Here is a 70,712-nt window from a genome sequence, read left to right on the forward strand (position 1 = left end):
TGGTACAGAGTTTCCCTCTTTGCTAAGTGAATTTCAAACAAAAACCCAAAGAAATACACACAAAGCATAAATAGTCAAACTTCTGAAGACTAAAAACAAAGAAAAAATCTTTAAATTAGTGAGGAAAAACAAATGACATTTTATCCATGGGGGAAAAGCAATGTGAAGAGCAACAGATTTTTTTCATCAGAAACAGAAGGAAGTGTGTTGTAGAGAAATGAACATCTTTGCCAGTTGATGGGTGGCATGGGTTGTCAGGATTCCATAACCTGAGCACTTAACAGAAACACCTAAATTTCCAGAGTAAATATCTTCTGCTTAACATCATTTAATTGTACAAAGAGCAAATGCAAATGATCTAACACTAATAATCATTTTATTTCAAGTTTTTATTTTGAATTTTTTCAATTTACTTTTTATTGAGATGATGAGGAAACTTTGGTTTATAATGTATAATAATTTTATGTGCATAACATTGTATGTCTAATTTTGTATATAGCACAGTGTGCTAACTACCAAAATTTTAGTTTCCATCTGTCACCATGTAACTGATCCCCTCTACCCATTTTGCCTTCCTTCCGAACTGCTTCTCCTCTGGTAACTACTATTCTGTTTTAGGTATCTATATGCTTTGATTTGTCTGTTTGGATTTGTTTGTTCAGTTATTTTATTTGCTTAAGTTTTTCTTTTTGTAATCTGTATTATAAGCTTCTAAATTTTTATTTTAGTTATTTATTTGCTGGGTCTCGATTGCTGTCTGGGCTTTTCTCTGGTTGCGGTGAGCAGGGGCTACTCTCTAGTTGTGTGCATGGGCTTCTCACTGCAGTGGCTTCTCTTGTGGCAGAGTATAGGCTCTAGGGCTCGCAGGCTTCAATAGTTACAGCATGTGGGCTTGCAGTTGCAGTACCCGGGCTCTAGAGTACAGACTCAATAGTTGTGGTGCAAAAGCTTAGATGCTCTGCGGCATGTGGGATCCTCCTGGATCAGGGATGGAATCTGTATCTCCTGCACTAGTAGGCAGACTCAACCACTGAGCCACCAGGGAAGTCCCCACATTACAAGCTTTTAAAATGAGAAATACCCGCTCATAGATAAAGATACAGTTGAGAATACGATGGCATTGTCTCAAACCCCACAGGTCATATTTTAGAAACTGTAACATCTAATTTTGTATTTAATTTAGCATATATTTACCATAAAGTGGAAATAAGCATTAATAGTATACTCATAAAAAGAGAGGACTCTGTCTCAAAAAACATTGAAAATAAATTTAGTTTTAAAAAACACTGTAAACAAATGTGATTTTATGACATATATTTTCTCTAAACACCAAATATTTTAAATTCTTTTTTTCAATGTAAAGCCATTATCCAAGAAGACTTGCCAAGATTTACTCTCCTCAATTTTTTGCTTTTTCCTTTATTGAAGTAAGGTTGATGTACAGTATTATATAAGTTGTTGTACAATATAGTGATTCACAATTTTTAAAGATTATGTTCTAGTCATAGATGTTATAAAATATCATCTGTCTTTCCTGTGTTGTATAGAAACTGCTTGCTGTTTATTTTATACATAATAGTTTGAAAGTCTTAATTACCTTGAGTTAAACTGCCCCCTCCCTCTTCTTCTCCCTACTGGTAACCACTAGTTTGTTTTCTACAGTTGTGAATCTGTTTCTTTTTCGTTATATTCATCAGTTTGTTTTATTACTTAGATTACACATTAAGGCAGTATTTCTCTTTCTCAAACTTATTTTACTTGGCAAACATAACATCCTGTAAGTTCATCCATGATTTTGCAAATGGCAAAATTCTGTTCTTTTTTATGGCTGAGTAGTATTCCATTGTATATTTATACACCACATCTTCTTTATCCCTACATCTGTTGATGGCTACTTCGGTTGCTTCCATATCTTGACAAATGTAAATAATTCTGGATTGAAAGTATCTTTTTAAATTAGTGTTTCTTTTTTTCAGATGCATACCCAGGAATGGAATTGCTGGGTCATGTGACAACATTATTTTAATATTTTGAGAAATTTCCGTACTGTTTTCCACACTGCCTGCACTAATTTACATCCCCATTAACAGTGCACAAGGGTTCCCATTTCTTCGTATCCTTGCCAACATTTGTTTTTTTTTTTTTTTTTTTTGAGGATAGCCATTCTAACAGGTGTGTGGTGATGTCTCTTTGTGATTTTGATTTATATTTCCCTGATGATTAAGGATACTGAGCTTCTTATCAGGTGCCTGTGGACCATCTGCATGTCCTCTTTGGAGAATTGATTATGTACAGGTAAAAGAATGAAAATAGAACACTAAGTTCAGTTCAGTTCAGGCGCTCAGTAGTGTCCGACTCTTTGCTAGTAAGACCTAAATTTTTATACAAAACTAAAAGAGATTAAAGACCTAAATGTAAGACTAGAAGCCAAAAAAATTCCAAGAAGAAAGAAAAGAACTCTCTTTGACATAAACAATAGTGATATTTTATTTTGGATTTGTCTCCTGAAGCAAAAGAGATAAAACTTAAAATAAGAAAATGAGAACGAATTAAACTTAAAAGTATTTGCATGTCAAAGGAAATATTTGAAAAAAGGAGAAAACAGCCTATTGAATGGAAGAAAATATTTCCAAATGTTAAGAATGATAAGGAGTTAATATCCAAAGAAGTAAACAATCCATACAACTCAACATCAAGAAAGCAAACAACCTGATTTAAAAATGAGCAGAAGATGTTTAATACATTTTATTTATATATACCAACCCATAGTATACCACTTATATCCTTCCTGAGAGGGTATAGTAGCAACAGAACTGAGAAAAATATTCAGAAAAGTCTCTAGATTTTATGCTGGAATTTTCAGTAAGATTAGTTGCTACTTATCTGTGATACATAAACTTTGTAGAATTTCTTATTTTCTTAGGGTAATATTGATCTTCCCTGTAGCTCAGATGGTAAAGAATCTGCCTGCAGTGCAGGAGACCCAGGTTCGATCCCCAGGTTTTAAAGATCCTCCAGAGAAAGGAACGGCAATCCACTCCAGTAGAATCGTGGAGAATCCCATGAATAAGGAGCCTGGTGGGCCACAGTTCATGGGATCGCAAAGAGTCAGACATGCCTGAGTAACTAACACTACTTTAGGGGAGTCTAGGGCAATAGAGGCCTGGCGTGCTGTGATTCATGGGGTCGCGGAGAGTCGGACACGACTGAGCGACTGAACTGAACTGAACTGAACTGAGGGCAATAGATAGAGACTTCCCTGGTGGCTCAAATGATATAGACCCAATGCTGTATTTCCTTCATTATTAATTCTGTGTCTGCCAAAATTATTACACAACATCTTTTATTGTCAAAGCACTCAATACTATAAAATTTTATTTAAACATTAGCACTTATTGCCCTCACATTAAAGAAAATGGGGGTTACTTACAGTTCTCATCCAAGGAGGTCCCGAGCCACAGAACATGTAGGCACTATTGTCCTGTTTACTTGTTTGAATCAACATTCCAAAATATCCCATAAAATCAGAAGCTAGCATCTAGCAGTCATTGGAAGGACACTATCATGTACAGTATTATTCAAAACTTTTAATAGTATAGCATGATACTAAACTATATCAACCTATTTATCTATCTATATCTAGAAATATATTGAAACATACTAGGTTGCCAGTGATTTCTATACAGTGTATATCTTATAAGAAATAAGTATCTCCCCTCAGCAGCACAACACAGTCCCTCACAATATTACTTAGAAAAAAATTTCAACCTTTTCATCACTAGGAATTTAAAATCATCTTTAATATAGTAAAGATAAGCTTCCCTGGGCAACCCTGGTGGCTCAGATGGTAAAGTGTCTGCCTGCAATGCAGGAGACCTGGGTCTGATCCCTGGGTCGGGAAGAACCCCTGGAGAAGGAAAAATGGCAACCCACTCCAGTACTCTTGCCTGGAAAATTCCATGGACTGAAGAGCCTGGTAGGTTACAGTCCAAGGGTCGCAAAGAGTCGGACACGACTGAGCGACTTCACTTTCTTTCTTTCTTTAATACAGTAGTCATAGGTTTGGTGATTCTTCTTCCATCATGCTTTTCTCACTTCATCAAAGGTACAAAACACCTAGTGGATGATTGGCAATAGCATAGAATGTGCAGAGACAAATAGTAGAAGTAGTTGGAAAACATTAACATGCTAAGTATATACCTTGGACTTAGGTCCAAGTCTCATACACTTGATCCCCATATGTCAACCTCTGTGAAAAAGCTTCCCCAGATATTTCAGGGTAAAAGCTTCACTGACATCTGCGAACACTCACTTATGCAATGATAATACAAGATTATTCAAGAAATTTCTTTCCAAGTACCTTTCTGAAAGCATTCTTCATGTCTTTATTCCTGAGGCTGAAAATGAGAGGGCTGAGGAAAGGAGTGACGACAGTGTAAGGAACTGCGATCAGTGTGTCATCTCCCCCTGATGCTTCTGGCTTCAGATAAACAATAGATGCAAAACCAAAATGGATGATGACCACTGTGAGGTGGGAGGCACAGGTAGAAAAGGCCTTCTGCTTGCCCTCAGCCGAAGGGATTTTGAGGACAGTGGAAAGAATGAAAGTGTAAGTGAGGATGATGACCAGGAAGGTGCCCATCAAACCTGATACTGACATCACTGTTACAATGAATTCTGTGAGGTCACTATCTAGACAGGACAGCCTCACAACAGCCCGCATATGACAAAAGAAGTGTTTGACAAGATTGGGGTTGCAGAAAGAGCCCCTGAATATCAATGCAGTCTCTATCACAGAGACAAAGAAGCCTGCAGCCCAAGCAGAGGCCACAAGTTTTCCACACATCGTGTTGGTCATAAGCAAAGGATATCTGAGAGGGTTGCAGATGGCCAAGAAGCGATCATATCCCATCAAAGTAAGAATGGCACAATTAGTGCCACCAAGTCCCAAGAAGAAACACATTTGCAAGCCACAACCTATAACCGAAATGTTTCTATTCTTGGCCAAGAGATTTACCAGCATCTTGGGGATGATGGTTAGTGTGTAGCAGGTCTCAGAGAAAGAGAGTGCACTAAGGAAGAGGTACATGGGTGTGTGGAGACGTCTGTCCACCCAGGTAAGAGCCATGATGGTCAGGTTACCTGTGAGGGTGAGAAGGTAGAGGCAAAAGAAAATCACAAAGAGGAATGTCTGTGCCTGCAGGTAAACAGAGAAGCCAACAAGAATGAACTCTTCCAGGACTGTCTGATTGATCTTCATTTTTTTGAACATCTGAAATTCAAAAGAAGCAGTAAATAAATATATAGTTTTCAATTATTCTTTCAAAGTTTTTGAATTTTTTGTTGTGTTTAAAACTTAAAGATCAAAATTACACTTACAACTTCATATTAAGTTTAGGAAAAAACAATACATATGGAGATGATTTGTTTCCCAATTTTCTTTCATTTGAATTTCTTTTTTTTTTTTTGGTTTGTTTTTTTAAATTTCTTTGTGTGTGTGTGTGTGTGTGTGTGTGTGTGTGTGTGTGTGTGTGTGTGTTAGCTAACAATACTGATTACCTTTGATTTTTTTTGGCCTATTGTCCATTCTAAAGGAGATCAATCCTGGGTGTTCATTGGAGGGACTGATGCTAAAGCTGAAACTCCAATACTTTGGCCACCTCATGCGACGAGTTGACTCACTGGAAAAGACTCTGATGCTGGGAAAGGTTGGGGGCGGGAGGAGAAGGGGACGACGGAGAATGAGATGGCTGGATGGCATCACCGACTCTGTGGACATGAGTTTGAGTGTACTCCGGGAGTTGGTGATGGACAGGGAGGCCTGGCGTGCTGTGATTCATGGGGTCGCGGAGAGTCGGACACGACTGAGCGACTGAACTGAACTGAACTGAACTGATTTTTAAAATGATTTTATTGGCTGGTAACCGGAAAAGGAAATAATTCAAGAAATACTCTAATTCATGTACTCATGTACAGATAAAGAGCATAAAGGTGATTCTAATTTACATCACATTCTGAATCCTGAAAGACTACAAAACTCTTAATAGACAAAATAAGCAAAGTCAGAGTCTGACACTGCAACTTGTACATAAAATATTGTCTATAAATAGGTAATGAGTGAAAGTTGGTAGTTGACTTGGCAATTAGGGGATTACATTTGGACAATGGTTTACAACTGTAAGGGAAGCCCAAAGTTATTATCTCTTCTTGGATAAGATAGGTTCAAAAATATTAAAATTAAATAAAGAACATAGCTCTCTTCCTTCTATTCTGAAGAGAAGGAGGAAGATAAAAAGTTATTCAAGGACCTTTATGTTAAATTGTGAATAATTAGAGCACGTATGTGGTAGTTCAGGTGTCAAGACACGTTTTTCCCATTTAATCAGTGCCAAGATTGGTGTACAAAAGATAAATCCTAGTGATTCTGAATACGCCTTGATAAATATACATCTAATTTGATCTCATCACCCTTGAAATACGACAACATGCTGTATTTTCTTATATTTAAAATATTCCTTCATTTTTCTACGACACTGAGCTAAGCTTTCTTCCTTAGCCACATGTCAGCATATTTAATAACTATTTATAGAGCCTCAGTTCAGTTCGGTTCAGTCACTCAGTCATGTCCAACTCAGCAAGCCCATGGAAGGCAGCACACCTGTCAACCAGAAACTGCTGGAGCTTGATTAAACTCATGTCTTCTGACTCTGTGATGCCATTCAACCATCTCATCCTCTGTCATCCCCTTCTTCTCATGCCTTCAATCCCAGCATCAGGGTCTTTTCCAATGAGTCAGTTCTTCGCATCAGGTGGCCAAAGTATTAGAGTTTCAACTTTAGCATCAGTCTTTCCAATGAATATCCGGGACTGACTTCCTTTAGGATAGACTTGTTTGATCGCCTTGAAACCCAAGGGACTCTCAAGAGTCTTCTCCAACACCACAGTTCAAAAGCATCAATTCTTCGATACTCAGCTTTCTTTATAATCCAACTCTCACATCCATACGTGACTACTGGAAAAACCATAGCTTTGACTAGACAGACCTTTGTAGCAAAGCAATATCTCTGCTTTTTAATATGCTGTCTAGGTTGGTCATAGCTTTCCTTCCAAGGAGCAAGTGTCTTTTAATTTCATGGTTGCAGTCACCATCTGCAGTGATTTTGGAGCCCAAGAAAATAGTCTCTCACTGTTTCCACTATTTCCACTCTTTCCCCATCTATTTGACATGAAGTGATGGGACAGGATGCCATGATCTTAGCTTTTTAAATGTTGAGTTTTAAGTCATCATCTTCACTCTCCTCTTTCACTTGCATCAAGAAGCTCTTTGGTTCCTCTTTCCTTTCTGCCATAAGGGTGGTGTCATCTGCATTTCTGAGGTTATTGATATTTCTCCCTGCAATCTTGATTCCATTTTGTGCTTCATCCTTCCCAGCATTTCACAATAAGCAGGGTTCACATAAGTTAAATAAGCAGGGTGACAATATACAGTGTTGATGTACTCCTTTCTCAGTTTGAAAGTAGTCCATTGTTCCATGTCCAGTTCTAACTATTGCTTCTTGATATGCATACAGATTTCTCAGGAGGCAGTAAGGTGGTCTGGTAGTCTTATCTCTTCAAGAATTTTCCACAGTTTGTTGCGATCCACACAGTCAAAGGCTTTGGCCTAGTCAACAAGGCAGAAGTAGATGTTTTTCTGAAATTCTCTTGCTTTTTTGATGATCAAATGGATCTTGGCAACTTGATTTCTGATTCCTCTGCCTTTTCTAAATCCAACTTGAACATCTGGAATTTCATGATTCACATACTGTTGAAGCCTGTCTTCGAGACTTCTGAGCATTACTTTGGTTGTGTGTGAGATGAGTGCAGTTGTGCAGTAATTTGAACATTCTTTGGCAATGCCTTTCCTTAGAATTGAAATTTTGCCAAATTTGTTCGTAAATTTACTGAGTTTATTCTTCACACTGTGTAGGTGAAGTACCTAGGACATTTATGAAATGTATAGGGCAGCTGTGATTATTTTATTTAATTAAAAATAAGATTATTGTATCCATGAAGTGTCATATTTGTAACAAGAATACAGCTGCTTAACTTTAGTGGTATATTCTTTTCATTTATCAATACTTTTTTTTGAGGAAAAATACCATGATTCATATAAGTCTGTAGTTCTCAGGGTGAAATTTAAAAAGATAATGGTTTCCAATAAGTCTTTCATGGGAGTGTTAATTACTTTTTTAAAAATTGCTGTATCTATATATAATTTGTTATTCAGCAGTGTATAGCATGACCTTGGGCATAATACTGAAGAGATATTTCAATGTTCCTTAGATTTTATTTAGGTTAAGATTAAACATTTTCTGGGTAGAATCAGTCTGGTCACTGGGAGTCTGAACTATAAATATTTCCAGGAAATACACAACCTCAGAATCTGCCTAATAGGTACCATTGAAATACCATGGATCCTTTTGTCCACTTAGACCTAAAAAACCTTTATTCTTTCATAGTCATACGTGAGTCACAAGACCTAATCTTGTCTATGAACCATTTCATATTTCCTGTTGCCCACTCTCACTGTATCCATACTTTCATATTTGTGAGTAATTTTCTCCTGAAGAGAAGATGAGGGTGTTTTTCTGCCTTTTTGCCTAAAGATATATTATGAGGGACAGTGTCCAAATGATCTTTGGGCTTCCTCATGAGGCTTTAGGTAAGCTTCTTTAGTACTCAAACTCACTGTAAGTCTCCTGGGGATCCAATTTCAGATTTTCAGGTTATTGTTGCACTTTCCCTTATAAACAGCATTCTGAAGGATTCTGAACTGTTTCAGAAGACTTCTTCTCCCAGTCATAAGATACTGAGTCCCAATATGCCCTTATGTTTATCCCTAAGTTTTGTGAAAAATCTGTAAATAGGTCAATTTACACTCTAAGCTTCTTAAGTTCTTATGACTGTTCATAGTAAATCTATCATTAGGAAATTATATGGATTGTGAAACTAAAGGATTAAATATGTATACAAACAGACAAAGGAGGATATACATATATATTTATTTATTGAATATAAAGATATATTAATATCTGTCATCTTATTTACATATATTTTGCTTGTATGCATGTGTACTAAGTCACTTCAGTTGTGTCTGACTCTTTACAGAATTATGGAATGTAGCCTGCCAGCTCCTCTGTCCATGGGATTCTTCAGGCAAGAATACTGGAGTGGGTTGCCATGCCCTCCTCCAGGGGATCTTCCTGACCCAGGGATGGAACCCACCTTTCTTGTGACTCTTGCATTGGCAGGTGGATTCTTACCACTGATGCTGTCTGGGAAGCCCAAATGTTTTGCATATATATATATATATATATATATATATTCAAAACAATACCTGATATCCCAGCTATATACTTCTCCCTACCCTCAGCCATCTTTCAGGTTGCCTCCAAATCAACATCTCAGATTTAATTTACAACACAGATTTACTGACAAAAGTAATGCATACACTGTCCATGCCAAAGAGAAATTTTAATTTGGAGAAAATGTAGTGACAGTTAATCATGAAGAAAAGGGAGTCAAATCATCAAGAATAGTTTCCTACCTTTTATATTTTATCAGGGTTCCAAAGCCAATTTAGTGTTATAGTTATATTCTTCCAAAATAGTCTTCGTATTGTCAGAAGCATGCTTTGTTCTTTTTTACTCAAAAGAGTCAAAGATTGACTTGGTATGAAAAATCACTGGTCAAAGACTCTGGATTTACTTTTTCACTGCTACTTTAATAATCTTGGGAAAATACATGTGCCTTCTGCATCTAAGTTTCCCCTGCTGAGAACTGAGGAAAACAATCCTGATTTTGTACATTTCAGCTTTCTATGGCTCTTTTTGACATGAGATGTGAGGCTAGGCCACTTGTACCATGATCAGATGTCAACACTAACTAAACTGCAATAGTTTAGAGCCTTTCCTTCTATAACTTTAGAAATATTGACTAATATTAATAATGATGAGGGCTTGAGGTTCCTCAGCTCTAGAGGTTTAATTCTGGTTAGGAGACCCTGAGGGATTTTTCTTTTTTTTCATCAGAGGAAAAAAGAGAACGTTCTCTCTTAACTTTGTAATTTAGTCTCATTAGTTGCAGGGCTTTGTGTAACATGTGACTTGTAAAACTCTTCTGGGAATCTCTGAGGATTTAAAACTGCTGAGTTCATATTATGCCAATAACCAAGGATTTCTGCTACTTCTTAAGTCTTGTTTTGGTAGGAAGTAGAGTGAATTCCATCCCTAATGCTCATTCAATTCACTCTTCCATCCATCAAAAACACTTTTCCCCACTCATCAAAATCACTTTTCCTCTTATCATGGAATCTTTCCCTGGGTATTATTAAAGGGCTTACATTGTTTAAAGACTGTATTATGGGAGATCTCAGAAAGGTATAATGAATGGTTTCTTCCTCCTGGGATTTATGCTTTGGTGGAAGATATGTTCAGTTTAGTTCAGTCGCTTAGTCGTGTCCAACTCTTTGAGACACTATAGACTGCAGAACAAGAGACCTCCCTGCACATCACCAACTCCTGGAGTTTATCCAAACTCATATACATTGTGTTGGTGATGCCATCCAATCGTCTCATTCTCTACCATCGCCTTCTCCTCCTGCCTTCAATCTTTCCCAGCTTCAGGGTCTTTTCCAATGAGTCAGTTCTTTGCATCAGGTGGCCAGAGTACTGGAGTTTCAGTCTCAGCATCAGTTCTTCCAATGGATACTCAGGACTGATTTCGTTTAGAATGGACTGGTTGGATCTCCCTGTAGTCCAAGGGACTCTCAAGAGTCTTCTCCAACACCACAGTTCAAAAGCATCAATTCTTTAGTACTCAGCTTTCTTCACAGTCCAACTCTCACATCCATACATGACCACTGGAAAAACCATAGCCTTGACTAGACCTACCTTTTTTTGCAAAGTAATGTCTCTGCTTTTTAATTCACAGTCTAGGTTAGTTATAACTTTTCTTCCAAGGAGTGTCTTTTAATTTATTGCTAACAAACCAAATTTTGGTCTGCTGGTCTGTGCAGAGAAAAGCTAATTTACTGACACCAGGTTGTGGGGAAGAAAAGTGCAGCATTTATTGCAAAGCTGAGCAAGGCATATGGGTTGCAAATGCTGAAAAATCTGAGATCTCTGATGGATTTTGAAGAAGGATTTTTAAAGGCAAGTTGAAGGAAAGAGTTGCAAACAGTTTTGTTTCATTCACAATTCTCTAACTGGTTTATGTGGTAACAAGGTGATGTCACAGGGGTTAGCATCATCAGTCCTTAGGCTCTAGCCAGTCTGGGGCTGGTTGTTCATGATCATCATGCAATTAGCTTCTTCTATTTGGTGAAGGTTTTAGTATCTGCAAAACAACTCATGAATATGTGTCAGACACTGTTATCTATTTCCTTCAGGGAGGAACTAAAGATTCTGTGACGACTCTGATATATGACTGATATACTTATTTATTTAAATCATCACCAGTTCTTCTGACCCAACTGCTATTTGTTTGCTTGTTTGTTTCTGCATGTTCACATTCTTTCAGTCATTGACAGTTGAGTCAACTTTTTGTAACCCAGAGAAGGATGAACAACTAAAACTTTTCTACCATAAAAATGAAGCAGGAAGAAGGCATTTGGGGTAGTGGTTTCCTGTGGGACATAGAGTCTTACTTGATTAAAACCACACATTTTTTTTTTTAATATTCCTCAACCTTAAGAGGGAACAAGTGCAGGAAAAGAATGGAAATAAAATTATGGAGATATGTTAATCATGGAACTTGATTTTAGGAACACATGTTTGTAGAATAATGATAATGCCAGTGTTAAATAGTTATATTGTAGAGTGCTGAGGAATCAAATAGTGCTCAGGTAAGATAAGAGATGAAGCAGGGCAAAGGCTAGCAAAGTTTTGCCAAGAAAACGCACTGGTCATAGCAAACACCCTCTTCCAGCAACACAAGAGAGGACTCTACACATGGACATCACCAGATGGCAACACTGAAATCAGATTGATTATATTCTTCGCAGCCAAAGATGGAGAAGCTCTATACAGTCAGCAAAAACAAGACCAGGAGCTGACTGTGGCTCAGATCATGAACTCCTTATTGCCAAATTCAGACTTAAATTGAAGAAAGTAGGGAAAACCACTAGACCATTCAAGTATGACCTAAATCAAATCCCTTACAATTATACAGTGGAAGTGAGAAATAGATTTAAGGGACGGGATCTGATAGACAGAGGGCCTGATGAACTATGGTCGGAGGCTTGTGACATTGTATAGGAGACAGGGATCAAGATCATCCTAAAGAAAAAGAAATGCAAAAAAGCAAAATGGCTGTCTGAGGAGGACTTAAAAATAGCTGTGAAAAGAAGAGAAGTGAAAAGCAAAGGATAAAAAGAAAGATATAAGCATCTGAATGCAGAGTTCCAAAAAATAATAAGGAGAAATAAGAAAGCCTTCCTCAGGGATCAGTGCAAAGAAATAGAGGAAAACTATAAAATGGGAAAGACTAGAGATCTCTTCAAGAAAGTTAGAGATACCAAGGGAATATTTCATGAAAAGATGGACACAATAAAGGACAGAAATGGTATGGACTTAACAGAAGCAGAAGGTATTAAGAAGAGGTGGCAAGAATACACAGAAGAACTGTACAAAAAAAGATTTTCACGACCCAGATAATCATAATGATGTGATCACTCACCTAGAGCCAGACATCCTGGAATGTGAAGTCCAGTGGGCCTTAGGAAGCATCACTATGAAAGAAGTTAGTGGAGGTGATGGAATTCTAATTGAGCTATTTCAAATCCTAGAAGATGATGCTGTAAAAGTGCTTCTCTCAATATGCCAGCAAATTTGGAAAACTCAGCAGTGGCCACAGGACTGGAAAAGATCAGTTTTCACTCCAATTGCTAAGAAACGCAATGCCAAAGAATGCTCAAACTACCACATAATTTCACTAATCTCACACGCTAGTAAAGTAAGGCTTAAAATTCTCCATGACAGGCTTCAACAATACATGAACTGTGAACTTCCAAATGTTCAAACTGGTTTTAGAAAAGGCAGAGGAACCAGAGGTTAAATTGTCAAAATCTGTTGGGTCACTGAAAAAGCAAGGCAGTTCCAGGAAAACATCTATTTGTGCTTTATTGACTATGCCAAAGACTTTGACTGTGTGGATCACAACAAAATGTGGAAAATTCTGAAAGAGATGGGAATACCAGACAACCTGACCTGCCTCTGGAGAAATCTGTATGTAGGTATGGAAGCAACAGTTAGAACTGGACATGGAACAACAGACTGGTTCAAAATAGGAAAAGAAGGACATCAAGACTATATATTGTCACCCTGCTTATTTAACCTATATGCAGAGTACATCATGAGGAACGCTGGGCTGGAAGAAGCACAAGCTGGAATCAAGATTGCCGGGAGAAATGTCAATAACCTCAGATATGCAGATGATACCACCTTTATGGCAGAAAGTGAAGAAGAACTAAAGAGCCTCTTGATGAAAATGAAAGAGGAGAGTGAAAAAATTAGCTTAAAGCTCAACATTCAGAAAACAAAGATCATGGCATCTGGGCCCATCATTTCATGGCAATTAGATGGGGAAACAGTGGAAACAGTGAGAGATTTTATTTGGGGGGGCTCCAAAATCACTGCAGATGGTGACAGCAGCCATGAAATTAAAAGATGCTTACTCCTTGGAATGAAAGTTATGACCAACCTAGACAGCATATTAAAAAGTAGAGACATTATTTTAACAATAAAAGTCTGTCTAGTCAAGGCTATGGTTTTTCCAGTAGTCATGTATGGATGTGAGAGTTGGACTATAAAGAAAGTTGAGTGCAAAAGAACTGATGCTTTTGAACTGTGGCATTGGAGAAGACTCTTGAAAGTGCCTTGGACTGCAAGGAGATCCAACCAGTCCTTCCTAAAAGAGATCAGTCTTGAGTGTTCATTGGAAGGACTGATGTTGATGCTGAAACTCCAATATTTTGACCACCTGATGCAAAGAGCTGACTCATCTGAAAAGACCCTGAAGCAGGGAAAGATTGAGGGCAGGAGGAGAAGGGGATGACAGAGGATGAGATGGCTGGGTGGCATCACCGACTCAATGGACATGAGTTTGGGTAAACTCCAGGAGTTGGTGATGGACAGGGAGCCCTGGCGTGCTGGGGTCCATGGAGACACGACTGAGCGACTGGACTGACCTGAACTGAATATAAAAGAAAATGGACCAGAGTTGTCAGAAAAGGTGTAATTGAGAAATGTTGTGAAGATTTCTAAAATAAGAAGTGGTGTATTCTAATTCACAGTTAAGAAAAACTACTTTGGTGTAACCCAATATTTCCTGTGATATAATGACCTTGTAAAATTGGTTAAACATATTTTTAAAGTATTATATTTAGGTAGATAGATATAATGACATTGAAAATTTTAAGCATTGAAAGGATATATATGGATCTTTAATAAACACCTAGAAAGATGCTAATCATTATGAGTCATTAGGAAATACAAATTAAAAACACAATGTGATTGTACTTCATAACTATTAGAATGTCTGAAAATTAAGGGAAAAAAAAAAGGATTGTTTGGTGAAAATTTAAAAGAACTGTAACTAATACACTGTTCTGAAGACATTAAAGTTTAAAAAATATGTTGACATTTTGTTAAACTCTCTATCAACATTTTAAAAAGTTTCAGTTCAGTTCAATTCAGTTCAGTCGCTCAGTCGTGTCCGACTCTTTGCGACCCCATGAATCACAGAATGCCAGGCCTCCCTGTTCATTACCAACTCCTGGAGTTCACTCAAACTCATGTCCATAGAGTTGGCGAAGACATCCAGCCATCTCATTCTCTGTCGTCCCCGTCTCCTCCTGCCCCCAACCTTTCCCAGCATCAGAGTTTTTTCCAGTGAGTTAGCTCGTCGCATGAGGTGGCCAAAGTATTGCAGTTTCAGCTTTAGCATCAGTCCTTCCAATGAACACCCAGGATTGATCTCCTCCAGAATGGACTGGTGGGATCTCCTTGCAGTCCAAGGGACTCTCAAGAGTCTTTTCCAACACCACTGTTCAAAAGCGTCAATTCTTCGGCGATCAGCTTTCTTCACAGTCCAACTCTCACATCCATACATGACCACGGGAAAAACCATAGCCTTGACTAGACGGACCTTTGTTGGCAATGTCTCTGCTTTTTAACATACTATCTAGGTTGGTCATAACTTTCCTTCCAAGGAGTAAGCGTCTTTTAAAAAGTTTACTCTATTCCATTTCCAGACACCACCCTGCAAAATGTTGTATATTCAAAATTATCTGTTCTTCCATCTAAATAAAATTAATAATAATAACTTGGAAATAATTCAACACACAATCATAAAATGATTCTGCATGGTGAACACGATAAGATGGATTGGCTAGAAATCTTAGGACTTGTAGAATATTACACATTGTGTTGCACAGAATGTTACAGTGTGTTCCCAAATACTTTATGTTATTTATACCTAAATGGAGACTGCACTCTGCCTGCAACTGTAGTGTCAACAGACCTGAGATTCAAACTCAATCTCACCTCATGCCAGACAGTCAGTTCTGAGCTGCACTGCTAGCAGTTCTTGGAGGGTAACCCATCTACACCTTACATCAAGACGAAGAAACCCATACAAGGAGAAAAAAAAAAAAAAAAGATCCAGGACTTTAAAAGGATGGAAATTGTGCAAAGGTTTTTACGGTTTTCCAAGCTGATGGAATCAAGTTAGAAATCAATGGCAGAGACAACAGGAAAATATATAAGCAAGTGGAAATTAAACAATCAATTTCTAAACAATCCAAGGGTCATAGAGGTAGCCTCAAAGACAGTAAAAATGCATATAATTGAATCAAAATAAAATTATAACTCATTAAACTTCTGGGGTTCATCTAACCAGTTCTGAAAGGGGCATATATAGCAATAAATGTTTACTGTAAAGAGGAAAATCTCACATATATAATCTAAATTCTAACTTGAAACTAGAAAAAGAAGGTGAAAATTGATTCTGAACTTCATTGTAAGTTTAACGCAACGCCTTTAAAAATCCCAGAAAGGTTTCATTTGTTTGGTTCTGTAGAGAAAGACAAGATTATTTTGTACATTATTTTGCATATGGAAAGTCACAAGCCCTTGAATAGCTGCAATAATCCTGAATAATAAAATGAAAGTAATTACTCCATCCAATACTATCACCGACTGTATGGCTACATTGATCAAGACAGCGCGCTATTGGCAGAATTCATAAAAAAAAAAAAAAACATATTTTGGTTTTTGACAGTTCTTCAGACTATGCATCCTTCTTCTTCTGCCAGACGTCTGGGAAGCAGATAAAGACCAGTCCTCCAACCATGAAAGCTTCTGCATGGAAAAATCTCACACTGTATTAACTCCCTGCTGCTGCTGCTGCTGCTGCTGCTAAGTCACTTCAGTCGTGTCCGACTCTACGTGACCCCATACACAGCAGCCCACCAGGCTCCGCCGTCCCTGGGATTCTCAGGGCAAGAACACTGGAGTGGGTTGCCATTTCCTTCTCCAATGCATGCAAGTGAAAAGTGAAAGTGAAGTCGCTCAGTCGCTAGTCCTCATAAAAATGCCAAACCAGATTCCTTTTCCCACTGTCTCAGGTCATTTAAAATATCTTTAGGAAATGCGCTTTATATTGGAGTTTCACATTCTTAATAAGGGGGCTAAATAATCTGTTCATATGGAATATCCTTTACGTTGCATAGATTGATGTTTTTATATAGTTCTATAGCTCATTTTAAAAATATTTAATGGAACTTAAATGCAACAGTAATTTTTTGCCTTATATCTTGCAGTTAAAATATATCTTTTATTTTCTCTGTGGACTTTGCTGATGTATATGCATATACTACAAGATTTTAACTGATGCCTTGTCAAACTTTGGTGCAACAAAAATGTTTACAGGTTTATTTTAAAAGAGTTTTAAATATATTTTTTATAAAAAATAAAATTAGATTAAATTAAAAAATTAAAATTTGGATGTAAAATTATCCATCGATACAACTGATGCTTACAAACTTTACCTAATATATCCATGAATAATTTTTTTTTGTTAAAACAAAATTGATCAGGATTACTTTTATTCTAGGTTTTAAAAATAAATGCTGATCAATTTTCTGAATTTCTTCTATTATATAACATTGGTAGCCTACTGGTCTTTCATTGAAAGTTATTTTTAATAATTTATGGAAGAATAGTCTTATTCTTTTTTCTTCAAAAAGAAATGATGTGACATCAGCTGAACATGTAAAAAAAAAAATCATTGCATATCATTAACTTTTAACTCTTTAGTTTGTGAAAAATTTATCACAGTAGAATTTTCCAGTTATCAAATGATTGTCAATTATAATTGTTTACTTATTACTCATAAACACTCTCACTTTCTATATTAACAAATCTAGATAAAATACTATTTATTTCAATCACTCTGTTCAGATTTTTTAAATTAAATCCTCTTAGCCTATAACACCCTTTAGTTATCTATGTATCTATCCCTCTACTTACAGATTTCACTCATCCTATTTAGGAAATTCTCATAAAACTTATTTGAAAAAAGTAAGACCTATGCTGCCAGAAGATGATCTAAAAGTACTTTCCCCCATTCTTCTCACTTATTATAACTAAAAAGTGGGCATTAAACAAAAAAGCTATAGGGATCTGGGATCAACATAGACCATCTCCCAACAAAAATAAATAAACAAAAGCCCTGCTCATTCTAGTCAAAGGACAAGGAAACAGGCAGCCTATGAAAAAAGAAGAAAAATTTTAGAGAATAAATTTTTACTACATTTAAATACCACACAAAATACTCTGACACCAACTGCACCCCTGTCAAAAAAAAGCTGGGTGGGGCACTTGAACTTTTACTGCTTTGACAAGATGTCCTAACATATTCCCTGCAATGATGTCAGAGAAGGATGAGTATGAGCTAGTATCTCTGAAGGCTGGTTGAGAACTCCCCTCTTTCCACTAACCAGGAAAAACCCAAAGAAATTCACACAAACACCCGAAGAGTCAAACTTTGAAGACTAAAGACAAAAAACAAATCTTGTCTAGTCAAGGCTATGGTTTTTCCTGTGGTCATGTATGGATGTGAGAGTTGGACTGTGAAGAAAGCTGATGGCCGAAGAATTGATGCTTTTGAACTGTGGTGCTGGAGAAGACTCTTGAGAGTCCCTTGGACTGCAAGGAGATCCAACCAGTCCATTCTAAAAGAGAACAATCCTGGGTGTTCATTGGAAGGACTGATGCTAAAGCTGAAATTCCACCTCACGTGAAGAGTTGACTCATTGGAAAAGACTCTGATGCTGGGAGGGATTGGGGGTGGGAGGAGACGGGGATGACAGAGGATGAGATGGCTGGATGGCATCACCGACTCGATGGACATGAGTTTGAGTGAACTCTGGGAGTTGGTGATGGACAGGGAGGCCTGGCATGCTGTGATTCATGGGGTCACAAAGAGTCGGACACGACTGAGCGACTAAACTGAACTGAACTGGACTGAGGGAAAAACAATGACATTCTATCTATGGGGAGAAATAATTTGAAGAACAAAAGATTTTTTCATCAGAAACAGAAGGAAATGTGTTGTAGAAAAATGAATATCTTTGCAGCTGATGGTGGTATGAGTTTTCAAGATTACATATTTCTGAGCACTTAATACAAACACCTAATTTTCCAGAGTAAGCATAAATTTAATATTATTTAAATGTCCAAAGAGCAGTTGCAAAAGATCTAATTCTAATAATTATCTTATTTCAAGCTTTATTTTAAAATATATCAATTTCTTTTTATTGATATAATGAGGAAACAGCTCCTTTCCCTGGATCCTGGTGTGCACAATGTTTGGTTTGTGTCCTCTGAGCATCTCTGGCAGGTCTGAGGTTTGATTCTAAATGTGATTTCGCCCCTCCTACCATTTCGTTGGGGTTTCTCCTTTGCCCTTGGACACAGGGTATCTTTTCTTGGTAGGATCCAACATTCTCCTGTGAATGGCTGTTCAGCACAGTTAGTTGTGATTTTGGTGATCTTGCAGGAGAAGATGAGTGCACATCCTTCTACTCCACCATCTTATTCACTCCTAAAACAATTTTTTGGTATATTGTTTTTAAATTTTACTCTGGCTCCCCCATTATACCCTCCAATCACTTTGATAGTGTACCTCTGGCCAAATTGGCTAAAGCCAGGTATCTGCCTTGTGAGCTAATGTGGTTTCATGGTTGAAGTGAAAACATAGTCAACAGAAGATTCCAAAACACAGTACTTGGATGCAGTCTCAAAAATGACAGCATGATCTCTGTTCTTTCCAAAGCTAATCATTCAATATCACAGTAATCCAAGTCTATGCCCCAACCACTATGCCAAAGAAACTGAAGTTGAATGATTCTATGAAGACCTACAAGACTTTCTGGAACTAACACCAAAAAAAAAAAAAAAAATGTCCTTTTTATCAGAGGGGACTGGAATGGAAAATTAGGAAGTCTAGAGATACCTGGAGTAACAAGCAAGTTTGGCCTTGGCGTACAAAATGAAGTAGGGCAAAGGCTAACAGAGGTGTGTCAAGAGAACACACTGGTCATAGCAAATACCTGTGGCAGTTTTGCACAGAATAATTCTTACAAATGCACAGCATTATGAGAGACAGTGCAGAGAGCTCACAGAGAAGCAAATCTTGGTGAAAACTCTGAACACTTATTATATTGGTAACTTACCTTGTATTTTTTAACAGCATTACAGCAAGATGGAGACCAGAATTCTGGGATTAAAGGAAGCTTCCTCCAGGAGATCTGGAGGTAATCACATCAGAGTCATAAAGAAAGATCTTTGAAGATAAGAGGGATTGTTCTTTGTGCAGAACAGTATCTAGTTTGGGCTTCCCTGTGGTTCAGCTGGTAAAGAATACACCTGCAATGCCAAAGACCTGGGTTTGATCCCTGGGTTGGGAAGATCTGCTGGAGAAGGGAAAGGCTACCCACTCCAGTATTCTGGCCTGGAGAATTCCACGGACTGCATAGTCTATGGGGTCGCAAAGAGTCACCACTTTTTGCGTGAAAGTCACCCCTGAGCGACTTTCACTTCACAATGCTGACTTGTCAGCCAGAACAACTAACTTAAGGGCAGGGGAGACAGCAAGCAATGAGAGAGAGAGAGAATGAGTGAGATGAAATTCCAGGAGATAGTTTTGAGAAAGCAGTAAAATGTGTTTCCCACAATTCCCCTCTTTTTATTTTCAATAATGAATGTTTCTTTGATCTTCTTATAGGAGGAAGAGCATTAGCATTGCCTTAGTGTGGGTGAGCTGAGAAAATAAAGCAATCAATTATCTGACTAGAAATAAAACACAAAGCAATATTATGAATAAGATGAAAGGGAAAAAACAATATTTTAGATTTAGAGAGGATAACCAGTTCTTCAGGTTGAGCTGTGTGGAAAAATTGTTAGATCAGCAGAGATGCTGATTAAATCCATCAAACAATCCCATATCAATCCAGGCTTGAGTGTATCAGGGAATGATGGTGTAGGGTGAGACATTCCAGATGTTAAGTTTCCTGAGAAATCAGCAGTAAACACAGAGGTTTGATGTTTAATGGTAAGGATTTGAGATCTTGTTTTGGGGGATTCTTATTATATTATCCGTATAGTAATGAGTGTTGGTATAAGAACATATCTGTGCATCTGTTGAATTAGTTATGTAGAAGGGTAAATGTGACCCATTAATGGTCCAAGGGGAATCTGAGGTGTTCACAGGTAAAGGAGATGGAGGAAAAAGCCATTCTTCCCCAGTAATGGTGGAGTAATTGGTAGAAATAGAAATTTCTGGATCTTTCCATGTGGCAATAAAGAACACATGGGGTCACAAAGAGTCTGACATGACTGAGCGACTGAACTGAACTGAAACAATGATCCTATAAGGAAACAGATGAGTCAGCTTATTGATTCCCAAAAGCAAATGAGCTCCAGGTAATTGTGTATTTCCTTGAATATGAGCTGTAAAAAAGGATGCTATTATTTAGTTAAAAGAGTTTGACTAGAAACAAAGAGAGAGAGTAATGGTTTATCTATTGAGGTATTTAAACTAGAATTGGGCAATTGTTGACTGATACTAACAACACAAAATTCTGAAATAGATGGGAATACCAGACCACCTGACCTGCCTCTTGAGAAACCTGTATGCAGGTCAGGAAGTAACAGTCAGAACTGTACATGGAACAACAGACTGGTTCCAAATAGGAAAAGGAGTACGTCAAGGCTGTATATTGTCACCTTGCTTATTTAACTTATATACAGAGTACATCATGAGGAACACTGGGCTGGAAGAAGCACAAGCTGGAATCAAGATTGCCGGGAGAAACATCAATAATCTCAGATATGCAGATGACACTACCCTTATGGCAGAAAGTGAAGAGGAACTCAAAAGCCTCTTGATGAAAGTGAAAGAGGAGAGTGAAAAGTTTGGCTTGAAGCTCAACACTCAGAAAACTAAGATCATGGCATCTGGTCCCATCACTTCATGGGAGATAGATGGGGAAACAGTGGAAACAGTGTCAGACTTTATTTTTTGGGGCTCCAAAATCACTGCAGATGCTGATTGCAGCCATGAAATTAAAAGGCACTTACTCCTTGGAAGGAAAGTTATGACCAACCTTGATAGTATATTAAAAAGCAGAGACATTACTTTGCCAACAAAGGTCCGTCTAGTCAAGGCTATGGTTTTTCCCGTGGTCATGTATGGATGTGAGAGTTGGACTGTGAAGAAAGCTGATCGCCGAAGAATTGATGCTTTTGAACTGTGGTGCTGGAGAAGACTCTTGAGAGTCCCTTGGACTGCAAGGAGATCCAACCAGTCCATTCTAAAGGAGATCAGTCCTGGGTGTTCATTGGAAGGACTGATGCTAAAGCTGAAACTGCAATACTTTGGCCACCTCATGCGACGAGTTGACTCACTGGAAAAGACTCTGATGCTGGGAAAGGTTAGGGGTGGGAGGAGAAGGGGACGACAGAGAATGAGATGGCTGGATGGCATCACCGACTCTGTGGACATGAGTTTGAGTGAACTCCGGGAGTTGGTGATAGACAGGGAGGCCTGGCGTGCTGTGATTCATGGGGTCACAGAGAGTCGGACATGACTGAGCGACTGAACTGAGCTGAACTGAACTGAACAACACAAAAGGAATCTGTTAAGAGATTAAAGGAAGTTTGTGAGAAGGTTTATAAAGCAAGCAAGACAGCAGCTAATTCAGAAGCTGTGGGGAAGCTTGGGGGCTGGTAAAAGAAAAAGTTTCATCCCGAGGTTTCCTTCCAGGTTACTATTCTTCAAGTTTGATTGTCATCTGTATAGAGGTTAAGCACTTTAGGAATAGGATGTTTAGAGATAATAGGATGTAAATAAAAGGGCTAATTGTAAAATATAAATTATTTTATCTGTCAGCAAGTTGTAAATACATTTCCCTGTAAAATCTGATACAGCAATTTGAAATTGCTCATTAGTTTGATATGATTTCACATTTTTCTTGCTGCTGCTGCTGTTGCTAAGTCGCTTCAGTCATGTCCGACTCTGCAACCCCAGAGACGGCAGCCCACCAGTCTCCCCCGTCCCTGGGATTCTCCAGGCAAGAACACTGGAGTGGGTTGCCATTTCCTTCTCCAATGCATGAAAGTGAAAAGTCAAAGTGTAGTCGCTCAGTCGTATCTGACCCTCAGCGACCCCACGGACTGCAGCCTACCAGGCTCCTCCACCCATGGGATTTTCCAGGCAAGAGTACTGGAGTGGGGTGCCATTGCCTTCTCCTTCAGTTCAGTTCAGTTCAGTCGCTCAGTCGTGTCCGACTCTCCGCGACCCCATGAATCACAGCACGCCAGGCCTCCCTGTCCATCACCAACTCCCGGAGTACACTCAAACTCATGTCCACAGAGTCGGTGATGCCATCCAGCCATCTCATTCTCCGTCGTCCCCTTCTTCTCCCACCCCCAACCTTTCCTAGCATCAGAGTCTTTTCCAGTGAGTCAACTCGTCGCATGAGGTGGCCAAAGTATTGCAGCTTCAGCTTTAGCATCAGTCCTTCCAATGAACATCCAGGATTGATCTCCTCTAGAATGGACTGGTTGGATCTCCTTGCAGTATAAGGGACGCTCAAGAGTCTTCTCCAACACCACAATTCAAAAGCATCGATTCTTCGGCGATCAGCTTTCTTCACAGTCCAACTCTCACATCCATACATGACCACGGGAAAAACCATTGCCTTGACTAGACGGACCTTGGTTGGCAAAGTAATGTCTCTGCTTTTTAATGTACTATCAAGGTTGGTCATAACTTTCCTTCCAAGGAGCAAGCGTCTTTTAATTTCATGGCTGCAGTCAGCATCTGCAGTGATTTTGGAGCCCAAAAAAATAAAGTCTGACACTGTTTCCACTGTTTTTCCATCTATTTCCCATGAAGTGATGGGACCAGATGCCATGATCATCCCATATAAGTTGTTTGTGGATCTGAGTCAATAAGACGACAGACACACAAGCATCCTTTTTGTAGTATATGTAGTCTCTCCTGCAGAGAGGGAAGAGCACGGAGTTTTGGTGGATTAGGATAATGTAGCCATTCAATGATTTGTATCTCTTTAGGTATGTAGGGCAGGTATTGGTGTAGGAGTATGTTGCGTAGAAAGAAGAATCAGTGAAAAGGGAAATGAAGGAACACAACTGTCAAGGAAATATTTAACATAAGCAGTGCTGACTGTTGTAATAAAGCATAATGTAGAGGAGAAAAACAGCGGTGTTAGGTAGGGTCTCCATTTCTCAGTAATAATAGAAAAAAAGAAGCATTGCACATGTCGGGATGCCTAAGCTAGGTCATATCCAATTTAAATGAACCAAGAATTGCTATAAAGAATGAAGTGTTAATGGTTCCAGAACCTTGAAAGAAAATTTAAAAGAGTAATTACTCCTTTTTGTAAAAGGAGTAATTTTTGTAAAATTTGAAAGCCAAGCTATTTCCACAGGAGTATTTGTTGGATTTTCCCTGGAGCTATTATTAACGCCTGTGAATTCAAATATGTCTGTAATGAAGAGAGAATTTCTGTTAGTTTTTGTGGCAAAGAGTGAGATAAAAGAATGTCATCCATATAATGATAAATACAGACATTAGGAAATTGTCATATAACTGTTCCACAGTTAGATCTACAAATCTTTGACACATGGTAGGGCTATTTATTGGAGAAGGCAATGGCACCCCACTCCAGTACTCTTGCCTGGAAAATCCCATGGGCGGAGGGGCCTGGTAGGCTGCAGTCCATGGGGTCGCAAAGAGTCGGGTACGCCTGAACTTCTTCACTTTGACTTTTCACTTTCATGCATTGGAGAAGGAAATGGCAACCCACTCCAGTGTTCTTGCCTGGAGAATCCCAGGGATGGGGGAGCCTGGTGGGCTGCCTTCTATGGGGTAGCACAGAGTCGGACATGACTGAAGCGACTTAGCAGCAGCAGCAGCAGGGCTATTCATCATACCTTGAGGTAAGTATTTCCACTGATATAATTGTAAAGACGATGATTATTTATATGAGAAACTGAAAGTGCAAATCTCTGTTTATCTTCAGGATATAAGGGTATTGTAAAACAGCAATTCTTAAGATTTATAATTAGTATAGTGTGATCATATGGAATTAGAGAGGTGTTTGGAATACTTCCCTGGTGGCTCAGGGGTCAAAGTGTCTGCCTGCAATGCAGAAGACCTGGGTTCAATCCCTGGGTCAGGAAGATCCCCTGGAGAAGGAAATGGCAACCCACTCCAGTATTCTTGCCTGGAGAATCCCATGGACAGAGAAGCCTGGTGGGCTACAGTCCACCTGGTCGCAAAGAGTCGGAAATGACTGAGCGACTTCACTTTCACTTTAGAACACTTGATTGTAATAAATCCATCAGTTGCATCTGAGTATTAATTGCTCTTAAATCATGAATTAAACAAAATTTTTTCTGATTTTGAGGGGATAATAAAGATGGGAGTATTCCACAGACTTGTAGAATGTCTATATGCCCTGCATCTAATTGATCTTTAACCAATTGTTGTATATGCTCGATTTTTTTCTTTAGTTATAGGCCACTGCTCTATCCAGATGGGGGCAGGGCATCAGTCATAGATAATTTGTAATAGTGGTATAATAGCAGTGGTCCTTAGGATAAATTTGTTTGTAGTTTTAATTGATATTGTTGAAATATATCTCATCCCCATAAAGTTGTAGGAGTATCCATGATGTAAGGACAGATAATAGCTACATGCCCTTCTGGATCTGTACAGATTTTTGGAAAGGTGCTTTGATAAGCTCCTTGGAATCCCCCAACATCTAACATTTGTCCATGGGCCTTTTCTAAAGACCAGTCAGAGGGCCATTCTTATTTTGTGATGATAGTTACATCAGCTCCTGTGTCTATTAAACCCTTGGAAGAAAGCTCTTGAATTTTTAGTTAATGTGGGGCAGTTAGAGTCAATTGGCATAGTACAGTAAGTTGCATTCATAGATTCAAAACCTCCTTTCCTAATTTCTATCTCTGCTGGTGCACAAAATAAGTCAAGAGTAATAACTGTGCAAGTTTTGTCCCTTTCTCTACTGTCTGATAAGCATGTGAGAAAGCCATAATTTGAATATAGCCTTTGTAATCAGAATCAATTACCCTAGCAAAAAATGAATACCTTGCATAGTTATGCTTGAGTCATGTAAAGTAATTCTAACTATACCTTTAGGTAAAGAGCTATAAATTTCCATAAGAATACATTTAACTTCATCAATAATGCCAAAAGTACAACTTTCAGCAGTAACAAGGTCCAATCCTGCACTGCTGGTTGTGGCAGTGTTTAAATCTGAGACTAGTTTTCATTTTGAGCTGTCTTGGTGTTCAGAAAGGGATTGTTGGGATTTCATTCTAGGGCACTCATGTTCCAAGTCTGTATTTTGTTTGTCCCCTGAGGCCTGGGTTTGACCCCACCAGTAGCTTCCTGACAAAGGCTGTCCCTTATTATCAAATTTGGAACAGCATCAATTAGCCAAATGGATACACTTATTGCAACGAGGACATTTTGAGAAGGTTTCTTTTAACCAGAAGGTAGTTTTTTTGCATATCTCCAGATCTTCCACAGTTAAAACATTTTTGAGGAGTTAATTCAGTGGATAGCATAGCAGCTTTATGGAATTCAGTTCCTGTATTTTAACAGGTTTTTATCATTTCTGCTATATTCAGTTTAGTCAGTTCAGTTCAGTCACTCAGTCGTGTCCAACTCTTTGCGACCCCATGAATCACAGCACGCCAGGCCTCTCTGTCCATCACCAACTCCCAGAGTTCACTCAAACTCATGTCTATCCAGTTGGTGATGCCATCCATCCATCTCATTCTCTGTCGTCCCCGTCTCCTCCCTCCCCCAATCCCTCCCAGCATCAGAGTCTTTTCCAGTGAGTCAACTCATCGCATGAGGTGGCCAAAGTCCTTCCAATGAACACCCAGGATTGAGCTGTTGGCAAATTACAAATGGGCTGCAAGACTCTGTCACAATCTTCATTTGCATTTTCATAAGCTAGTTGGAATGTTAATACATTCCTAGCCTCCAAATTTTCAAACCATTGGTCTATAGCATTTTTCAATTTTCTACAAGCTCATATAAAAGTTTATTTGCTCCTTTTGTTATAGTAGAAAAGGATCCCTGTGGGATGGTAAGATCAGGGAAACTAAGCCAAGTTTTATGAGCCACTTCAGAGGGCATTAAAGTGGTCCTTAGGAAGCATCACTAAGAACAAAGCTAGGGGAGATGATGGAATTCCAGCTGAGCTATTTCAAATCCTAAAAGATAATAGTGTTAAAGTGTTGCACTCAATATGGCAGCAAATTTGGAAAACTCAGCAGTGGCCACGGGGCTGGAAAAAGGTCAGTTTTCTTTCCAATCCCAAAGAACAGCAATGACAAAAAATGTTCAGATTGCACTCACCTCACACATTAGCAAAGTAATGCTCAAAATTCTCCAAGATAGGCTTCAACAGTACGTGAACCAAGAATTTCCACTTGTTCAAGTTGGATTTAGAAAAGGCAGATGAACCAGAGATCAAATTGCCAACATCCATTGGGTCATAGAAAAAGCAAGAGAATTCAAAAAAAATCTACTTCTGTTTCATTGACGACTCTAAATCCTTTGACTGTGTGGATCACGATAAACTGATAAATTCTTACAGAGACGGGAATAGCAGACAACCTTACCTGCCTCCTGAGGAACCTGTAAGTAGGTCAAGAAGCAACAGTTAGAACCACAATGGGAAAATGGACTGCTTGCAAATTGGAAAAGAAGTCAAGGCTGTATAATGTCACCCTGCTTATTTAACTTATATGAAGAGTACATACGTGAAATGTTAAACTGGATGAAGCACAAGCTAGAATCAAGATTGCTGGGAGAAATATCAATAACCTCAGATACGCAGATAACACCACCATAATGGCAGAAAGTGAAGAGGAACTAAAGAGCCTCTTGATAAAAGTGAAAGAGGAGAGTGAAAAAGCTGGCTTAAAACTCAGAATTAAAAAACTAAGATCATGGCATCCAGTCCCTTCAGTTCATGGCAAACACTTGGAGAAACAATGGAAACAGAGACAGACTTTATTTTCTTGGGCTCCAAAATCACTGCAAATAATGACCACAGCCATGAAATTAAAAGACGTTTGCTCCTTTAAATAAAAGCTATGACCAATCTAGACTGCCTATTAAAAAGAAGAGATATTACTTTGCCAACAAAGGTCTGTCTGGTAAAAGCTATCGTTTTCCCAGTAGTCATGTATGGATGTGAGAGTTGGACCATAAAGAAGGCTGAGCACTGAAGAACTGATGCTTTTGAATTGTGGTGTTGGAGAAGACTTGAGACTCCCTTAGACTGAAAGGAAATAAAGCCAGTCAATCCTAAAGGAAATCAACCCTTGGGATACTCATTGGAAAGACTGATGCTGAAGCTGAAACTCCAATACTTTGGCCACCTGATGTGAAGGGCTGACTCATTAGAAAAGACCCTGATATTGGGCAAGATTGAAGGCAGGAGAAGGGGACAAAAGAGGATGAGATGATTGAATGGCATCACTGATTCAACGGACATGAGTTTCAGCAAGCTCCAGGAGATGGTAAAGGACAGGGAAACCTGGTGTTCTGCAGTCCATGGGGTCTCAAAGAGTTGGACATGACTGAAGGACTGAACAACAATGAACAACAGCAATGAGGAAATAATGGTTTATAACATTATATAAATGTCGTGTGCACAACATTATATGTCTACTTTTGTATACAGCACAATGGGCTAACAATCAAAATTTTACTTTCCATCTGTCACCATGTAATTGATCCCATTTACCCATTTGCCTACCTTCCCACTGCTTCTCCTCTGATAATCACTACTCTGTTCTAGGTTTCTATTTATATGTATATTTTTGTTTGGGTTCATTTCTTCAGTTATTTCATTTGTTTGTGGGGTTTTAATAATCCACATTAAAAGTTTTGTAAATGAAAAATACAAACTCATAGGTAAGACACTATTGAGGCTGTAATGGGATTGTCTGAAATCATATAAGTCATGTTTTAGAAACTGTAACATCTAACTTTGTGTTTAATTTAACCTATACATACCATAAAAATGAAATAAGTATTAATATTATAGTTATAAAAAGAGAGAACTATGTCTCATCAAAATATTGAACATATTTCATTTTATTTTATTTTTTAAACTGGGTGTTATACAGTAATTCTTTTTCTTTTTTTTTTACTTTTTATTTTTTTTTACATTTATCTATTCATTTTATTTTATTTTATTTATTTTTTCAAAAACAATTTTAGGAATCTTTACTTAAAAACAACCTTATCTTAAAATGGAGTAACGTTGGTTTTACGAGCAGCAAGCAAAGTACAGAAGCAAAAATGCATTACAGGAGCATTAAGTTCTACATTAGGTCAGTGTCTAATCTGAACTCACACCCATAATATCATTTTTCAGGATATCTGGGAAATAGTTATTTCCCAGGATGTCTGAACCATAGCTACTCTATTTTGACTTTTAATTGTAAAAAAAAAAAAAAAAATTAATAGCCAAAGCAGATTTCACCATTAATGACATCAGTGTTTTTCTAGGTATGAGAAGATGCAAGAATTGGAACTCATAAAACCTTTTTCTGAGAAGATCTAACTATCTGAAGGCCTGTTCTGCCAGTTTTTTTTTTTTTTTTTTTTCAGAGCACAGAGTGCCTCATTCCTGATTTTCACCCTGAACTTCTTTCAGGGGGTATTGAAGGTCAGCAGCTTGCAATGGTCATGATGTAATCTTTGTAGAGGCAGCTGGCAAGTACCAACTTCCAGTCAGCAGGGTCCCTTCATAGCTACATATCTGACCATGTGACACCATTTCATGGCCATTGTGTCCTGCGGTGCTGGGAAGACTCATTCCGAGGTCTAGGGAAGTGATGGGCCACTCAGTGTGCTAAAATTGGATCAGGCCTTTCAAGGAGCAAAAGTCTCTGGACCACTGTCTTACTAGCCTCCTGGTCCAGGAAAATATTTCCTCTTGTTCCTTTTTCCGATACCCAGAGTCACATTATTAGAATTATTGATCTCATATGGAACTGTCAGTTCAACATTATATCACAGGCTCAGTGAAACAAGTGACATAGAAAATAATATAGCCATAGCTAGCAGTTATTACTCAAATAAGAATTATAAGTCAAGAACTTTCATTAGATAAAGCCTGGTATACCCCAAGTCACTTGACTTCATTCGTTAAATGATTATAGTCTGGTGTTAATCTCCTGGTTGTACATTATGGAGCATCCGACCTTTATCTGAAGATTGGTTACTGAGATAAGCCTTAGAAACTAACCTAGAGTGTCCTTTTTTTTTAAATTTTTTTTTTTTATTTTACAATATTATATTGGTTGGTTTTGCCATACATTGACATGAATTCGCCCCAGGTGTACATGAGTTCCCCCTCCTGAAGCCCCCTCTCACCTCCCTCCTCCCTTTATCCTCCCTCTGGGTCATCCCTGCACACCAGCCCCGAGTATCCTGTAACATGCATTGACCCTGAACTGCTGATTCATTTCACATATGACAACATACATGTTTCAATGTCATTCTCTCAAATTGGAGGCAAATTACCTTACATTAATATATTGGTTGGTTTTCCCATACATTGACACGAATCTGCCCTGGGTGTACATGTGTTCCCTTTCTTGAACCCCTCTCCCACCTCCATCTTCCCCATATCCTCCCTCCAGGTCATTCCCATGCACCAGCTCCAAGCATCCTGTACCATGCGTCGAACCTGGACTGGTGATTCATTTCACATATGATAATATACATTCCAAAATGCCGTTCTCCCCAATCATCCCACCTTCACCCTCTCCCACAGAGTCCCAAAGACTGTTCTATATACCTATGTCTCTTTTGCAGTCTCGTATACAGGGTTAAGGTTACCATCTTTCTAAATTCCATATATATGCATTAGTATACTGTATTGATGTTTTTCTTTCTGGCTTACTTCACTCTGTATAATAGGCTCCAATTTCATCCACCTCATTAAAACTGAATCAAATGCATTCTTTCTGATGGCTGAAAAATATTCCATTGTGTATATGTACGGAAGCTTTCTTATCCATTCATCTGCAGATGGACATCTAGGTTGCTTTCATGTCCTCGCTATTATAAACAGTGCTGCAATGAACATTGGAGTACATGTGTCTCTTTCAATTCTGGTTTCCTCAGTGTGTATGCCCAGGAGTGCGATTGCTGGATCATGTGGCAGTTCTATTTCCAGTTTTTTGATTCCGACCAACGGTGTAAGAGGGTTCCCTTCTCTCCACACCCTCTCCAGCATTTATTGCTTGTAGCTTTTTGGATAGCAGCCATTCTGACTGGTGTGAAATGGTACCTCATTGTGGTTTTGATTTGCATTTCTCTGATTATGAGGGATGTTGAGCATTTTTTCATGTGTTTGTTAGCCATCTTTATGCCTTCTTTGGAGAAATGTCTGTTTAGTTCTTTGGCCCATTTTTTGATTGGGTCACTTATTTTTCTGGAATTGAGCTGCAGGAGCTTCTTGTATATTTTGGCGATTAATCCTTTATCAGTTGCTTCATTTGCTATTATTTTCTCCCATTCTGAAGGCTGTCTTTTCATTTTGCTTATAGTTTCCTTTGCTGTGCAGAAGCTTTTGATTTTAATTAGGTCCCATTTGTTTATTTTTGCTTTTATTTCCAATATTCTGGGAGGTGGGTCTTGCAGGATCCTGATGTGATTTATGTCGGAGAGTGTTTTGCCTATGTTCTCCTCTAGGAGTTTTATAGAATCTGGTCTTACATTTAGCTGTCTAACAAAGCTAGTGGTGGTGATGGAATTCCAGTTGAGCTATTTCAAATCTTGAAAGATGATGCTGTGAAAGTGCTGCACTCAATATGCCAGCAAATTTGGAAAACTCAGCAGTGGCCACAGGACTGGAAAAGGTCAGTTTTCATTCCAATCCCAAAGAAAGGCAATGCCAAAGAACGCTCAAACTACCGCACAATTGCACTCATCTCACACGCTAGTAAAGTCATGCTCAAAATTCTCCAAGCCAGGCTTTAGCAATATGTGAACCGTGAACTCCCAGATGTTCAAGCAGGTTTTAGAAAAGGCAGAGGCACCAGAGATCAAATTGCCAACATCCGCTGGACCATGGAGAAAGCAAGAGAGTTCCAGAAAAACATCTATTTCTGCTTCATTGACTATGCCAAAGCCTTTGACTGTGTGGATCACAATAAACTGTGGAAAATTCTGAAAGAGATGGGAATCCCAGACCACCTGACCTGCCTCTTGAGAAACCTGTATGCAGGTCAGGAAGCAACAATCAGAACTGTACATGGGACAACCGACTGGTTCCAAATAGGAAAAGGAGTACGTCAAGGCTGTATATTGTCACCTTGCTTATTTAACTTATATGCAGAGTACATCATGAGGAACGCTGGACTGGAAGAAGCACAAGCTAGAATCAAGATTGCCGGGAGAAATATCAATAATCTCAGACATGCAGATGACACTACCCTTATGGCAGAACATGAAGAGGAACTCAAAAGCCTCTCGATGAAAGTGAAAGAGGAGAGTGAAAAGGTTGGCTTGAAGCTCAACATTCAGAAAACAAATGTCATGGCATCTGGTCCCATCACTTCATGGGAAATAGATGGACAAACAGTGGAAACAGTGTCAGACTTTATTTTTTTGAGCTCCAAATTCACTGCAGATGCTGATTGCAGCCATGAAATTAAAAGATGCTTACTCCTTGGAAGGAAAGTTATGACCAACCTTGATAATATATTAAAAAGCAGAGACATTACTTTGCCAACAAAGGTCCATCTAGTCAAGGCTATGGTTTTTCCCGTGGTCATGTATGGATGTGAGAGTTGGACTGTGAAGAAAGCTGATCGCCGAAGAATTGATGCTTTTGAATTGTGGTGCTGGAGAAGACTCTTGAGAGTCCCTTGTACCGCAAAGAGATCCAACCAGTCCATTCTAAGGGAGATCAATCCTGGGTGTTCATTGGAAGGACTGATGCTAAAGCTGAAACTGCAATACTTTGGCCACCTCATGCGACGAGTTGACTCCTGGAAAAGACTCTGATGCTGGGAGGGGTTGGGGGCGGGAGGAGAAGAGGACGACCGAGAATGAGATGGCTGCATGGCATCACCGACTCTGTGGACATGAGTTTGAGTGAACTCCGGGAGTTGGTGATAGACAGGGAGGCCTGGCGTGCTGTGATTCATGGGGTCACGGAGAGTCGGACACGACTGAGCGACTGAACTTAACTGAACTGAATCCATTTTGAGTTTATTTTGGTGTATGGTGTTAGGAAGTGTTCTAGTTTCATTCTTTTACAAGTGGCTGACCAGTTTTACCAGCACCACTTGTTAAAGAGACTGTCTTTTGTCCATTTTATATTCTTGCCTTCTTTGTCGAAGATAAGGTTTCCATAGGTGCGTGGAGTTATCTCTGGGCTTTCTATTTTGTTCCATTTATCTATGTTTCTTTCTTTGTGCCAGTACCATACTGTCTTGATGACTATGGCTTTGTAGTAGAGCCTGCAGTCCGGCAGGTTAATTCTTCCAGTTCCATTCTTCTTCAAGATTGCTTCGGTTATTCGAGGTTTTTTGTATTTCCATACAAATTGTGAGATTATTTGTTCTAGTTCTGTGAAAAATATCGTTGGTAGCTTGATAGGGATTGCATTGAATGTATAAATTACTTTGCGTAGTATACTCATTTTCAATATTTATTCTTCTAATCCACGAACACGGTATATTTCTCCATCTATGAGTGTCCTCTTTGATTACTTTCACTAGTGTTTTATAGTTTTCTATGTACAAGTCTTTTGTTTCCTTAGGTAGATATATTCCTAAGTATTTAATTGTTTTCGTTGCAACAGTGAATGGAATAGTTTCCTTAATATCTCTTTCTATTTTCTCATTATTAGTGTATAGGATTGCAAGGGATTTCTGTGTGTTGATTTTATATCCTGCAACTTTACTGTATTCATTGATTAGCTCTAGTAGTTTTCTGGTAGAGTCTTTAGGGTTTTCTGTGTAGAGGATCATGTCATCAGCGAACAGTGAAAGTTTTACTTCTTCTTTTCCAATTTGTATTCCTTTTATGTCTTTTTCTGCTCTGACTGCTGTAGCCAAAACTTCCAGAACTATGTTGAATAGTAGTGGTGAGAGTGGGCACCCTTGTCTTGTTCCTGACTTTAGGGTAAATGCTTTCAATTTTTCACCATTGAGGATAATGTTTACTGTGGGTTTGTCATACATAGCTTTTATTATGTTGAGATATGTCCCTCTATTCCCACTTCCTGGAGGGTTTTTATCATAAATGGATGCTGCATTTTGTCAAAGGCTTTCTCTGCATCTATTGAGATAATCATATGATTTTTAGTTTTCAGTTTGTTAATGTGGTGTATTACATTGATTGATTTGCGGATATTGAAGAATCCTTGCATTCCTGGGATAAAGCCCACTTGGTCGTGATGTATGATCTTCTTAATGTGTTGTGGGATTCTGATTGCTAAGATTTTGTTAAGGTTTTTTGCATCTATGTTCATCAGTGATATTGGCCTGTAGTTTTCTTTTTTTGTTTGATCTTTACCAGGTTTTGGGATTAGGGTGATGGTGGCCTCATAGAATGAATTTGGAAGTTTTCATTCTTCAGCAATTTTCTGGAAGAGTTTGAGTAGAATAGGTGTTAGCTCTTCTCTAAATTTTTGGTAGAATTCAGCTGTGAAGCCGTCTGGACCTGGGCTTTTGTTTGCTGGAAGATTTCTGATTACTTCCTCTAGTTCCGTGCTTGTGATGGGTCTGTTCAGATTTTCTATTTCTTCCTGGTTCAGTTTTGGCAAGGTGTACTTTTCTAGGAATTTGTCCATTTCTTCCAAGTTATTCATTTTATTGCCATATAATTGCTGATAGTATTCTCTAATAATCCTTTGTATTTCTGTGTTGTCGGTTGTGATCTCTCCATTTTCATTTCTAATTTTATTGATTTGGTTCTTCTCCCTTTGTTTCTTGATGAGTCTGGCTAGTAGTTTGTCAATTTTATTTACCTTCTCAAAGAACCAGCTTTTGGCCTTGTTGATTTTTGCTATGGTCTCTTTTGTTTCTTTTGCATTTAATTCTGCCCTAATTTTCACGATTTCTTTCCTTCTACTGACCCTGGGGTTCTTCATTTCTTCTTTTTCTAGCTTCTTTATATGTAGGGTTAGGTTATTTAGTTGACTTTTTTCTTGTTTCTTGAGGTGTGCCTGTATTGCTATGAACTTCCCCCTTAGCACTGCTTTTACAGTGTCCCAGAGGTTTTGGGTTGTGTTTTCATTTTCATTCATTTCTATGCATATTTTGATTTCTCTTTTGATTTCTTCTATGATTTGTTCATTATTCAGCAGCGTGTTGTTCAGCTTCCATATGTTGGCATTTTTAATAGTTTTTCTCCCGTAATTGAGATCTAATCTTACTACATTGTGGTCAGAAAAGATGCTTGGAATGATTTCAACTTTTTTGAATTTACCAAGGCTAGATTTATGGACCAGGATGTGATCTATCCTCGAAAAGGTTCCGTGTGCGCTTGAGAAAAAGGTGAAATTCATTGTTTTGGGGTGAAATGTCCTATAGAGATCTATTAGGTCTAACTGGTCTATTGTATCATTTAAAGTTTGTGTTTCCTTGTTAATTTTCTGTTTAGTTGATCTATCCATAGATGTAAGTGGGGTATTAAAGTCTCCCACTATTATTGTGTTATTGTTAATTTCCCCTTTCATACTTGTTAGTAATTGTCTTACATATTGCAATGCTCCTATGTTGGGTGTATAAATATTTATAATGGTTATATCTTCTTCTTGGATTGATCCTTTGATCATTATGTAGTTTCCTTCTTTGTCTCTTTTCACAGCCTTTGTTTTAAAATCTATTTTATCTGATATGTGTATTGCTACTCCTGCTTTCTTTTGGTCTCTATTAGCGTGGAATATCTTTTTCCAGCTCTTCACTTTCAGTCTGTATGTGTCCCTCATTTTGAGGTGGGTCTCTTGTAGACAAGATAAATGGGGGTCTTGTTTTTGTATCCATTCAGCCAGCCTTTGTCTTTTGGTTGGGGCATTCAACCCATTTACGTTTAAGGTGATTATTGATAAGTATGATCCCGTTGTCATTTTCTTTATTATTTTGGGTTCGAGGTTATACACCCTTTCTGTGTTTCCTGTCTAGAGAAGATCCTTTAGTATTTGTTGGAGAGCTGGTTTGGTGATGCTGAATTCTCTCACATTTGCTTGTCTGTAAAGCTTTTTATTTCTCCTTCATATTTGAATGAGATCCTTGCTGGGTATAGTAATCTGGGCTGTAGGTTACTTTCTTTCATCACTTTAAGTATGTCTTTCCATTCCCTCCTGGCCTGAAGAGTTTCTGCTGAAAGATCAGCTGTTATCCTTATGGGGATCCCCTTGTGTGTTATTTGTTGTTTTTCCCTTGCTGCTTTTAATATTTGTTCTTTGTGTTTGATCTTTGTTAATTTGATTAATATGTGCCTTGGAGTATTTCGCCTTGGGTTTATCCTGTTAGGGACTCTCTGTGTTTCTTGGACTTGGGTGATTATTTCCTTCCCCATATTAGGGAAATTTTCAACTATTATCTCCTCAAGTATTCTCTCATGGTCTTTCTTTTTGTCTTCTTCTTCTGGGACTCCTATGATTCGAATGTTGGGGCGTTTATTATTGTCCCATATGTCTCTAATATTGTCCTTATTTCTTTTAATTCTTTTTTCTTTTTCCATCTCTGTTTCATTTATTTCTACAATTCTATCTTCTAGCTCACTTATCCTGTCTTCTGCCTCCATTATTCTACTGTTTGTTCCCTCCAGAGTGTTTCCGATCTCATCTATTGTATTATTCATTGTATATTGATTCTTTTTTATTTCTTCTAATTCCTTATTAAACATTTCTTGCATCTTCTCAATCTTTTTCTCCAGTTTATTTATCTGTAACTCCATTTTGCTTTCCAGTATTTGAATCATTTTCACACGTAAAATTCGAAATTCTTTATCGGGTAGGTTTCCAATATCTTCCTCTTTTGTTTGTGTTGGTGGGCATTTATCCTGTTCCTTTACTTGCTGGGTATTTCTCTGCCTCTTCATCTTGCTTATATTGCTGTGTTCGGGGTGGCCTTTCCGTCTTCTGGCAGTTTGTGGAGTTCTCTTTATTATGTAGTTACCTCGTTGTGTGTGGGGTTGGATGGGTGACTTGTCAAGGTTCCCTGGTTAGGGAAGCTTGTGTCGATGTTCTGGTGGGTGGAGCTGGATTTATTTTCTCTGGAGTGCAATGAAGTGTCCAGTAATGAGTTTGACATGTCAATGGGTTTGGAGTGGCTTTGGGCAGCCTGTATATTGAAGCTCAGTGCTATTCTCCTGTGTTGCTGGATAGTTTGCGTAGTATGTCTTTCACTGAAACTTGTTGACCCCTGGGTGATGCCTGGTTTCAGTGTATGTATGGAGGCATTTGATGAGTACCTATCAATTAATGTTCTCGGGAACAGGAGATCTCTGGTGTTCTCAGGATTAGGACTTAGCCTCTGCCTCTGTTTTTCAGTCTTATTCTTACAGTAGGCTCAAGGCTTCTCCCTCTGTTACTTCTAAGGCAGTTCCTTCTGTTGAAAAAGCTCTTCTGTTTTCTGGTCTCCTCAGTGTCTAATTCCTGTCCTGACACCAGGATGCGGTGGTGGACACTTTTTTCTTTTTCCCCCGGCTCACCTGCTCAGTCCTGCTGTGGGGAGGGAGGAAAGCAGCTAACAAATATCCCTGGTGTTTGTGGGGAGTGCTCGCATTGTCTCGGCTACACTGGGAATGCTCCCGCTCAAGGCGTGTGTGCTTTCCCTGTTTATGCTGCTTAGGCTCTAGGTTGCTCTGCTGGGAGCTCTCCGCAGCTGGGGCTGGGTTGCATGCACTTCCCAGGTCTGAGCGGCTCAGGTTCAGGTCCTCGGGTACTCCACAAAGGCGCAGACTTGGCTGGGCCTGTGTTTTGTGCCTTCCCCGGTCCAAGCAGCTCAGGTCACCAGGAGTTTGGTGAGCGTGGTCACTGCTGCTTATCGCCTTTCCAGTCCCTACCGCTCGGTTTATGGGAGTACAACCGGCACACTTTCTCAGGCGGATTTCGACCGGCCGGAACCCAAGAAGTCCTGGCCAGCAAGGAAGCCTGCCTGCAGCTTGGCATGGGAAGCCTCTCTGGGGCCGCGGCTGCCCCTACCCCGGCACTGGCTGCCCTCCCTGCCCGCGTCGGTGGGGGCTGGGGGATGGGCTGCCCGCTACCGGCTCGCTTCACTCAGTGCCCTGTTCTGTGGGCGGCACTGGCAGAGTCCTGGTTTGGGGCTTTTTGCAGGCTTTTCCTAGCCTTTTCGCCTTTTAGCTGCAGCTTCTGCTTTGGTATCTTAAGTTCGCGCCCTCAGTTTGCCCTGGGGTGTTCAAGCCCGGTTCTCCCTCTAAGCGCCGCCACCCACAACTCCCTGCCCCGCCCCCCGCCTGCTAGTGGGGGTCACGGGCGTCTGCACCACTTCTCCGCTGAGAGTTTCCTCTGGGCACTTAGTCTGTGAGTTTTAATTATTTATGTCTTTTGTCTCCCAGTTATGCAGCCCTCTGAGGTTCCACTCGCCAGTGTTTCCAGGTGTTTGGAAACTTCTCTCTTTTTCTTTTTTTTTTTTTTTTTAAGCCTTCCTTCCCAGGATGGAGCTCCGTCCCTCCCTCTTTTGTCTCTCTTTTTATCTTTTATACTATTTCCTACCTCCTTTCAATGACTATGGGCTGCTTTTCTGAGTGCCTGATGTCCTCTGCCGGTATTCAGAAGTTGTTTTGTGGTATTTACTCAGCGTTCAAATGTTCTTTTGCTGATTTTGTGGGGGAGAAAGTGGTCGCCCCGTCCTATTCCTCTGCCATCTTCCCGTGCTTCCTAGAGTGTCCTTTTTAATAGCTTAATTAAATCTTTTAGCAGTATCACGTAACAAGGAACTGTCTTATCAGTGAGTCTTAGTAAACACTAGACATTAACAAGACTAGAAACTTAATTTAACAATTTACAAAACTTAATATTCCGTGATTTTTCATTATGGAGGCCCTGTAGCCAGGGAGGCTTTAACCCATCAAATAAAAAATGAGGTTTGTCAGGGAGCTGGGAAAAGCCAAGCAGCCATCTTGGATTTCCCACAGCCCTGACTCTGATTTCCAGGTATTGTTTTTAATTTTCCAATTTAGAAGCAGACTGTTGCCATGGTTTAAGGACATTAGGATGGCACAAGTCTAACAGAGTTTTTGTATAAGCAGAATGAGCTTTTACATGTCTACAAACCCGACAATTGAATTAATTTCTAAAACTAGCATAGGATCAGACCTATGGTAGAAAAGCATTTGATTTATATGCAGAGGCCTAAGAAGTCAAGAAAACGTTATAAATGATCATACAAATCAGGTCCAACATCTTGGGAAAGCTGTCTACTTCTGATGTCGTCATCTTCTCATCCTGGTGTAGTGTAGTTTCTTCTGAAAAAAGTCCTTCCATCCAGGTTGGAGACAGTCCTTTAAATTATGTCCTTTTTTTTCTTTTAGTCCTGGTTGCAGGTCACGAGGCATCTGATCTTCATCCAAAGATAGATCACTGAGATAAGCTTCAGAAACAAACTTAGGATGTTCTTTAAGAATTCAATTAAATTTTACATTAATATCACATAACAGCAAAGAACTATCCAAGAAATGAGTCTTACTACCTCCATTGGTAGACCGCCATTAACAAACTGGGATTTAACATTTATTGAAACATCCTTTTCTCCCTAAAATCACCCTCGTTTTTACCAAATATAACCAAATTAAGACTTGTTTTTTTAAAGAAGTCATATTTCATTTTAAAAAGCATCATGGTAAAAAGGCAGCTCCGTACTTCTGTGGGTACAGCTTCTGCAGGAGGGAATACTCGCCCTTCGCAGGCATGGTGCGCTGCAGTTGCATGCTGTTCAGAAAGTATGGAAACTTCATTGATAACCTGAGACTCTTCACCAAGGGAGGAAGTGGTGGAATGGGCTACCCTCATTTAGGTGGAGAAGGTGGAAAAGGTGATGACGTCTGGGTTGTAGCCCATAACAAAATGACTTTAAAACAACTTAAGGACAAATATCCTCAGAAATGGTTTGTGGCTGGAGAAGGAGCAAACAGTCGAGTTTGTGCACTGAAAGGCTCCAAAGGGAAAGACTGTGAAATTCCTGTCCCTGTGGGTGTTTCAGTAACTGATGACAATGGTAACGTTATAGGAGAACTCAATAAGGAGAAAGACAGAATTTTGATAGCTGAAGAAGGTCTTGGGGGTAAATTGCTTACTAATTTCTTACCATTGAAAGGCCAGAAGTGAGTAATTCACCTTGATCTAAAACTTATAGCTGATATAGGCCTAGTGGGATTCCCAAATGTTGGAAAATCCTCTTTTCTAAGTAAGATTTCTCATGCAAAACATGTAATTGCAGATTATGCATTTATAACAATAAAGCCTGAACTCGGAAAAATTATGTATAGTGATTTCAAACAGATATCAGTAGCTGATCTTCCTGGTTTAATAGAAGGAGCACATATGAACAAAGGAATGGGCCACAAATTCCTCAAGCATATAGAAAGAACTAAACAACTGCTTTTGGTTGTTGATATTTCTGGATTTCAGCTTTCTTCCCAAACTTATTACAGAACTGCTTTTGAAACCATAATACCACTTTCAAAAGAGTTAGAATTGTACAAAGAGGAACTTCAGACAATACCTGCACTCTTAGAAGTAAATAAAATGGACTTGCCAGATGCACAGGATAAATTCCATGTACTGATGAACCAACTCCAGAATCCTAAAGAATTTTTGCATTTATTTGAAAAAAACATGATTCCAGAGAGGACTGTGGAATTCCAACACATCATCACCATCTCTGCAATTACTGGAGAAGGAATTGATGAACTAAAGAACTGTATAAGGAAATCTCTGGATGAACACGCCAACCAGGAAAATGATGCATATCATAAGAAGCAGTTGATTAATCTACATATTTCCAATACAATATCTTATAGTGAGCCACCATCAAAGAATGCTGTTTCTAGTCCTAGAATGGATGTAACTTAAATATATGAAAAGTGATACTGAAATTGTGTTCATTTGAAAACTCTTTGACAAACATTTTTTAGAATTTTGGTTGTTACTGACCTGCTGTATATACCATCATTCAAGAACCATATTTTTAAAGATGTTTTGTAGTTAAGTTTATCAACAGATGAAAAAATAACCAAGGGTTAAAAATGACAGTTTATGATGTTATGGCCATCCACCTGTAATAACATCCTATAGTATTCTATCTGTATGTCTCTAGTGAGATAATTTTTAAGATTATAAAAAAGGGTTCCTTATGAGCAACTAGGTTTTATTTGTTTTTGAGTTTGTCATTACCGGGTTCTCCTAAATTTGTAATAGTTCTCTTTTTTTTTTTTTAACAACCTCAAACTCCTGAATTTGAACATATTCAGTGATAATAAAGATCACTGATAATCAAAAAAAATAAAAAATAATAAAAAGCATCATAAACCATTGCAATTTTCTGACATTTATTTTATCTGAACACCAAATATTTTAAACTTTTTCAATGTAAAGCAACTCTCCAAGACTTTGTTAAGATTTACTACTATATGCAATTTTTTTTCTTTTTCCTTTTATTGAAGTACAGTTAATGTACAACATTATGTAAGTTGGTGTAGTTAAATTGCCCCCTCCCCCCTCTCTCTTCCTACTGCTAACCACTAATTTGTTTTTTGTATCTCTGAATCTGATTCTTTTTTGTTATATTCATTAGTTTGTTGTATTTTTTAGGTTACACATATAAGGCAGAATTTTTCTTTCTCGGACTTATTTAATTTAGCATACATAACACCCAGTAAATCCATTCATGCTTTTGCAAGTGCAAAATTTCAACCTTTTTTATGACTTCAGTTCAGTGCAGTTCAATCACTCAATCATGTCTAACTCTTTGAGACCCCATGAATCACAGCACGCCAGACCTCCCTGTCCATCACCAACTCCCGGAGTTCACTCAAACTCATGTCCACACAGTCGGTGATGCCATCCAGCCATCTCATTCTCTGTCGTCCGCTTCTCCTGCCCCCAGTCTCTCCCAGCATCAGAGTCTTTTCCAGTGAGTCAACTCTTTGCATGAGGTGGCTAAAGTATTGGAGTTTCAGCTTCAGCATCAGTCCTTCCAATGAACACCCAGGATTGATCTCCTTTAGAATGGACTGGTTGGATCTCCTTGCATTCCAAGGGACTCTCAAGAGTCTACTCCAACACCACAATTCAAAAGCATCAATTCTTCGGCGACCTGCTCTCTTCACAGTCCAACTCTCACATCCATACATGACCACCGGAAAAACCATAGCCTTGACTAGACGGACCTTGGTTGGCAAAGTAATGTCTCTGCTTTTTAATATGCTATCTAGGTTGGTCATAACTTTCCTTCCAAGGAGTAAGTGTCTTTTAATTTCATGGCTGCAATCAGCATCCGCAGTGACTTTGGAGCCCAAAAAAATAAAATCTGACACTGTTTCCCCATCCATTTCCCATGAAGTGACGGGACCAAATGCCATGATCTTAGTTTTCTGAATGTTGAGCTTTAAGCCAACTTTTTCACTCTCCTCTTTCACTTTCATCAAGAGGCTTTTTAGTTCCTCTTCACTTTCTTTTATGACTTAGTAGTATTCAGTTGTGTATACACCACATCTTTATCCCTACATCTGTTGATGGACTTATAAGTTGCTTCCGTCTCTTGACAACTGTAAATAACGTGACTGTGAACATTGGAGTGCCTGTATCTTTTTAAATTAGTGTTTCCTTTTTTTCAGACATGTACCCAGGAATGGAATTGCTGGGTCATGTGAGAGCTTTATTTTTAGTTTTTTGAGAAACTTCCATATTCTTTTCCACACTGCCTGCACCAATTTACATTCCCAACAACAGTGTAAAAGAATTCCCATGTCTCCATATCCTTGCCAACATTTTTATTTGTGTTCTTTTTGAGTATAGCCATTCTGACAGGTGTGTGGTGATGTTTCTGCATGGTTTTGATTAATATTTCCCTGATGATTAGAGATATTGAACATCTTTTCATTTGCCTATGGACCAACTGCATGTCCTATCTTCTTTGAAGAACTGAATATCTACATGTAAAGGAATGAAATTAGCACATTACTAACACTGTTACTAACACTAATTACTACATAAATAAACTAAAAAAGAATTAGAGACCTAAACATAAAACTGGAAGCCATAAAACTGCAAGAAGAAAAAAAAGATGGGAGGCTGTCCTAAGATGGTGGAGGAATAGGATGGGGAGACCACTTTCTCCCCCACAAACTCATCAAAAGAACATTTTAATGCTGAGTAAATTCCATAGAACAACTTCTGAATGCTGGCAGAGGATATCAGGCACCCAGAAAAGTAGTCCATTGTCTTCGAAAGAAGGTAGGAAAAAATATAAAAGATAAAAAGAGAGACAAAAGAGGTAGGGTCGGAGATCCGTACTTGGAAGGGAGACTTGAAAAAGAGAGGTTTCCAGACACCAGGAAACACTCTCACTGGCGAGTCTGTGGTGAGGCTTGGAACCTCAGAGGGCAACATAACCGGGAGGAAAAATAAATAATTAAAACCCACAGATTACGAGCCCAACAGTAACTCCCAGCGGAGAAGCAGCACAGACGCCCGCATCCATGACTAGCAAGCGCAGCTGGGCAGGGAGCTGCGGGCTGCATTGCTTAGTGTAAGAACCAGGCCTGAATGCCTTGAGGGCAATCTGAGGAAACTAACTTAAGATAGCAAACCAGACTGTGGGATAACTACCCCATGAAAAGGCAAAGAGCCCTAACCTAAGTCACCGCCAGACCCGCTCACAGAACAAAGGACTGAATAGAGTTAACCAGTTGCAGATGGCCCATCCCCTACCAAGACAGGCAGGGAGGGCAGCCAGTGCCAGAATGGGGCAATCGCGGCTCCAGAGATGCATCATCTACCAAACTGCAAACAGGCTTTGTTGCTAACCAAGACTTCTTGGGATTCTGGGCAGTCGACATTCGCCCGAGAAGGTGTGCCAGTTGCACACCCAGAAAACCGAGCTGCAGGGATCAGGGAGGTGATAAGTCGCAGCGACCGCACTCTCCAAACACCTGGTCACCTGAGCTGCTCGGACCGAGGGACACAAAACTCAGGCCCAACTGAGTCTGCGCCTTTGTGGAGTACCTGAGTACCTGAACCTGAGCAGCTTTGACCTGGGAAGTGCATACAACCCAGGGCCCACCTCAGACAGTTCCCAGCAGAGCAACCTAGAGCCTGAGCAGTATAGACAGGGAAAATACACACACAGTGAGCAGGGGCAAACCCAATGTGGCTGAGACACTGCAAGCACTCCCCACAGACACCAGTGATATTTGTTTGCAGCGTCCCTCCCTCCCCACAGCATGACTGAACAAATGAGCCTTAAAAAAGTGACCACCACCGCCCCCTTGTGTCAGGGCGGAAATTAGACACTGAAGAGACCAGCAAACAGAAGAAGTTAAAACAGAGGGAACCACCTTGAAAGTGACAGATGAAGAAGTCTTGAGGCTACTGCAAGAATAAGACTGAAAACCAGAGGCAGGATGCTTAAGTCCAAATCCTGAGAACACCAGAAAACTCCTGATTCCAGGGAACATTAATCAATAGGAACTCATCAAACGCCTCCATGCCTACACTGAAATCAAGCACCACCCAAGGGCCAAGAAGTTCCAGAGCAAGACATACCACACAAATTCTCCAGCAACACAGGAACATAGCCCTGAGCTTCAATATACAGGCTGCCCAAAGTCACTCCAAACCCACTGACATCTCTTAACTCATTGCATTACACTTCATTGCACGCCAGAGAGAAGAAATCCAGTTCCACCCACCAGAACACCCACATAAGCTTTCCTAACTGGGAAACCTTGACAAGCCACCTGCCCAACCCCATCCACAACGAGGAAACTCCACAAACTGCCAGAAAACGCAAAGGTCATCCCAAGCACAGAAATGTAAGCAAGATGAAGAGGCAGAGAAATACCCAGCAGGTAAAGGAACAGGATAAATGCCCACCAACCCAAACAAAAGAGGAAGAGATAGAGAATCTACCTGATAAAGAATTCCGAATAATGATAGTGAAAATGATCCAAAATCTTGAAAACAAACTGAAGTTAGAGATAAATAACTTGGAGACAAGGATTGAGAAGATGCAAGATAGGTTCACAAAGACCTAGAAGAAATACAAAAGAGTCAATATATAATGAATAATGCAATAGATGAGATCAAAAACACTGTGGAGGGAACCAACAGTAGAATAACAGAGGCAAAAGATAGAATAAGTGGATAGAAGATAGAATAAGTGAGATAGAATATAGAATGGTAGAAATAAATGAAACAGAGATGGAAAAAGAAAAGTGAATTAAAAGAAATGAGAACAATCTCAGAGACCACTGGGACAATGTTAAGTGCCCCAACATTCGAATTATAGGAGTCCCAGAAGAAGAAGACAAAAAGAAAGACCATGAGAGAATACTTGAGGAGATAATAGTTGAAAACTTCTCTAAAATGGGGAAGGAAATAATCACCCAAGTCCAAGAATCACAGAGAGTCTCAAACAGGATAAACCCAAGGCAAAATACTCCAAGGCACATATTAATCAAATTAACAAAGATCAAACACAAAGAACAAATATTAAAAGCAGCAAGGGAAAAACAACAAATAACACACAAGGGGATTCCCATAAGGATAACAGCTGATCTTTCAATAGAAACTCTTCAGGCCAGGAGGGAATGCCAAGATATACTTAAAGTGATGAAAGAAAGTAACCTACAGCCCAGATTACTGTATCCAGCAAGGATCTCATTCAAATATGAAGGAGAAATCAAAAGCTTTACAGACAAGCAAAAGCTGAGAGAACTCAGCATCACTAAACCAGCTCTCCAACAAATGCTAAAGGACCTTCTCTATACAGGAAACACAAAAAGGATGTATAAACTCAAACCCAAAACAATAAAGAAAATGTCAACAGGATCATACTTATCAATAATTACCTTAAATGTAAATGGGTTGAATGCCCCAACCAAAAGGCAAAGGCTGGCTGAATAGATAAAAAAACAAGATCCCTATATATGTTGTCTACAAGAGACCCACCTCAAAGCAAGGGACAAATACAGACTGAAAGTGAAGGTGTGGAAAAAGATACTCCACGCAAATAGAGACCAAAAGAAAGCAGGAGTATCAATACTCATATCAGATAAAATAGACTTTAAAGCAAAGCCTGTGAAAAGAGACAAAGAAGGAAACTACATAACGATCAAAGGATTAATCCCAGAAGAAGATATAACAATTATAAATATATATGCACCCAACATAGGAGCACCACAATATGTAAGACAGTTGCTAACAAGTATGAAAGGGGAAATTAACCACAACACAATAATAGTGGGAGACTTTACTACCCCATTCACACCTATGGATAGATCAATTGAACAGAAAATTAACAAGGAAACACAAACGTTAAATGATACAATAGACCACTTAGACCTAATTGATATCTATAAGACATTTCACCCCAAAACAATGAATTTCACCTTTTTCTCAAGATCTCACGGAACCTTCTCCAGGATAGATCACACCCTGGACCTTAAATCTAGACTTGGTAAATTCAAAAAAATTGAAATCACTCCAAGCATCTTTTCTGACCACAATGCAGTAAGACTATATCTAAATTACAGGAGAAAGCCTATTAAAAATTCCAATATATGGAGGCTAAACAACACGCTGCTAAATAACCAACAAATAGAAGACATCAAAATATGCCTAGAAATGAATGAAAATGAAAACACAACAACCCAAAACCTCTGCGATAATGTAAAAGCAGTGCTAAGGGGAAGGTTCATGGCAATACAGGCATATCTCGAGAAACAAGGAAAAAAGTCAACTAAATAATCTAACTCTATACCTAAAGCAACTAGAAAAGAAAGAAATTAAGAACCCCAGGTTGAGTAGAAGGAAAGAAATCTTTGAAATTAGGGCAGAAATAAACGCAAAAGAAACAAAAGAGACCATAGCAAAAATGAACAAAGCCAAAGGCCAGTTCTTTGAGAGGATAAATAAAATTGACAAACCACTAGCCAGATTCATCAAGAAACAAAGGGAGAAGAACCAAATCAATAAAATTAGAAATGAAAATGGAGAGATCACAACAGACAACACAGAAATACAAAGGATCATAAGAGACTACTATCAGCAATTATATGCCAGTAAAATGGAAGAAACAGAAAAGTTTTTAGAAAAGTGCAACTTTCCAAAACTGAACCAGGAAGAAATAGAAAATCTTAACAGACCCATCACAAGCATGGAAATTGAAACTGTAATCAGAAATTTTCCAGCAAACAAAAGCCCAGGTCCAGAAGGCTTCACAGCTGAATTCTACCAAAAATTTAGAGAAGGGCTAATGCCTTTCCTACTCAAACTCTTCCAGAAAATTTCAGAGGAAGGTAAATTGCCAAACTCATTTTATGAGGTTACCAACACGCAAATACCAAAACCTGACAAAGGTGCCACAAAAAAAGAGAACTACTTGCCAATATCACTGATGAACATAGATGCAAAAATCCTTGACTAAATTCTAGCAGTCAGAATCCAACAACACATTAAAAAGATCATACATCATGACCAAGTGGGCTTTCTACCAGGAATGCAAGGATTCTTCAATATCCACAAGTCAATCAATGTAATACACCACATTAATAAATTGAAAAATAAAAGCCATATGATTATCTCAATAGATGCATAGAAAGACTTTGACAAAATTTAACATCCATTTATTATGATAAAAACCCTCCAGAAAGCAGGAATAGAAGGAACATACCTCAACGCAATAAAAGCAATATATGACAAACCTACAGCAAACATTATCCTCAACGGTGAAAAATTGAAAGTATTTCCCCTAAAGTCAGGATCAAGACAAGGGTGTCCACTCTCACCACTGCTATTCAACAAAGTTTTGGAAGTTTTTGCCACAAAATCAGACCAGAAAAAGACATAAAAGAAATCCAAATTGGAAAAGAAGAAGTAAAATTCTCACTGTTTGCAGATGACATGATCCTCTGCATAGAAAACCCTAAAGACTCCAACAGAAAATTACTAGAGTTAATCAATGAATATAGTAAAGTTGCAGGATATAAAATCAACACACAGAAATCCCTTGCATTCCTATACACTAATAATGAGAAAATAGAAAGAGAAATTAAGGAAGCAATTCCATTCACCATTGCAAAGAAAAGAATAAAATACTTACTTAGGAATATATCTACCTAGATGGAGAAATATACCGTGTTCATGGATCACAAGAATCAATATAGTGAAAATGACTATACTACCCAAAGTAATCTATAGATTCAATGTAATTCCTATCAAGCTATCAATGGTAGTTTTCACAGAGCTAGAACAAATAATTTCACAATTTGTATGGAAATACAAAAAAACTCGAAGAGCCAAAGCAATCTTGAGAAAGAAGAATGGAACTGGAGGAATCAACCTGCCGGATTTCAGGCTCTACTACAAAGCCACAGTCATCAAGACAGTATGGTACTGGCACAAAGAAAGAAACATAGATAAATGGAACAAAATAGAAAGCCCAGAGATAAATCCACGCACCTATGAACACCTTATCTTTGACAAAGGAGGCAAGAATATTCAATGGAGAAAGGACAATCTCTTTAACAAGTGGTGCTGGGAAAACTGGTCAACCACTTGTAAAGAATGAAACTAGAACACTTCCTAACACCATACACCAAAATAAACTCAAAATGAATTAAAGATCTAAACATAAGAGCAGAAACTATAAAACTCTTAGAGGAGAAAATAGGCAAAACATAAATCGCTGACATAAATCACAGCAGGATCCTCCATGACCTACTTCCCAGAATATTGGAAATAAAAGCAAAAATAAACAAATGGGACTTAATTAAAATTAAAAGCTTCTGCAGCTCAATTCCAGAAAAATAAACCGCCCAATCTAAAATATGGGCCAAAAAACTAAACAGACATTTCTCCAAAGAAGACATACAGATGGCTAACAAACACATGAAAAGATGCTCAACATCACTCATAATCAGAGAAATGCAAATCAAAACCACAATGAGGTACCATTTCATGCCAGTCAGAATGGATGCTCTCCAAAAGTCTACAAGCAATAAATGCTGGAGAGGGTGTGGAGAAAAGGGAACCCTCTTACACTGTTGGTGGGAATGCAAACTAGTACAGCTACTATGGAGAACAGTGTGGAGATTCCTTAAAAAACTGGAAATAGAACTGCCATCCTTCAGTTCAGTTCAGTCCCTCAGTCGTGTCTGACTCTTTCCGACCCCATGAATTGCAGCATGCCAGGCCTCCCTGTCCATCACCAACTCCCAGAGTTCACTCAAACTCATGTCCATCCAGTCGGTGATGCCATCATGCCATCTCATTCTCTGTCGTCCCCTTCTCCTCCTGCCCCCAGTCCCTCCCAGCATCAGAGTCTTTTCCAGTGAGTCAACTTGTCTCATGAGGTGGCCAAAGTATTGGAGTTTCAGCTTTAGCATCAGTCCCTCCAATGAATACCAAGGATTGATCACCTTTAGGATGGACTGGTTGGACCTTGCAGTCCAAGGGACTCTCAAGAGTCTTCTCCAGCACCACAGTTCAAAAGCATCAATTCTAACCTTGACTAGACGGACCTTGGTTGGCAAAGTAATGTCTCTGCTTTTTAATATACTATCTACTTTGGTCATAACTTTCCTTCCAAGGAGTAAGCATCTTTTAATTTCATGGCTTCAATCAGCATCTACAGTGATTTTGGAGCCCCAAAAAGTAAAGTCTGACACTGTTTCCACTGTTTCCCCATCTATTTCCCATGAAGTGATGGGACCAGATGCCATGATCTTAGTTTTCTGAATGTTGAGCTCCAAGCCAACCTTTTCACTCTCCTCTTTCACTTTCGTCAAGAGGCTTTTGAGTTCCTCTTCACTTTCTGCCATAAGGGTGGTGTCATCTGCATATCTGAGGTTATTGATATTTCTCCTGGCAATCTTGATTCCAGCTTGTGCTTCTTCCAGCCCAGCGTTCCTCATGATGTACTCTGCATAGAAGTTAAATAAGCAGGGTGACAATATACAACCTTGACGTACTCCTTTTCCTATTTGTAACCAGTCTGTTGTTCCATGTCCAGTTCTAACTGTTGCTTCCTGACCTGCATACAGGTTTCTCAAGAGGCAGGTCAGGTGGTCTCGTATTCCCATCTCTTTCAGAAGTTTCCACAGTTTGTTGTGATCCACACAGTCAAAGGCTTTGCACAGTCAATGAAGCAGAAATAGATGTTTTTCTAGAACTCTCTTGCTTTCTCCATGATCCAGCGGATGTTGGCAATTTGATCTCTTGTGCCTCTGCCTTTTCTAAATACTGCTTGAACATCTGGAAGTTCACTGCCATACGACCCAGCAATCCCACTGCTAGGCATACACACCGAGGAAATCAAAATTGAAAGAGATACATGTACTCCAATGTTCATTGCAGCACTGTTTATAATAACCAGGACGTGGAAGCAACCTAGATGTACATCTGCCAACGAATGGATAAGAAAGCTGTGGTACATATACACAATGGACTATTACTCAGCCATTAAGAATAATACATTTGAACCAGTTTTAATGAGGTGGATGAAACTGGAGCCTATTATACAAAGTGAAGTAAGCCAGAAAGAAAAACACCAATATAGTACACTAACTCTTATATATGGAATTTAGAAATATGGTAATAATGGAGAAACAGTGGAAACAGTGTCGGACTTTATTTGGGTGGGCTCCAAAATCACTGCAGATGCTGATTGCAGCCATGAAATTAAAAGACGCTTACTCCTTGGTAGGAAAGTTATGACCAACTTAGATAGCATATTAAAAAAGCAGAGACATTACTCTGCCAACAAAGGTCCATCTAGTCAAGGCTATGTTTTTTCCAGTGGTCATGTATGGATGTGAGAATTGGGCTGTGAAGAAAGCTGAGCACCAAAGAATTGATGCTTTTGAACTGTGGTGCTGGAGAAGACTCTTGAGAGTCCCTTGGACTGCAAGGAAATCCAACCAGTCCATTCTAAAAGAGATCAATCCTGGGTGTTCATTGGAAGGCCTGATGCTGAGGCTGAAACTCCAGTATTTTGGCCACCTCATGCAAAGAGTTGACTCATTGAAAAACACCCTGCTGCTGGGAGGGATTGTGAGCAGCAGAAGAAGTGGACGACAGAGTTTGAGATGGCTGGATGGCATCACCGACTCGATGGACATGAGTTTGAATGAAGTCCGGGAGTTGGTGATGGACAGGGAGGCCTGGCGTGCTGCAATTCATGGGGTCGCAAAGATTCGGGCACAACTGAGTGACTGAAGTGAACTGAACTGAATGATAACCCTGTATGCAAGATAGCAAAAGAGACACAGATGTATAAAACAGTCTTTTGGACTCTCTGGGAGAGGGCAAGGGTGGAATGATTTGGGAGAATGGCATTGAAACATGTATATTATCGTATGTGTAATGAATCGCCAGTCTACAGGATACTTGGGGCTGGTTCACTGGGATGAACCAGAGGGATGGTATGTGGAGGGAGGTTGGAGGAGGGTTCAAGATGGGGAACACATGTACACCTGTGTCGTTTTAATGTCAATGTATGGCAAAACCAACACAATATTGTAATTAGCTTCCAATAAAAATTTTAAAAAAAGAAAAAAAGAGCACTCTTTGACATAAACCATATAAATTTTTTTGGGGGGAGGGGGATTTTTCTCCTGAAGCAAAAAAGATAAAGTAAGCAAATGGGAACTAATTAAACTTAAAAACATATCAAAGGAAATCACTAAAAAAAAAAAAAAAAGGAGAAAATGGCCTACTGAATGGAAGAAAATATTTGCAAATAATATGAATGATAAGGAATTAATATCCAAATAAGTAAACAGTCCATACTACACAATATCAAAAAAGCAAGCAACATGAAAATGAGCAGAAGAGTTTTAATACATTTTATTTATATATACCAACCCTTATGTCCTTCATGAGAGGACATAGTGTCAACAGAACTGAGAAAATGATTCAGAGAAGTCTCTAGGTTTTATGTTGGAATTATCAGTAAGATTAGTTTTTACTTATTTGTGATATTTAACTTTTGTAGTTATTTCTTAATTTTTTTAGGCTAATATATAGTGCCAATGCTATGGTTCCTTCATTACTCACTATGTGTCTGCCAAAATTATTACAAAATGCCTTTTATTGTTAAAGCACTCAATATTGTAAAATTTTATTTAAATGTTAGCTCTTATTCTTTTCATATTAAAGAAAATGGGGGCTATTTGCAGTCCTTATCCAAGGATTCCCTTAGTCTCAGAACATGTAGGCTCTACCGTCCTGTTTACTAATTTGAATCAGCATTCCAAAACATCCCATATAATCAGAAGCTAGCATTTAGCAGTCATTGGAAAGATACCACTGAATACAGTGCATTAACATTTTTAAATAGTATGGTATGAGTCTTAATTATATCTATCTAATCTATTTATCAATATCTAGAAACATATTGAAAAATACTTGACTGTGATTTCTATAGTGTATATCTTATAGGAAATAATTATCTCCCCTCAGCAGCATGACACAGTCTCTCACAACATTACCTAGAAATTTTTTCAACATTTACATCTCTAGGAATTTAAAATCATCTTTTAATATAATAGTCATAGGTTTGGTGTTTCTTCTTCCATCATGCTTTTCTCACTTCATCAAAGGTACAAAACACCTAGTGGATGATTGGCAATAGCATAGAATGTGCAGAGACAAATAGTAGAAGTAGTTGGAAAACTTCCTTTACATGCTAAGTATATACCTTTCATGGCTTAGGTCCAAGTCTCAGACACTTCTTCCGCATATGTCAACCTCTAGGAAAATACTTCTCCAAATATTTCAGAGTTAATGCTTTACTGAAATCTGTGAACACTCAGTTATGCAGCGATAATACAAGATTATTCAAGAAATTTCTTTCCAAGTACCTTTCTGAAAGCATTCTACATGTCCTTATTCCTGAGGCTGAAAATGAGAGGGCTGAGGAAAGGAGTGACGACAGTGTAAGGAACTGCGATCAGTGTGTCATCTCCCCCTGATGCTTCTGGCTTCAGATAAACAATAGATGCAAAACCAAAATGGATGATGACCACTGTGAGGTGGGAGGCACAGGTAGAAAAGGCCTTCTGCTTGCCCTCAGCCGAAGGGATTTTGAGGACAGTGGAAAGAATGAAAGTGTAAGTGAGGATGATGACCAGGAAGGTGCCCATCAAACCTGACACTGACATCACTGTTACAATGAATTCTGTGAGGTCACTATCTAGACAGGACAGCCTCACAACAGCCCGCATATGACAAAAGAAGTGTTTGACAAGATTGGGGTTGCAGAAAGAGCCCCTGAATATCAATGCAGTCTCTATCACAGAGACAAAGAAGCCAACAACCCAAGCACAAGCCACAAGTTTTCCACACATCATGCCGGTCATAAGCAAAGGATATCTGAGAGGATTGCAGATGGCCACGAAGCGATCATATCCCATCAAAGTAAGAATCATGCAATTAGTGCCACCAAGTCCCAAGAAGAAACACATTTGCAAGCCACAACCTATGACTGAAATGCTTCTGTCCTTGGCCAGGAGATCTGCCAGCATCCTGGGGATAATGGTCAGAGTGTAGCAGGTCTCAGAGAAAGAGAGTGCACTAAGGAAGAGGTACATGGGGGTGTGCAGACGTCTGTCCACCCAAGTTAGACCCATGATGGTCAGGTTACCTGTGAGGGTGAGAAGGTAGAGGCAAAAGAAAATCACAAAGAGGAATGTCTGTGCCTGTGGGTAAACAGAGAAGCCAACAAGAATGAACTCTTCCAGGACTGTCTGGTTGATCTTCATCATGTGAAGCTCTGAAATCCAAGGAAACAAAAAATTCAATTTTCCATTATTCTCTGTAGTTTTGGTGTGAATAAAATAGACGATCAAATTTGCAGTTACCAATTGATTTTATATTTTGTTTGGCAAAACAAGATGTGCATGTAGGTAATATTTTTTCCTAATTGTCCGTTCATGTGTTTCTTCTTTATTAAGCCACCATTACTAATTACTTATTATGATTTTTTCTGCCCTATTTTTTAAAGGAGTTTATTGGCTGATAGGAAAAAAAAGAACAAAAATTACTCTAATTTCTGTCCAGATGAAGGAAATTCATGTGCATGAGTTGAGTTACATTTGGATCTGATTCTAAACCATGAAAAATTTACCAAGTAGTTAATTGACAGGATCTGACATAGCAACTTCTACTTATAACATTGTCTTTAAGTAGCTAATAAGTGAAGTTTGATAGTTGTTTGGAATTTGGGGACTGTATTTGAACAATGGCTTACAGTTATAACAGAAGATCAAAGTCATTACCTCTTCTGGAAGAAGACAATTAGGTAGGTCCTGAAATACTAAAGGAAAAGAAATAGCAAGCTCCCTTTCCTCTCCTCTAAAGGACCGTTAGGATAAATTTTGCTGAAACAGTTTGTGGATGATGTTACTAAGCAGACATTTTATGCAACTATAGTTCAAGTGGCAAGAGACATTCTGTTCATTTTCAATGCAAATCTCAGCATATGCAAAAAAGACAAATCCTAGTGATTCTGTATATTTCTTGATAATTCTATGTCAGATTTAATCTCATCCTCTTTAAAATTCCATGTTTGTCCTTATAGTTAAATAATCCCTTATGTTTATATGACCTTGAACTATGTTTTGTCTTAACCACATGTTAACATGTTTAATGACTCATTTATAGAGCTTACATTTTGCCAAATATTTTTGTATATTTATTCAGTTTACTCTTTAAACTGTATAGGTGAAGTGCCTATGAGAAATATGAAATGTGTAGGGTAGCTGTAATTATTTTCAAAATTTGCATTTTAAATTTATAAATTTACATTTTATAATTTAAAAATTATTTTTTTTAAATGTCTACTTTAAAAATAAGATTGTTGTATCTATGAAATGTCACAATTGTAACCGGAATCAAGCTGTTTTAACCTTAGTGGTATATTATTTTCATTTATCAATGCTTTCAACTTGAAGAAAGAGACTATGAGTCATATAAGTCTGTAGTTCTCAGGGTGATAATATATATGGAGCATTTTAAGAAGTGATTTCCAATAAATCTTCAATGAGCAGGTTATTTTAAAAGTGTTGACTCTCAAAACAATGTTTGTTTTACTTTGTTATTAAACACTGTATAACATGTGATCTTGGGCACAGAGATGAACAGACTTTCCTTTGTTCCTTAGATTTGGTTCAGGAAAAGATTAAGTATTTTCAGGGTAGAATCTTGCTGGTTACTGAGAGTCAGAAGAGACAGTAGGAAAATGGCCTAAATTACAAATGTTTTCATAAATAATTCACAATATATGGACTCTACTTTATAGATCTTTTGGATTTTTTTGTCCTCTTGGACCTGACAAGACCTTTATTCTTTCATAGTCTCACATGAGTCCCCTGACCTAATCTTGTCTATGAATCCTTTCATCTTTCCTGTTTCCCTCTCTCACTGTATCTACACTTTATCTGTGAGCAATTATCTCCAAAAAGGTAGACTATTTTACTGTCTCCTTTAGAATGGACTGGTTGGATCTCCTTGCAGTATAAGGGACTCTCAAGAGTCTTCTCCAACACCACAGTTCAAAAGCATCGATTCTTCGGCGATCAGCTTTCTTCACAGTCCAACTCTCACATCCATACATGACCACGGGAAAAACCATTGCCTTGACTAGACGGACCTTGGTCGGCAAAGTAATGTCTCTGCTTTTTAATATACTATCAAGGTTGGTCATAACTTTCCTTCCAAGGAGCAAGCGTCTTTTAATTTCATGGCTGCAATCAGCATCTGCAGTGATTTTGGAGCCCAAAAAACAAAGTCTGACACTGTTTCCACTGTTTTTCCATCTATTTCCCAAAAAGGAGATCAATCCTGGATGTTCATTGGAGGGACTGATGCTAAAGCTGAAACTGCAATACTTTGGCCACCTCATGCGACGAGTTGACTCACTGGAAAAGACTCTGATGCTGGGAAAGGTTGGGGGCGGGAGGAGAAGGGGACGACAGAGAATGAGATGGCTGGATGGCATCACCGACTCTGTGGACATGAGTTTGAGTGTACTCCGGGAGTTGGTGATGGACAGGGAGGCCTGGCGTACTGTGATTCATGGGGTCGCGGAGAGTCGGACACGACTGAGCGACTGAACTGAACTGAACTGAACTGAACTGATTTTACTGTCTTCTTGCCTAAGAACTTATTATGAGGGCCAGTGTCTAAATTCTCCTTCGGTTTGTTCATGAGACTTTTAAATAACCCTCTTCAGTATCAAAACTCCATGTGAGTATCCTTCGCATCCAATTCCACATTTGCAGATCATTGTTTCATTTCTCTCTGTAAGCATCTTCTGAAGGATTCCAGCTGTTTAAGATCAAAATCTCCCCCAGTCAGAAAACACTTGGTCTTTCTGTTGATCCCTAACATATTATGAAAAATTCTTTCCACCAACAGAGCTATTTACACACTAAGGTTCTTAAATTCACATGACTCTTCACAATAACTCTATAAGAAAGGCAATTATATGGATTGTGGAATTAAAAGATTCACTAACTTCCCCAAAGGGAAAAAGTATATAGCAAAATAAGTTGTTTAATTAGGTGATTTCCTTGTTGAAAAGCCCAAAGTTTTTCTGTCATACTACCTGCAAAACAGTGTGATTTCATACAACAGGCCATATTCCCTCCAAGACAGCCCAGAAAGGTTGTTTTCAAAACTTAAAGTTCAGAAGCATTTGGAAAATGCAAATAATAATTGATACAAATTACAGGCCAGGTCCTTTCTTATCTAGTTTTTACCCAATTGTGTAGTAAATATCTACTTGGCTAACCATCAGGAGTAAAATATGAATGTCAGAATCTCCTTCTACTTTTGGCATATTCTGAATGTGTGCGTATATGTGTGAATGCAGTGAAGTTACCATATCCCATCCAATTCTCAGTTCTCTCTGAAGTTATTGCTAAATCAACCTGTCTCAAATTTAGTTTACCATATAGATCCACACTGACAAAATAAATATATATCTTTTTCAAAGTCAAAGAGAAATGGTAATTTGAGGAAAATGGTAGTGACAATTAGTCATGAAGGAAAAAGAGTCAAACCGTCTTGAGTAATTCCCTACCTTGTGTATTTTATCATGGCTCCAATGCCAATTCAGTATTATCGTTATATTCTTTCAAGAAAGCCTTCACATTGTTGGAAGTATGCTTTGTTCTTCACTCAAAAGAGGCAAAGATCAATTTAATATGAAAATTACTAGTCAAAGACTCTGCACTCTTAACTTTGTCACTGTTAGTTAAGTGACCTTGGGAAAGCCCTTGCATCTTCTGAGTTTCCCTACCTGGGAAGTGAAAAAACAGGTCCTGACTTTGTGTACATCAGTTTTCTATGGCTTCAGAGTTTTTGACATGACATGTGAGGTTAGGCCACATTTGCAATGATCAGTTCCCAACACTCACTAAATTGCAGTGGCTTAGAGCCTTTACTTCTAACGCTTTAGAGATATTACCTGATAATTGCCAGGGCTTGAGGCTCCTGAGCTCTAGAGGTTTGTTAGGTTCTGCTTAAGAGACTCTCAGGGATTTCTTTCTTCTTTCATCAGAAGGAGGAAAAGAACTTTCTTACTCAACTTTTTAATTTGCTCTTATTAGTTGCAGGACTTTGTGTAACATGTGACTAGTAAAACTCTTCTGGGAATCTCTGGGGATTTAAAACTTTCAGAGTTCGTATTCTACCCATAACCAAGGCTTCCTGCTACTTCATTAGTTTTGTTTTATCAGAGAAGGAAGTCAACCGCATCCCCTAGTACTCATTCCATTCACTTTTCCACTCACCATAAAAGGTTGTTTTCCTCTATTCATCAACTCCCTTCCTCTGTGGACAAAATCTATTGCCTGCCATTTCAGTAAACAAAGAATATTGTCTGCCTTTCTGATAAACAAGGTATATTGCTAGCCATCATACCTTCAAGCTGTTAGCCACTGAAATGCACCCTAAGGGGAATGCAAAATGGTGAAAGGCAGGATGCTGGTCCTTCCCATAGATAGAAGGACACTAAAATAATTGATTTTAGATGTCCTGTATTTTTGTGATTTGCAGTAATTTTTTTGATGTTCAACTACATGTTTTCTACAGCAAAAAAAACCTCTTACATATCCTGGCTTCTTCCTTACCTTTCGGGAATTTCCACAGAGCTATCTGAAAAATTGTACCCTGGCCTATCACCTTTAGAAAGGCCACTGAATAAAAAATTAATGTACTTAAATCAGAATTTTTTTCTCTCATATAACAATCTTGTGACAAGCAATCCACAATTTGCAAGGTTGATATGGTAACTTAGCTTCACAAGGTTATACAAGCCCTTGAGAACTGGTCAATTGGTTCTGCCATTCTTAAGATAAGCCTTCCATTGCTGAGTCCATAGTATCTAGTTTTCTGTTCATAGCCATCAGTAAATCAGAAAGAGAGACATCATTCTTAAGGGATAAACCTAGAAGTTACACCTATCATTTAAGCTTATATTTTATTGGTCAGAACTTAATTACTTTGCCAAGCTTGGCAAAAAGGGAGGCTAAGAATATAGAAACAACTGTATTTGACCATCTGTTTACCCTGCTATAATTTCAGAGGATTCTGTTATTAAAAATATTGATAGAATGTTTTCAATCACTTGCTATAGGTCTACTCAGCTGACAGTTCCTTTTTGTGGTAGTTTTGGAATTTTTTGTCTTTTTAGGAATCTGTTTCTATCATCTAACTTATCTAATTTATTAGCCTGAAAATGTTCATAGTATTTACTTATATATTTTTTTATTTCTGGAAGTTCATTGACAATATCATTTCTGAGTCCCATAATTTAAATTTTCTGAGGTCTTTTTTTTTGGTCTTGATCAACTGAGCAAATCAATTTTGTTGATCTTTTTGATCTCTTGTTAAAAATTAAAACCAGCTTTTGGTTTCATTGACCAAAATGAAACTTACTATTTAAAATATTTTCCTCTAAATTTCACTCCCCCCGCCCCTTCTATTTGTTTTAGGTTTACTTTGATGTTCTCACAATGTCTTATGGTATAAGATTATGTTGCTTATTTGCCATCTTTCTTTATTTTATATTTTTTGGTAATTAATTTATTTTTTATTGGAGGCAAATTATTTTACAATATTATATTGGTTGGTTTTGCCATACATTGACATGAATTCGCCCCGGGTTTACATAAGTTCCCCCTCCTGAACCCCCCTCCCACCTCCCTCCTCCTTTTATCCTCCCTCTGGGTCATCCCCGCATGCCAGCCCCGAGCATCCTATAACATGCACTGACCCTGAACTAGTGATTCATTTCACATATGACAACATACGTGTTTCAATGCCATTCTCCCAAATCATCCCACTCTCACCCTCTCCCATAGAGTCCCAAAGACTGTTCTATACATCTGTGTCTCTTTTGCTGTCTCGTATACAGGGTTATCATTTGCATCTTTCTAAATTCCATATATATGCGTTAGTATACTGTATTGGTGTTTTTCTTTCTGGCTTACTTCACTCTGTATAATAGGCTCCAGTTTCATCCACCTCATTAGAACTGATTCAAATGTATTCTTTTTAATGGCTGAATAATACTCCATTGTGTATATGTACCAAAGCTTTCTTATCCATTCGTCTGCAGATGGACATCTTTATTTTAAATACAGGTATATATCATTGTAAATTTCCTTCTAAGCACTGCTTTAGCTGAATCCCGTAAGTTTTATTATGTTGTGTCCTTATTTTTGCTCATCTCAAAGTGTTTTCTAATTTCTCCCATGCTTCCTTTTCAGAACTGTTAGTCATTTCAAGATGATGTTGCTTACTTTTCACATATTTGCGAATTTCCCTATTTCCTTGTGTTATTGATTTCTAATTTCACTCCATTGTGATTCTAATTTCTCTCCATTCACTCCATTTCTAATTTTCACTCCAAAATCCTACACACTTCATAGATTTGTATCCTTTTAACTTTCTAGACTTGTTCTATGCCCTGTCATATGGTCTGTCTATGTCCCAGATACTCTCAACAATAATGTCTTCTCTGCTGTTGTTTGTTGTATCTGTTGGTAGATCTCTTTACATTTACACTGGGCTTCCCTGGTGGCTCAGATGGTAAAAGACTCTCCCTTCAGTGCAGGATACTTGGGTTCAACCCCTGGGTCAGGAAAATCCCCTTGAGAAGGAAATGGTTACCCACTCCAATATTCTTGCCTGGAGAATTCAATGGATTGAGAAGTCTGGTGGGCTATAGTCCATAGTGTTGCAAAAAGTCAGACACAACTGAGCAACTAACACACTTCACATTTACCCTACTTGAGTTTGTTGAGCTTCTTGGATGTGTAGATTTATTTTTCAATAAATTTGGGCAGTTTTCAGCCACTATTTCTTTTTTTCTCTTCCTTTCTCTTTTCTCTTTCTGGTACTCTTTTAAATTTTGGTATATTTAAAGGTGTCACACTTTCTCTGAGTATACTTTTCTTCATTATTTTTTCTCTCTAATCTTTGAATTACATAATCATTATTAATCTAACTTCAGGTTCACCATTTTTTTCTTCAACCAGTTTAAATATACATATATATTTTTTCATTTTTAAAAAATTTATTTTAATTGGAGGCTGATTACTTTACAATATTGTAGTGGTTTTTGCCATACATTAACATGAATCAGCCATGGTTGAGCATATCTCAAACAATTTTTTAAAAAACGTTTACTGAACTGTAGTTGATTTACAATGTTGTGTTAGCTTCAGGTGTACAGCAATGTGAATCAGTAATACATATACATACATCCACTCTTTTCTTAGATGTTTTTCCCATATAGGCCATTATATGGTATTGAGTAAATTTTCTTATGCTATACAGTAGGTTCTTATTAGTTATTTATTTTAAATATAGTAGCTTACATATCTCAATCCCAATCTCCCAGTATATCCCTCTCCCATACACTTATTGCAATACATTTGTTTTCTATTATACATCTGTGACTCTACTTCTGTTTAGTAAATAAGTTCATTTACACATTTTTTTAGATTCCACATATAAGCAATATATATTTGTCTTTTTGTATCTAACTTCGTTTACTCAGTATGACAATCTCTACGTATGTCCATGTTGCTGCAAATAGCATTACTTTTTTGTGGCTGAACAATATTCTATTGTACATATGTATCACATCTTCTTTATCTATTTCTTTGCTGTTGGACATTTGGTTTGCTTCTATATCCTGGATATTGTAAATAGTGCTGCAATGAACATTGTGAGGTTTACATCTTCCTAAAGTAACGGGCTTCCCTGGTGGCTCAGAGGTTAAAACGTCTGCCTCCAATGCGGGAGACCCGGGTTCGATCCCTGGGTTGGGAAGATCCCCTGGAGAAGGAAACGGTAACCCACTCCAGTATTCTTGCCTGGAGAATCCCATGGACGGAGAAGCCTGGTAGGCTACAGTCCACGGGGTCGCAAAGAGTCGGACACGACTGAGCGACAGAACGGAAAGTTTGGTTTTCTCCAGGTGCATACTCAGTAGTGGAATTGCTAATAATATTGTACCTCTATTTTCTTTTTTTTTTTTTAAGGAAACTGTGTATTGTTCTTCTCTTCATAGTGGCTACCATTAAGAAATTCTTTAAGAAAATCTGTGACTGTACTTTTTAAATCAAGTATTTCCATTTGGGCAATCTTAAATTTCTATTTTATTTATTGGTATTATATTTGATCAATATTATTATGATACCTTTCTTTACTTCTTCTTTTTTTTTTTTATAGTCTTTAAATGTATGTATTCAATAAAATGATGACTTTGAAGTTTTTGAGTTTTCAATGTCATCTAGTCACACTCACAGGAAGTTCCTGTTGCGTGATTTCTTTCCTGGTAATATGTGATACATTTCTGCTTCTTTCCATGTATCTTATTTTTTGTTGTTGTTTGAAACTGGATATTTTGGAGAATATATTGAAGAAACTTTGTTTATTTCCCCACCCCCTTACACACACCTGAACCTTATATTTGTTTTTTTTTTTTTATATTTGTTTGGTGACTACCTTGATTATGTTAGTGAAATTTCTCCTTCCCAGCCTTTTACAGTGTTAGTTCTCTGATGTTGCTCATCAGGGGCAGAGTCTTAGTTATGCCCACATTCACTCTGGGATGAATGGTTTTGTTAACACTCACTTTGGATGTCCTTTTATTGGCCTTATGCACCTGTTAGCCTACTGAATGCTCTATTGTTTTCAACCCTGCCCTAGAACATATATTGTTCCACGGAAGAATAAAACAAAATTCAGTCTCCTATGAAGAAATGGGCTTCCTTGGTGATTCTGATGTTAAAGAATCTGCCTGCAATGGAGAACACCTGGCTTTGATCCCTGTGGGAAGATTCCCTGGAGAAGGAAATAGTTACCCACTCCAGTATTCTTGTCTGGAGAATTTCAGGGACAGAGGAGTATGAAGGAATAGTTTCTGAGGTCAGTGTTTAAGATTTGTTCCATCTCAGGGAGGACTCCGAGCTATCCTTTTCCTCTTGTTTAAAAAGTTTTTAAATGAGGCTGAGATATTGAAGTAGAGACATCTTGTCTGGGGACATTCAGCAACAATATGACTGAAGCCTCTAGAAATCCTTTCTGGGAAGGGAGTACGTAGACAAAGAATGTTTCTTGTCAATTCATTAAACAGAGGATGTTGTGGTCACCAAGCCATCAACCTCTGTAACCACCCCATTAGTACACTCTGAGAGGAGCTCAGGATGGAAATAAACAGGCCATCTAGTATCAGGAAGTCAGCCATAGCAGCTACCCCTGACGGTGCACCCTAATGGAATTCAGGAAGGAGAAAAACAGAATACTGGCCCTACATACTTAAGGTGCATATCAAAGGAATTGTTTCCATGAGATTAAGCTCTTTCATCTTCTCATACATAGAAACATTATAAATTCATTTACTTGAGGTGCCATTTTTCTCTAATTAACAGAAATTTTTTGATATTCCAACTTCCTTTCTGTGCCTAAACTTCTATATATCCTGAGTACTCCCCTACCTCTTTAGAACAGGTAGAACAGCTACCTGAGAGCCTGTCTGTAAGGAGTAAATCCTCCGTATGTGTGCCAAATAAAACATACTTCTCAACTTTGAGGTCATGCTTTTTTTTTTTTTAATTTGATAAGTATTCTCATATATCTGTGAAAGCCTTAAGCTATGTCATATCATGAATGTGTGCCTTTCATAAGAAGAATGTGAGTAGCCTAGAAGGAAAAGCTATGTATTTTGTGTTTTTGTTTTCACTGTGGCTAGGAAAGTTTCTTGAACATAGTAAATCTCAATACATGTAGAAGAGAGAAATTAACACTATTCACAATTAGGTAAATATCAGAAGCCATTGATCTCCTATTTTATTCTTTCATTAATGTTATATTCTTTTTTGACAAGAGAAAATATCTTAACAGTTTCCCATTAAGGGACTTCCTTGGCATAAAAATTCAGAAAATCTAGTGAAACATTTTTCCAAAGTCCTTTAATTGTAAACTATATCTTAGATATTCAAAGAAACATATGACCCAAGAGGGGAAAAAAAAAGGTTAATATATACAGTGAATTATGTGGCTATAGTTATTCACTTTTTTAATTTAATTGGAGGCTAATTACTTAACATTATTATATTGGATATACTGTATGAGCTTCCCATGTAGTGCTAGTGGTAAAGAACCCACCTGCCAATGCAGGAGACATCAGAGATGCAATTTTGATCCCTGGGTTGGGAAAATACCCTGCAGGAGAGCATGGCAACCCACTCCAGCATTTTTGCCTGGAGAATCCCCATGGACAGAGTAACCTGGGGGACTACAGTCCATAGGGTCAGAAAGAGTTGAATATGACTGAAGCAACTTGGTATACACGCAATACTATATGGGTTTGCTACAAGTCATCTATCTGTTCTAATATTGGTGAAAATTTTAGTAATTTTAAACTTTGATCTATTGTAAATATCACTTCTCTGAACACTATTTTTATGCCTCATTGTACACGTATGCATACAATTGTCTAGGGTATAAGTCCAAGAGTAGAAAAGCTGGACCATAGGGTATAATTATATTCAAAATAAGTATACAATAACAAAGTATTTTTGAAAGTGACTGAATTATATACTAAATATATACTCTCACTAGGAGCATACGAGAGTTCTTGTTATATGACACTTCATCAGCACTTGTTAATCCATCGTTTTAATTTTACCCATTGAAGTGGATATGCTGTTTTACCTAACTGGAGCTTTAATGTTCGTTATCATGCTTACTAACAGAAGAAGCATCTTTTCATAGGTTTATTGGACACTTGGATATTTTCTTTAATGAAAGATCTAGTCATATCTCTCGAACACTTTTTATATTGTTTGGATTATCTATTTAAGTTTATTCTTAGTTGGACAATAATTGCTTTACAATGTTATATTGATTTCTGCCATACAACAACATGAGTTGGGCATAAAGAGGAGAGTGAAAAGGTTGGCTTGAAGCTCAACATTCAGAAAACAAAGATCATGGCATCTGGTCCCATCCCTTCATGGGAAATAGATGGAAAAACAGTGGAAACTGTGTCAGACTTTATTTTTTTGGGCTCCAAAATCACTGCAGATGCTGATTGCAGCCATGAAATTAAAAGACGCTTACTCCTTGGAAGGAAAGTTATGACCAACCTTGATAGTATATTAAAAAGCAGAGACATTACTTTGCCAACCAAGGTCCGTCTAGTCAAGGCAATGGTTTTTCCCGTGGTCATGTATGGATGTGAGAGTTGGACTGTGAAGAAAGCTGATCGCCGAAGAATCGATGCTTTTGAACTGTGGTGTTGGAGAAGACTCTTCAGAGTCCCTTATACTGCAAGGAGATCCAACCAGTCCATTCTAAAGGAGATCAATCCTGGATGTTCATTGGAGGGACTGATGCTAAAGCTGAAACTGCAATACTTTGGCCACCTCATGCGATGAGTTGACTCACTGGAAAAGACTCTGATGCTAGGAAAGGTTGGGGGCGGGAGGAGAAGGGGACGACGGAGAATGAGATGGCTGGATGGCATCACTGACTCTGTGGACATGAGTTTGAGTGAACTCCGGGAGTTGGTGATGGACAGGGAGGCCTGGCGTGCTGTGATTCATGGGGTTGCGGAGAGTCGGACACGACTGAGCGACTGAACTGAACTGAACTGAACTGAAACATATGAACTGCCATCCCACTTCCCAACCCATCCCACCACTCTAGGTGGGATGTCACAGAGTACCATACTGAGCTCCCTGTGTTATACAGCAAATTCCCATTAGCTATCTAAGCCTTTGACTGTGTGGATCACAATAAACTGGAAAATTCTGAAAGAGATGGGAATACCAGACCACCTGACCTGCCTCTTGAGAAACCTGTATGCAGGTCAGGAAGCAACAGTTAGAACTGGACATGGAACAACAGACTGGTTCCAAATAGGAAAAGGAGTATGTCAAGGTTGTATATTGTTACCCTGCTTATTTAACTTCTATGCAGAGTACATCATGAGGAACGCTGAGCTAGAAGATGCACAAGCTGGAATCAAGGTTGCTTAGAGAAATATCAATAACCTCAGATATGCAGATGACACCACCCTTATGGAAGAAAGTGAAGAGGAACTCAAAAGCCTCTTGATGAAAGTGAAAGAGGAGAGTGAAAAGGTTGGCTTGAAGCTCAACATTCAGAAAACGAAGATCATGGCATCTGGTCCCCTCACTTCATGGGAAATAGATGGGAAAACAGTGGAAACAGTGTCAGACTTTATTTTTGTGGGCTCCAAAATCACTGCAGATGCTAATTGCAACCATGAAATTAAAAGACCCTTACTCCTTGGAAGGAAAGTTATGACCAACCTAGATAGTATGTTAAAAAGCATAGACATTACTTTGCCAACCAAGGTCCGTCTAGTCAAGGCTACGGTTTTTCCAGCGGTCACGTATGGATGTGAGAGTTGGACTGTGAAGAAAGCTGATCGCCAAAGAATTGATGCTTTTGAACTGTGGTGCTGAAGAATACTCTTGAGAGTCTCTTGGACTGCAAGGAGATCCAACCAGTCCATTCTAGAGGAGATCAATCCTGGGTGTTCATTGGAAGGACTGATGCTAAAGCTGAAACTCCAATACTTTGGCCACCTCATGCAACCAGTTGACTCACTGGAAAAGACTGATACTGGGAGGGATTGGGGGCGGGAGGAGAAGGGGACGACGGAGAATGAGATGGCTGGATGGCATCACTGACTCGATGGACATGAGTTTGAGTGAACTCCGGGAGTTGGTAATGGACAGGGAGGCCTGGGGTGCTGTGATTCATGGTGTTGCAAAGAGTCGGACACGACTGAGCAACTGAACTGACTGAACTTACATTTGGTAAGGTATGTTTTGGACTTCCCTTGTTGCTCAGATGGTGAAGGATCTGCCTACAATGCAGGAGACTCTGGTTCAATCCCTGGGTCAGGATGATCCCTTGAAGAAGGAAATGGCAACCCACTCCAGTATTCTTTACCAGAGAATTCCATGGACAGTCCATGGAGTCACAAAGAGTCAGACACAACTGAATGACTAACGCTCACTTCTATGCTACAGGGTTTGTCTCAGTGCTACTCTTTCAATTCATCCCACCATCTCCTTCCACTGTTGTGTCCACACATCTATTCTGTATGTCTGTGTCTCTACGAATGTCCTGCAAATAGGTTCATCACTGCCATTTTTCTAGATTCCATATATATGAATTAATGTATATTTGCTTCTCTCTGTTTGGTTTACTTCATTCTGAATAACAGTCTCTAGGTTCACTCATCTCACTAAAACTGATTCAAATTTGTTCTTTTTTATGGCTGAATAATATTCCATTGCTTTCAGATCTGGCTCTTGTAAATAGTGCAGCAATGAACACTGGGTTACATGTGTGCTTTTGAGCCATGATTTTTCTCAGGGTATATGCCCAGTAGTGGGATTGCTAAATCAAGTGATATTTTTATTCCTAGTTTGTTAGGGAATCTCCATACTGTTTCTCCATAGTGGCTGTACTAATTTACATTCCCATCAACAGTACAAGAGAGTTCCCTGTTCTCCACACCCTCTCCAGCATTTATAAACTTTTTGATGATGGTCATTCTGACTAGCATGAGGTGTTACCTCATTTTATTTTTGATTTACAATTCTTTAATAATGAGCAATATTGAACATCTTTTCAAGTGTTTATTGTCCATCTGCATGTCTTTTTTGGAGAAATGTTTGTTATGTCATCCACCCATTTTTGATTGGGTTGTCTGTTTCTTTGGCATTGAGCTGCATGAGCTATTTCTGTATTTTTCAGATTAATCCTTTGTCAATTGTTTCATTTGCTATTATTATCCTGAGAGTTGCCTTTTCATCTTATTTAGAGTTTCCTTTGTTGTGCAGAAACTTTCAAGTGTAATTAAGTTTTACCTGTTTATTTTTATTTCTATTACTCTAAAAGGTGAGTCAAAGAGAATCTTGTGGTGATTTATGTCAAAGAGTGTTCTGCATATGTTTTCTTCTAAGAGTTTTATAGTTTCTGGCTTTGTATTTATATTTTTAATCAACTTTGAATTTATTTTTCTGTATGGTGTTAGGATAGGCTTCACTGCTGGCTTAGTGGTAAAGTATCTATATGCAATGCAGGAGCATCTGATTCTATCCTTGTGTCTGAAAGATCCTCTGGAGAAGAAAATGGCAACCTACTACAGTATCCTTGTCTGAAAAATCCCATGGACAGAGGATCCTGGTGGAATAAGGTCCGTGGGGTCAAAAAAAGGTGAACACAACTGAGTGACTAAACACAAGATGGTATTAGGAACTTTTCTAATTTCATTCCTTTACATGTAGCAGTCCACTTTTCCCAACACCACTTATTGAAGAGGCTGTCATTTCTCCATTGCATATTCTTGCCTTCTTTATCAAAGATAAAATGCCCTAACTGCATGGGTTTATCTCTGGCCTTTCTATCTTGTTCCATGACCTAGATTTCTGTTTTTGTGCCAGTACATACTGTCTTGATGACTGTAGCTTTGTAGTATATAGTCTGAAGTCAGAAAAGTTGATTCCTCCAGTTACATTTTCCTTTCCAAGATTGCTTTGGCCATTCAGGTCATTTGTGTTTGCATAGACATGGAGAAGGAAATGGCAACCCACTCCAGTGTTCTTGCCTGGAGAATCCCAGGGACGGCAGAACATGGTGGGCTGCCGTCTATGGGGTCACACAGAGTCAGACATGACTGAAGCGACTTAGCAGCAGCAGCAGCAGACATTGAAAAATTTTATTATTCAAGTTCTGTGAAAAACGATGTTGTCAATTTGATAGGGATTACACTGGATCTATAGATTGCTTTTGGGTGGTATAGTTATTTTCACATTATTGATTCTTTCAACCCAAGTACATGATATATCTCTCCATATGTTTGTATCATCTTTGATTTCTCTCATCAATATCTTATAGTTTTCTGTATACAGGTCTTTTGTCTCCTTAGAGAGGTTTGTTCTTAGGTATTTTATTCTTTTTGTTGAAATAGTGAATGGGACTATTTCCTTAATTTCTCCTTTTGCTTTTTCATTGTTAGTGTATAGAAATACAAGGGATTTATGTGTATTAATTTTATATTCTGAAACTTTACTAGATTCATTGATTAGCTCTAATAATTTTATGGTGGCATATTTAGAGTTTTCTTTATATAATATCATGTCATCTGCAGACAGTGAAATTTTCCTTCTTTTCTAATATGGATTACTTTTCTTTTATTTTCTTCACTGATTGCTGTGACTAGGACTTCTGAAATTATGCTGAATCAACAGTGGTAAGAGTGGGCACCTCTTGTTCCTGATCTTAGAGAAAATGTTTTCAGTTTTTCATCACTGGGAATGTTTTCTGTGAGTTTGTTATATATTGCCTTTTTTGTGTTGAGGAAGGTTCCTTCTATATCCATTTTCTAGAGTTTTTTTTTTTTAATCATAAATGGGTGTTGAATGTTGTCAAAAGATTTTTCTGCATCTATTGAGATTATCAAATAGCTTTTATCTTTCAATTTTTTATATGTTGTATGATATTGATTGATTTCTGTGCATTGAAAAAGTCTTGCATCCTTGGGATAAGTTCCACTTAATCATAGTGTATAATCTTTAGTGTGCTGTTGGATTCTGTTTCTTAAAATTTTGTTGAGGATTTTTGTATCTACATTCATCAGTGATATTGTCTTGTAATTTTCTTTTTTGTCATATCTTTCTCTGGCTTTAGTATCAGGGAGATGGTGGCCTCATAGAAAGGGTTTGAGAGTGTTTTTCGCTCTGCAACGTTTTGGACAAGTTTGAGAATAATGGGTGTTAGCTCTTCTCTATTTGATAGAATTTGCCTGTGAAGTCATCTGACTATGGGCTTTTGTCTGTTTAAAGATTTTTTTATTGCAATTTCAATTTCAGTACTTGTGATTGGTCTATTCATGATTTCTATTTCTTCCTGGTTCAGTCTTGTAAGATTGTACTTTTCTAAGGATTTGTCCATTTCTCCCAGTTTGGCCATTTTATTGGCATATAGTTGCTCATGATAGTCAATTCTGCTCCTTTGATTTTGTTCTGCTATTTCATTTTTCTTTTCTTTTTTTTCTTTATATGCCCTATGAATTATGGAATCCCAGTTCATGGCCCTGAGAGCAAGTGTGAAACCCTGTGGCAAGAACACTGAATTCAAACTCCTAGATTAATAGAGAATGTCAGGTCCCAGGGAATAGTATTTGGAGTGAGGTATCCCAGATATTCACATCTCAACACCAAGACACGGATCTACTCACCTGACTGCACACTCTACTGTTAGAAACCTCAGGCCATATAATTAATAAAGCAAGAAAACAGTCCATCAAAAAAAAAATGAAATGGCAAAAATACATGTTACAGATGAAGAAGCAAGATAAAAATTTACAAGACCAAACAAATGAAAAGGAGATAATCTGTATGAAAAATAATTTAGAGTAACAATAGTAAAGAAATTTCAAAATATCAAAACTAGAATGGAGAACATACAAGAAACATTGCCACATTTAACAAAGAGTTAGAAGAAATAAAGAATAAACAAACAGCAATGAATGGCATAATTACTGAAATTAAAGACCCTCTAGAAGAAACACCTAACATAATAATTGAGACAGAAGAACAGATATGTGAGCTGAAAGGTAGAAATAACTGCTGAGGAGCAGAATAAGAGAAAAACGAATTTTAAAAAAAAGTGAGAGCAGTCTTTGAGACCTCTAGGACAATATTAAATGCACCAACATTTGAATTATAGGGACCTCTGAAGAAGAAGAGCAAAAAAATGGTATGAGAGAATATTTGAGGAGATCATATTGCAAAATTTCCCTAACGAGAAAGGAAACAGTCACCCAAGTCAAGGAAACACAGAAAGTCTCACACAGGGTGAACCAAAGAGAAATATGCCTAGACACGTATTTAAAACATAGAAGTAGCATGTGTGCCTAGTAACTAAGTCATGTCTGTCTCTTTATGATCCCATGGACTGTTGGTAATCAAGATCATCTATCCGTGGGATTCTCCAGGGAAGAATACTGGAGTGGGTTGCCATGCCCTCCTCCAGGGGATCTTCGCGACCTGGGGATCAAACCCACGTCTCCCTCATTGCTGGTGGATTTCATTACTGGTGGATTCTTTACCGTCTGAGTCACAGTGAAGCACAGAGGCAGAATGGAAAAAGAAAAAAAGAATAACATGCAAAGGAATCCTTATAAGACGATCTGCTGACTTTTCAGCAGGAACTACACAGGCAAGACCCACTC

At 38.5% G+C, this 70,712-nt stretch overlaps 1 protein-coding gene and 2 pseudogenes across 1 annotated transcript; 1 reads left to right on the forward strand and 2 right to left on the reverse strand.

Annotated features, from left to right (window-relative positions):
• Positions 1-4,333: 4,333 nt before the first annotated feature.
• LOC129541754 (olfactory receptor 10X1-like) lies at positions 4,334-5,260 on the reverse strand. Its single transcript, XM_055403949.2, has one exon. It carries the CDS (start codon positions 5,258-5,260, stop codon positions 4,334-4,336), a length of 927 nt encoding a protein of 308 aa, XP_055259924.2.
• Positions 5,261-39,573: 34,313 nt separating this feature from the next.
• On the forward strand, positions 39,574-40,756 carry LOC129541504 (GTP-binding protein 10 pseudogene; annotated as a pseudogene).
• An 11,987-nt stretch (positions 40,757-52,743) lies between these two features.
• LOC129541755 (olfactory receptor 10X1-like) lies at positions 52,744-53,670 on the reverse strand (annotated as a pseudogene).
• Between the last annotated feature and the right edge of the window lie 17,042 nt (positions 53,671-70,712).

This window comes from Moschus berezovskii, chromosome 4 (genome assembly GCF_049115385.1).
Source record: "Moschus berezovskii isolate FMDL1 chromosome 4, NW_MosBer_1.0, whole genome shotgun sequence".
Taxonomy (NCBI): Eukaryota; Metazoa; Chordata; class Mammalia; order Artiodactyla; family Moschidae; genus Moschus; species Moschus berezovskii.

Excerpts from the sequence above, each read along its gene's own strand:
- LOC129541754 (XM_055403949.2), bottom strand. The coding sequence starts at position 5,260 with ATGAAGATCAATCAGACAGTCCTGGAAGAGTTCATTCTTGTTGGCTTC.